The sequence below is a fragment of the Rana temporaria genome, chromosome 9 (genome assembly GCF_905171775.1).
Source record: "Rana temporaria chromosome 9, aRanTem1.1, whole genome shotgun sequence".
Lineage (NCBI taxonomy): Eukaryota > Metazoa > Chordata > Amphibia > Anura > Ranidae > Rana > Rana temporaria.
The window spans coordinates 51,056,695-51,128,783 of record NC_053497.1 but is presented as its reverse complement, the minus strand read 5'-3'; the positions used below and the strand labels follow the sequence as shown (position 1 = coordinate 51,128,783).

Genomic DNA, 72,089 nt, shown 5'->3' with positions numbered 1-72,089 from the left:
ACTTGGGGTAAGTATTAAATTGGATACCTTTAGTAAAATCAGGTTTGATTAAGATTTTAGTCAACCTCATAGAAATATATACTTTTGTATTTGAGGGTTTCTTTGCTGTCGAAACAGAAGGCTAGAGACAGAAGAGCAACACCACTGTATTCCTTTACACTAAAACAGAAAGTCAGGTTAAAATTATGTTATATAATGTAAGAGGACTGAATTCTCCAGAAAAAAGACATATGGTACTAAGAAAATTGGAAAGATATGCTGTAGAGATTGTTTTTTTACAGGAAACACATATATCCTTGGATTCAAATATAAGAATGTATTCACAAGCTATACCAACCTGGTACTATGGGGACTCCCCAAATAAAAGGGCAAAGGAGTCGCTATTGGAATAGGGAAAAACATAAGTTTTGAGCTGGAGGAAAGGAAAGTAGACCCAGAAGGCCGGTTTTTGTTCTTGAAAGGGACCCTACAGGGAATAAAGTATACATTGGTAAATGTTTACTGTCCCAATAAATACCCAAAAAGATACTTTAAAGGGATCCTAGAAGCCATAGAGGAGCTTAAACAAAGGGCATTTGATTGTCGCAGGAGATTTAAACTTCTTGATGGATCATGGCCTCGACAGTACATCTGGTGCACCGATGAGAGAAACTAAACAATTGAAACAGATTAGAAAAAAAAATGTATACTAACCAGCTACTAGACATATGGCGAATAGCAAACCCAAGTAAAAAAGATTATACATTTCACTCATCGGTACATGATATGTACACAAAATTGGATTACATTTTGGTCGACCATGCAATCTTGGATTCTGTAGTCGAAATCACAATAGAAACAACAACAATCTCAGACAATGCCCCGGTAAAAGTAAAAATCACATTCAAGGATAGAATGAAAGGGACATGGAGGTTAAAGATAAAAGACATTGAACAATTTTTTAGTATAAACAATACTCCGGATGTCACAAAGACTACAATCTGGGAAGCCCATAAGGCCTATGTTAGAGGTAAATTAATTTCAATAGGGGCATCAAAAAAAAAAAAAGACAGGAAAATGAACATGAAACGGACAATAAGGGAACTAAACGACCTTCACTTGCAATGCATATTTGTCTTTACGAAATCAACCCCTTTATAATTTGTTAGCAGCTTACTTTGTTCTCAGCCTAAGCTGCCTCTCTATCTGCAGTGGAAGAAACACAAAAATGTAGGGCCATATATAAGCTAAATGTAAACTCATACTTTTGAAATTACTACAAGCAAATTTCTTATGCGTGTGGAATATTTAGAGGGTAGTCCACTCAGAAATATTTTAGCAGCTGGTAGGTGCTGAAGAATTAAACCACTTGACAAGTTCTGATGTCTCTCAGGGACATTATGAGGGGATCCCACTATGCATGTCAGCATGGATTGTTTTCCTTGCTTACTTATTTACTTTACATTTTGGTGAATGCACCAGGGGTAATAAAACATACAAAGATGGGTGGGAACACACAAATATCCCAGGTTGACAGGAGCAAAGTCTATAATTAGGAAGGTAGGCCTCACTGTTGAATGATCTAGACATACTGTATAAAAATACAAAGATTGACTCAGCCCAGAAGACTTTACATGTTACTTAAAGTTTTAGTTAACTTAAAAAAAAAAATTGATCCTGCTGCCTTAACCACTTAAGTACCACCCCACACACATATACTGTGACAGGGTGGCCCTTAAGCACAAAATCATGTACCTGTACATGATTTCTTTCCAGGGCTCTGGCTGTGATTGGAGACAATGGGAGCCAATCAGTGGGTCTGGCGGCCGCAATAGCTGCCGGATCCACTGATCGTTCATAGGAGAGGCAGAACAGCAGTCTGCCTATGTAAACAAGACCGCCGTTCTGTGAGGGAGGAAAATGGAGATCTTGTGTTTCTGCTAAGCTTCCTCCAGTCACAGCATCCCCCTGAGTTAAAAAGTACTCCCTAGGAGCACACTTAACCCTTTGATCACCCCTGATGTTAACCCCTTTCCTGCCAGTGTCATTTAGGCTAGGTTCACACCTATGCGAATTGAGTGCGGTTTAAACCGCATCTAATTCGCAGGACATTTCAAAATACATTGTTTTCAATGAGGCTGGTTCACATATGTGCGATGCATTCGCACTGCGTATTGCCTCCAAACCGCATGCGGTTTTTATGTCTTGCGGTGCGGCTCAGGTGCGAATTCAGTCCCATTATCTTCTATGGGTACGCATCTTATTCGCACATGTGTTCAGTTCTCTGCAGGAGTTTCTCTCATTCAGCTCAATACAATTCTCCCCCACTCTCCTCTCCACCCGGAAGTTCTCCCAGGTCTCCAAATTCGCACCTGATCTGCAGCTAAACCGCAGTTGATCTGCAGAACACCCTCTAGAGAAATCTGCAACGACAACGCAGCTCAAAAAAAGCAACGCACTAGTGTGATTCCGGCCTTATACAGTGACCATGCATTTTTTTTAGCACTGATCACTGTATTGGTGTCATTGGTCAGATTTGTCTACCACAAATGTCGCAATCCCTCTAAAAATCGCTGATCGCTGTCATTACTAGTAAAAACAATAAAAAAAATTAAAGTTCATAAATCTATCCCATAGTTTGTAGATGCTATGGGCCATATCCACAAAAGAGATACTCCGGCGTAAGCCGTCGTATCTCTGGTTCTAACTTTGGAACTGATCCTCAGAAGCAGTTTTCCTAAGTTAGGCAGAAGATCCGACATCTGTAAGGGACTTACACTGCCGGATCTTAGGATGCAGTACCGCATCCGCCATTCGAGTCGAAATGCCTCTTCTGGTATGCAAATTAGCACTTAGGGCGATCCTCAAAGCTTTTGTGCTTAGTTTTTTCGCCGTAAGTGTTAGTTTGCCAAGTGTAAAACTAGGGCTGCTTTTACAAAGTGTAAAGTTAGTCACACCTTGTAAAGGCCCATTCAAGCAACGGCATTTGGTATGCATTCCCGAGGGAGAACTCCACGGCAATTTGTAAAATCCAAACCGGCATGGGTTCCCCCCAGGAGCATACCAGGGCCTTAGGTCTTGGTATGGGTTTGTAAGGAGACCCCCCCTCCAGGGTGCCTACCACGTGCACCCACCACGTGGGTACCTACCGGAGCATGATGGGACGGTGATGCCTATATTAAATGGGATGCAAGGCGCGCTTTCCATCATTACAGCGACAAGAGGCGACGAGGCAACATCGGAAGAGGGGAGAAGAACAGAAAGAGAGACCCTGACGTCACAGAAGACCCGCGCCGGCTGCCTGTTAGAAATTGAGCTAACACACAAAGATAGCAGGCAGCCAGCGCTGAAGAAGAAGGCACCGGACATCTGCAGAAGAACCGGGGTTCGCCGAGTCAACAGCGGAGAGCGGCGAAGAGAGATGAGACCCCCGAGAGAGCGTAGAGCCCCCCCCGGAGAGCGGAAGAAAGAAACCCCCCCCGGAGAGTGGATGAAGACCCCCGGAGAGTGGAAGAAGAAGCCCCCCCTGGTAATAGAGCTAATAAAGAAGACAGGGGGGGCATCCGGAGCAGAATAATAAATTATTTTAAAAACCCTTGTGTTGTGTGTTTACTAACTTTTACTTTTTGCCTCCAGGTGAATGGATAGGGGTACGATGTACCCCATATCCATTCACTTAGGGTGGGGGGCCGGTATCTGGGGACCCCCTTATTAAAGGGGACTCCCAGATTCCGATAAGCCCCCCGCCCGCAGACCCCGACAACCAACGGCAAGGGTTGTCGGGAAGAGGTCCTGTCCTCATCAACATGGGGACAGGGTGCTCTGGGGTGGGGGGGCCCGCAGTGCGCCCCCCTGCCCCAGAGCACCCAACCCCCCCATGTTGAGGGCATGCGGCCTGGCATGGCTCAGGAGGGGGGGGGGCGCTCGCTCGTCCCCACTCCCTTCCTGACCGGCCGGGTAGCGTGCTTTGGATACGGGTCTGGTATGAATTGTAGGGGGACCCCCTACGTCGATTTTTCGGCGTGGGGGGGTCTCCTTACAACCCATACCAGACCTAAGGGCCTGGTATGCTCCTGGGGGGGGGATCCCATGCCGGTTTTTTTCTTTGAAAATTGGCATGGAGTTCTCCCTCAGGAATGCATGCTGAGCGACGTTATCTTTTTTTTTAATAATTATTTGTTTTCTCCCGCGCGTATATTTTTTTTTCACACCGTCGCAACTTTAGTGTCCCGTCGCAATCCAAAAGCCGCCCGGCGTGCAATTACGTTCGCGTGCTGCACGTCGGGGAAATTACGTCACACGCATGCGCAGTACGGCCGGCGCGGGAGCGCGCCTCACTTAAATTATAAACGCCCCTGGAGAGGAGGACCCGCCTTACGACGGCGGCACTTAAGTTACACGGCCTGAAATTTCTAGGTAAGTGCTTTGTGGATCAGGCACTTAGGTAGAAACTTTAAGTCAGTGTAACTTAACTGCTGAAAGTTAAGTTACGCCGCCTGGCTGAGGATTTGGCCCTATAACTTTTGTGCAAACCAAACACTTAACACTTATTAGGATTTTTTTTTAGCAAAAACAAGTAGCAGAACACATATTGGCCTAAATTGATGAGAATATAGATTTTTTTATTTTTTTTTATTTGATATGTATTATAGCAGAAAGTAAAATATATTGGCCCAGATTCAAAAAGCAATTGCGCCCGTGTAACCATAGGTTACACGGCGCAATTGCTTACTTGCTCCGGTGTAACGAGTGCTCCTGATTCAGGAACCTCGTTACACCGACTGCAGCCTAAAATCTGCACGGCATAAGGTCTTATGCCACGCAGATTTTAGGCTGCATTCTTGCGTGGGCCGCTAGGGGCGCTCCCATTGTGATCAGCGTGTAGTATGCAAATTGCATACTACCACTGATTCACAAACTTGCGCGGGCCCTGCGCAAGCCAGGTACGGAGTTTCCATACGGCAACTTTAGCGCAAGGCTGCCCCTTCTAATAGTAGGGGCAGCCAATGCTAAAGTATAGCCGCCGCTCCCGCGACGTGAAATTTGAATTTGCGTAAGTGATTCGTGAATGGCGCTGGACGCCATTCACGTTCACTTTGAAGCAAATGACGTCCTTGCGACGTCATTTGCCGCAATGCACGTCGGGAAAGTTTCCAGACGGAGCATGCGCTGTACGCTCGGCGCGGGAGCGCGCCTAATTTAAATGATTCCCGCCCCGGCGGGATCATTTACATTGCGCACGCTTACGCCGGGCAATTTTGTCGGCGCGCCCTCGCAATTTACGGAGCTACTGCTCCGTGAATCGAGGGCAGCGCAAAATATTTGCGGGGCCCAGGGCAAATATCGTGCAAATGTACCTGAATCTGGCCCATTGTTTGTTTTTTCCAAATTTTGGGCATTTTTCTTTATAGTGCAAAAAATTACAACCGCAGAGGTGATCAAATACCACCAAAAGAAAGATCTATTTGTGGGAAAAAAAGGACATAAATTTTATTTGGGTACAGCTTTGCACGATTCGCGCAATTGTTAGTTAAAGCAACTCAGTGCAGTTTTGCACAAAGTGGCCTGGTCAGGAAGGGGCCTGAAGTGGTTAAAGCATGTTATACAGCACAGTGCTTGTGCTGTGTAATTTGCCTTCTCTATCACCTAAAAAACCTGGTTGATCCTGCGATTTTCTGCCCTCCCCCTGTAAACTGACCACAGTATATCATGGCTGACACCGGGCACAGTTTTCCGCGCCTCCGTCATCCGCTGCTATCTGCGGCTCTCGTGTTTCTCCTGTGTCCTCTCTCCCCCTTTCCCTCCCTGCCTGTCAGCTCTTACTAGTGCTGCACTGCTCTCCTCACCACTGCTACAAAACTATTTTATTCTTATACCGTCCCCTCTGTTAGATAACAACCTGTCTCCTAGTGCCTGTGCTTTTTTAAAAAAAATCTAAATTTCTACCTGTTATCACAGTGCCTCTTGGCTCTCTCCGCCTCTCCTTCCCGGCTGACATCAATGGAAATTCTCGGCCCCTCCTGCTGGAGCTGTCAGCCGGGGAGAGGAAGTCGGGAGTCTTATGAGCGCTGGGAGGCACTGTGAAATCAAGCACAGGTACTAGGACACAGGGGAATTTTAAGAGAAAGACCCTTTAAATCATAAATCTTAGAAATGCAGCATGATTTGATAGTCATTTATTTACTATTTACTTATTTTGGTACCAAAGTTAAAACTATATATTTTCTTTTTATACAGCTTGCAGGTTGTGCTCATTATATCATATACAGAGTGGGGAGCTACCCAAGCTACTCTACACACTATGGACAGTGGAGTCCTTCAAATCAACTAACAAACCCAGAAGGGGGAGTAATACAACGGGAAATAACTTGCTTTCCAAGACCAGAAATCAAGAGATGACATTGAATGTGTAGAAGACCAAACCAGTGTGCTAAACACAAAGCACCCACCAACAACGCAGTTATGTTTCTTACAAGATATTTATTCTTAAATGCATAAACCTCTCCATTGCAGACACAACCTTGTCTAGAGTACTGACACCCTATGGGTTGGTACAGCTGAATTTTTTTTTACCCTGATTCAATGTCTTCTGCAGGTTCAGAACGTTCTTGCAATATTGATGCTCTAAGATAGAACAGGGCCACTAAGTCTACTACTGTGCTTCCAGCTGACCTGTTACAAAGAAAGAGCAGCTACTGGGGTGATTTACTAAAACCAAGTGCAAAATCTGGTGCAGCTCTTAATGGTGGTCAATCAGCTTCTTTTTCAGCTTGTTCAGTTACGCTTTGACAAAAAAAAAAACCCCAAAAAATAACAGAAGCTGCACCAGATTTTGTACTCTCCAGTTTTAGTAAATCAACCCCACTGTGTTTATAGGAGGCTTGATAAACCAGGCTGGTCTGAAAGAACTGGGGTTGTAGCGTTTTAAATGCTCTAGCTTTTTGACAGTGTGAGGATGTTTTGAACTCCATTACGTAATAACTATAGACATTATTTACTGTAATTTCTGTTAACTAAATTTAGTATGGTAACAAGACCGTTTTGCTGTGATTTTTGACTTGACAGTACTTGATAGTACTTCAAAAGGAACCATTTTGATCAGTCTAACCTGTAACCTCCGAACTGTAAACTAGACTTCTGGTTTGCATACTAGTTTGAGGTCTGTGACTTTGGAAAAGGGATCAGTGGATCAGTGGCTTATAGCATAAGCATGCAGTCAAATGCATTGCAATTTAATTATAATTAAATATGTTTATGTTTAAATGTGTTATATTTATTACACTTATTAGAAGGAGCCAATTTATAAAGCCGTTTATATAGCTGACATACGGTACCACTGTGGTTGAATGTATTGCAAATAAATTATGCTGAATTATTTATATGCTAAATGTGTTCATATTTATTAAACTAAGGGGTCTATTTAGAAAGCAGTTGTATGTCCTAACTACTTATTTATACTCCCGCACATGTATAAATCATTGCTGTGTGTTTGTTAGATGCAAGGACTCTGAAGAAGGTGAAGTCTCACTATGATAAATGAAAAAAGCGTGCCAGGTGGCAGAGAAAACCTGACACGTTATACTACCTATGAGCATATGTTCTCCAAACAAATAAATGTATTTATTTAGACAATGTATTTATTTAATTTATAAATAAAACATAAAATCCTTATGTGCTGTGTTGTATTTATAGCGATGTTCTACAGTTTGTGGAGTGGACATACCGCAGCGCCTTTTAAATAAGCCCCTGAATGTAGTATTATGTAAATAGCTAGATTTCTAACAAAAGAAGAATTTTATTTTCTCAAGGTTATTAGTATATTTATATAAATCTGTCTATTGCTTTATATAAAAAAAAAGTATGTGTTAAATTATGTGTTTTGTGGTTTGTAATAAAGATGAAAAATGCACTTTTCTGTTGTTGAATGCATAGTCTATTAATGTACGCAAATGTTGGCACCAAAGTTCATCTGGTGCCATTCTAATTTGATAGTGTTTTAAAGCTGAACCCCGTACATAGGCGTACACAGGGGGTGTGCAAGGTATGCCTGGGCACACGCTAATCACTCTGTGTGGTGCAGATTCTTCCTTCTGCCCAGGCTTCCCCCCCTGTTGTGCGCAAGCCACTGCAGTGCTGCCTCCTCTCCCCCGGGGATGTTTCAGGATGGAGAGCGCAAAAAGGGGCTAATCAAGATCTCCTTTATCAGCCCCTTCCTTTGTTAAATGATTACAGTGAACACACTCACTCAATGTGTTCAATCATAACTGAATCATAGAAAACTGTGTTACTATGCTTCAGAAAGCCGCTCCCATTCATTCATTGTCCAGTGCAGCTGGGGCTGCAGAGAAAGGCATGTGGGTTTAATTTTTGGGGCGCACACCCTAATACAATCAGATACGCACACCTTTGACCCCATATTATTCTTAAAAAAAAAAAGGATCATTAAAAAGTATTTTTTTTATATGCAGCTAGCAATCCCAGCTGTAATATTCTGCACATCTTGACTGTAGAATGCATGGTTACAATGAGTGAGAGAGTGTCAGTAGTACTATAAGACAGTGGTCATCAACCCTGTCCTCAGTGCCCACTAACAGGCCAGGTTTGCAAGATAACTGAAATACATCACAGGTGATATCATTTGCTGCTCAGTGATTGCAGTATTCTAGTCTGTATCTCCCCAAGGTTATACTTAAAATCTGGCCTGTTAGTGGGCCCTGAGGACAGAATTGATGACTAGGGATGAGCTTCGAGTTCGAGTCGAACTCATGTTCGACTCGAACATTGCCTGTTCGCCTATTCGGCGAACAACGAACAATTTGGGATGTTCGCGGGAAATTCGAAAAGTCGCAAAACACCCTGTTAAAGGGTGCAGGGTCACGTGACGGGTGGCCCCGCCTTCCATATATAAGAAATGTCACAGCTTCACCCGCGTCATTCCGCTGGGCTGTGTTCGGAGGAGAGAGGCGGCCTCCGATGCTGTGCTCTGAGCTCAGGATGCCGATGATCTTCTCATCGCTGGACCGGAGAAGGATTACCCGTCGCTGGATACAGACAACGTTGGAGCAGGTAGCCGGGACCGAGTGGATTACCACCGCTGGATTTTTTTTCCTTTTTTTTAATTAATAAAGGACTTTTTTCTACGGTGTGCATGTTTTTTTTTTCCAACTATTTACACTTCCTTCGTGAAATGGTAGAGGTACAATGTACACCATTACCAATTCACATAGGGGGGCCAGGATCTGGGGGTCCCCTTTGTTAAAGGGGTCTTCCAGATTCTGATAAGCCCCCCGCCCGCAGACCCCCACAACCACCGGGCAAGGGTTGTGGGGATGAGGCCCTTGTCCCCATCAACATGGGGACATCCTCCCCATGTTGAGGGCATGTGGCCTGGCATGGTTCAGGAGAGGGGGGCGCACTCTGTCTCCCCCTCTTTTCTGCGGCCGGCCAGGTTAACATGCTCGGATAAGGGGTCTGGTGTGGATTTTTGGGGGAACTCCACACCATTTTTTTTTTAAATTTGGGGTGGAGTTCCCCTTAAAATCCACACCAGACCTGAAGGGTCTGGATCGGATATTTGGGGGGAACCCCACGTAATTTTTTTTAAATTGACGGCGGGGTTCCCCTTAATATCCATACCAGACCTAAAGGGCCTGGTAATTTAATTTGGGGGAACCCCCACAAATTTTTTTTTTTTATGAAGGAATTCTCTCTGAATTGCCAGAGCCGACAATTCATTTATAGCCGCAAGTCAGTTTTAAATGTCTTTTTTTCTTTCAGAAATTACACTTTGTGCAGGACAGTTCTAAGTACGGGAAACATGCAATATTTCACATGCTAACTTTACACCCCCCCTAGGTACAAAATTTTAAGGAATATTTCACTTTTATTGTTTCACTTTTAGCATTATTAAAATCACTGCTCCTGAAAAAAACAGACGTTTTTAAAACTTTTTTTTGCTTTGATACATGTCCCCTGGGGCCAGGACCCGGGTCTCCAAACACTTTTTAGGACAATAACTTGCATATTAGCCTTTAAAATTAGCACTTTAGATTTCAAACGTTCGAGTCCCATAGACTCAGGACTTTTTAACGAGGAAACCGCCGAGGATCTCGTCGGGCCAAAAAGAGAACATGTTCTCTATTTCCTTGACGGGAATGGGAAAATTTGGCTCGCCGAGATCCTCGGCGGCTTCACAAGGAACTCGACGAGCAAAACGATGTGTTTCGCCCGTCGAGTTCCTCGGACGTGTGTACGAGGCCTCAGGGTTCTAAAGTTCACACAAACGTTTGGTGTGTTCGCAAGTTCTGGTGCGAACCGAACAGGGGGGTGTTCGGCTCATCCCTATTGATGACCACTGGTATAAGCCATTCAGGCTTTATATTGCATAGTACCATAGTACTGTCTATCTGAAACGTAGTGCTTCTTGAGAGTAGGACAGAACAGATTGCTGACCTTTCCTTGTCTAATCACAGGCTATGACCAATCCTAGGCCAGGCTGTGATGCTCAATTAGAGTGTAGCAATCAGGGGAGGCTCAACAAGCAAAAAATATGGATATGAACTTGGGCAAGGAAGCCTGCATAATAAAACCACTAGAATAGAATTAAAACGTTTTTGTCAGGTAAATCTGTTGACATAATAAATATAAATTTTAGCTGTGCATTTAGCTGTTTGCCTGGAGCTCAGCATTGATGTTGTAGGGATTCAAAAAATCTAGAGCCTAGGGCAAGCATGGTATGTGGGACTTCAAACATGACATTACAATGCTCAGAGTAGCCCTGCAGTCAGTCTACGAGAAGTTTTCCTTTTAAAAGTATGTCAGTAGTGTTATCACTGTCGTAATATGTATATAAAAACTCAAGCACACATTATTAAAATATAGTCTAGGTGCTCTGGGCTTGATAAAATTAAAAATTAATATAGAACTCTTGTAGACTTGTAGATCGAAGATTAATTAAATAATAAATTGTTGCCTTTTCTGCTGATTTGCTCCTGCAGTCAAGCACTGTATGTGCCTTGAACTATATAAATATATATATATATATATATATATATATATATATATATATATATATATATATATATATATATATATATATAGCGGTACCCCCATAGGGGCTGCTGGTGATTGTGGTCCATCTCCCACCCTGCACAGCCAAGCACATGATTCTCCAGACACACTTCAGTCAAGAAACAGTCTTTGTACTTTGTTTATGTGTTTTTTTTATTGAGGGGATATAACTTGGATGGGGATAGGGTACTAATGGGATGCCCACTTGAATGAAGATAGCAAAATGCAGGGACTAACTATATACACCTCTGGTATATACAACCTCTCCCCTTCACCTCCAGCACATACACAGTGATGTCATAAGGGGCGGGTCACCTGATGACATCACCCAGTGACCCCACTCCATGCCTATATAAGTCGTTGCGCACCGTGGATACGGCATTACAGCGGGAGAGAGCGTCGAGTCAACATCGGACGAAGAGTGGAGGGAAGAGGACAACAGAGAAGACCGGGCAAGAGCTAGCAAAAATAATTGGCGTAGAGTTCCCCCTAATTATTGGAGGATCAAAGTCACGTCCCTGGTCATTGAAGTCGTACTTCAAGTCGTAGGGCAAAGTCCGATCCACAGTCGTATGACTGCTTTGTCAAAAAATCACCTAAGGCCCCTTTCACACTACCGCGACTTCAAAGTCACGCCATTTTCCCCCAATTTCACGGCCCCGATTTTGACGCAATTTTAGCCACAATTTTAGGGAATGCCTATGTAACTTGCATCAAAGTTGGACCAAAGTATTGCAGGGACTACTTTGAAGTCAGATGTCGTACTAATATGAATGGTTGTCATTGGAAATCATTGGGAATGACTTGTCGTGCGACTGTTCAAGTGTGAAAGGGGCCTAAGGCTGGGTTCACACTAGTACTACATGACTGTTGTACGACTGTCATCCTACTTTGCCCTGCTACATCTGTCCTACATCAGTCCTACATCTCTCCTACATCGGTCCTGCATCCATCAAGTTGAATGAACAAGATATGATTTTGCTCATACTTCTAGATAGTACGACTTGTCCTTTGACCAATTGAAACAATCCCTGAGTGACATTATATTCCTATACAGCTGCTGTAATCACCATGCTGGATGTCACAAGTCGATGGTAAGGACGAGGATCCTACTTTGATCCGACTTCAATGATATTCAATGGGCTGAAGTAGGATCAAAGTCGGACCAAAGTAGCACAGGGAGCATTTTCAAAGTCGGACCGACATGTGTCGGACCAGTTAAGACGGCTCTCATAGGGAAACATTGATTTTCACACGTCATGAGCTCCCAATGTCGGAGTGTTTGTCGTACAAGTGTAACCCAAGCCTAAAACCTGGAAGCTGATGATTTCTATGCAAGAGCTGCTCCAGATTTGCAGTCTCCAGTTTTAGTAAATCAACCCCACAGTCTTTATGCTATGCAACATTATAGCAGAGTAGAATTTATAAAAAATCATTTGAAAGATAAAACATTCCTTTAGCACCTCGTTCACACCGGTGCAGCTTTGAAATTTCGCTACTTTTAGCGTGATTTCAAAACTGCAATCTACAATTGCATTGTGGCTTGCAACTTCTTACAACAGAAGTCTATGCAAGTGGCAATGAAATTGGTAAAAAATAGGGATGAGCTTCGAGTTCGAGTCGAACTCATGTTTGACTCAAACATTGCCTGTTCGCCTGTTCGGCGAACAACCAACAATTTGGGATGTTCGCGGCAAATTCGAAAACCCACGGAACACCCTGTTAAAGTCTATGGGAGAAATCTAAAGTGATAATTTTAAAGGCTAATATGCAAGTTATTGTCCTAAAAAGTGTTTGGGGACCTGGGTCCTGCCCCAGGGGACATGTATCAATGCAAAAAGACGGCCGTTTTTTTTCGGGAGCAGTGAATTTATAATGCTAAAAGTGATACAATAAAAGTGAAATATTCCTTTAAATTTCATATCTAGGGGGGGTGTAAAGTTAGCATGTGAAATAGCGCATAGTTTCCCGTACTTAGAACTATCCTTCACAAAGTGTCATTTCTGAAAGAAAAAAAATACATTTAAAACTGACATGCCGCTATAATGAATTGTCGACTCTGGCAATTCAGAGAGAATTCATTCATAAAAAATAAAAAAAGCGTGGGGGCACCCCCAAATTCAATTACAGGCCCTTCAGGTCTGGTATGGATATTAAGGGGAACCCGCCGTCAATTTAAAAAAAAATGACGTGGGGTTCCCCCAAATATCCATTCCAGACCCTTCAGGTCTGATGTGATTTTAAGGGGAACTCCACCCCAAATTTTTAAAAAAATGGCCAAATATCCACACCAGACCCCTTATTCAAGCACATTAACCTGGCCGGCCGCAGAAAAGAGGGGGGGACAGAGTGCGACCCCCCCTCTCCTGAACCGTACGTGGCCACATGCCCTCAACATGGGGAGGATGTCCCCATGTTGATGGGGACAAGGGCCTCATCCCCAAAACCCTTGCCCGGTGGTTGTGGGGGTCTGCGGGTGGGGGGCTTATCAGAATCTGGAAGACCCCTTTAACAAAGGGGACCCCCAGATCCTGGCCCCCCTATGTGAATTGGTAATTGGGTACATTGTGCCCCTACCATTTCACAAAGGAAGTGTAAATAGTTGGAAAAAACACACACACACACCGTAGAAAAAAGTCCTTTATTAATAATAAAAAAAAATCCAGCGGTGGTAATCCACTTGGTCCCGGCTTCCTGACATTTCTTATATAGGGGAGGCGGGGCCACCCATCACGTGACCCCGATCCACTTGGTCCCGGCTTCCTCCTCCAACGTTGTCTGTATCCAGCGACGGGTGATCTCCTCTCCGGTTCAGTCATGAGAAGATCATCCAGCATCCAGAGCTCCAGAGCACAGCATCGGAGGCCGCCTCTCTCCGCCGGACACAGCCCAGCGGAATGACACAGCTGGAGCTTTGACATTTCTTATATAGGGGAGGCAGGGCCACCTGTCACGTGACCCGCCCCCTCTGATGCAAGGGGGAAGACTGGGCTTCCCCAGTGACGTAGCAGAGGGTGCGTCAGAGGGTGCGGGGTCACGTGACGGGTGGCCCCGCCTCTCCTATATAACAAATGTCAGGAAGCCGGGACCAAGTGGATTACCACCGCTGGATTTTTTTAAATTTTTTTTATTAATAAAGGACTTTTTTTTACGGTGTGTGTGTGTTTTTTCCAACTATTTACACTTCCTTCGTGAAATGGCAGGGGCACAATGTACCCAATTACCAATTCACATAGGGGGGCCAGGATCTGGGGGTCCCCTTTGTTAAAGGGGTCTTCCAGATTCTGATAAGCCCCCCGCCCCCAGACCCCCACAACCACCGGGCAAGGGTTGTGGGGATAAGGCCCTTGTCCCCATCAACATGGGGACATCCTCCCCATGTTGAGGGCATGTGGCCTGGTATGGTTCAGGAGAGGGAGGGGCCGCACTCTGTCCCCCCTCTTTTCTGTGGCTGGCCAGGTTAACGTGCTTGAATAAGGGGTCTGGTGTGGATTTTTGGGGGAACTCCACGCCATTTTTTTTAAATTTGGGGTGGAGTTCCCCTTAAAATCCACACCAGACCTGAAGGGTCTGGAATCGATATTTGGGGGGAACCCCACGTCATGTTTTTGTTTTAAATTGACGGCGGGGTTCCCCTTAATATCCATACCACCCCTGAAGGGCCTGGTAATTGAATTTGGGGGGGCCACCACATTTTTTTATTTTTTTTATGAATGAATTCTCTCTGAATTGCCAGAGCCGACAATTCATTATAGCTGCAAGTCAGTTTTAAATGTCTTTTTTTCTTTCAGAAATGACACTTTGTGCAGGGACAGTTCTAAGTACGGGAAATATGCAATATTTCACATGCTAACTTTACACCCCCCTAGGTACGAAATTTAAAGGAATATTTTCACTTTTATTGTTTCACTTTTAGCATTATTAAAATCACTGCTCCTGAAAAAAACGGCCATTTTTAAAACTTTTTTTTTGCATTGATACATGTCCCCTGGGGCAGGACCCAGGTCTCCAAACACTTTTTAGGACAATAACTTGCATATTATGCTTTAAAATTAGCACTTTAGATTTCAAATGTTCGAGTCCCATAGATTTTAATAGGGTTCTAAAGTTCACACAAACGTTTGGTGTGTTCGCAAGTTCTGGTGTGAACCGAACAGGGGGGTGCTCGGCTCATCCCTAGTAAAAAACAGGGCTGAAATCGGTAAAAGGTAGGGCAGGAACCTTTTTCATAATCGCTGCGACATGACTTGCGGCAATATGAACGGTTCCATTGCCAGCAATGGGGATGCGCATTGCCAATGAGATTTGGAACTGTCAAATCGCATAACAATTCGCACCGGTGTGAACAGGGGCTTAATATCTGTTTCTACTGTGTACATTTTTTTGTGAATGTTGTATGTTAAACAACATTAACATGTTGGTAGAATGGAATGGAAAAAAAATGTTGAGTACAAATTTGACAGGGGTTATGAACAATTGCTGGACTAAGACATAAGACGTGTTGTCTGTGGAAAGCATCCAATCAAAAAGAATCCTGTTACAGAAATATATAATTATTGCTGTCTATCACGGTATATTTCTGAGACGAGAATGACGGGTGTCAGCTGTCTGTAAAAGCATAAAAAAAGAAAAACATTTTTTTTTTACTATCCCTCCTGTTTGTTCTGAGAGGTGCGAACTAAAAGGAAAACATAAGTCAGCATAAAAAAAACGATTTAATCTGTTTAGATGGATGGTGCACAAATGAGTACATCAATCTCTGTGCTGACTCAGGGGAAGGATTTGTGATCGATAAACACAGCAGGTTGCTAGGAGAAAGCCTTAAAGTGGAAATAAACCTCTGCATAAAAAAATAAAAAAATTTAAAAAATGGCCCCCGTGAGCTTTACACTATAATGTGCTGGTATGCACCGCATATGAGCACATTATGGCAGATTTACCTGACAAACAATCCCCCGTAGGTGCTCTCGGCGGTACTTTAATCTTTTCCTGGTCTTCCTTCCAGGTTCAGATTCTTCGTCCACTTGATTGGCCAAGCTGCGATGATGTCACTCCCACCCACACATGCATGAGGGATTCATATCATCACAGCACATAACAGTGACATAAATGTACACTGAGCTGAGCATGCAGTGTTCATAAGCACTAAAAGGCAGGGAGGAGAGTTTATGACAGAACAGACAAAAACGGGTTTCTTCTGTCATAAAAATCTTACGTGTGCTTTATTTCTATTTTTTAGGTTCCTTCAGAATCAATCAGTTTACATGGATGAGACAAACCACTTAACACTAAAGGGGCGATAAAAATGATCAGCTTTAACCTTTTCGTGTAAAACCATTTTTCCAAAAGAAAAAGAAAACTTTTTGCTTTAACCACTTAAGCCCCGGACCATTATGCAGCTAAAGGACCAGGCCACTTTTTGCAATTCGGCACTATATCGCTTTAACTGACAATTGCGTGGTCGTGCGACGTGGCTCCCAAACAAAATTTGCGTCCTTTTTTTCCCACAAATAGAGCTTTCTTTTGGTGGTATTTCATCACCTCTGCGGTTTTTATTTTTTGCGCTATAAACAAAAATAGAGCGACAATTTTGAAAAAATTCTATATTTTGTACTTTTTGCTATAATAAATATCCCCCCCAAAAAATATATAAAAAAATGTTTTTCCTCCGTTTAGGCCGATACTTATTCTTCTACTTTTTTGGGGTAAAAAATTTGCAATAAGCATTTATTGATTGGTTTTCGCAAAAGTTATAGCGTTTACAAAATAGGGGATAGTTTTATGGCATTTTTATTAATATATTTTTTTTACTATTAATGGCAGCGATCAGCGATTTTTATTGTGACCTGCGACATTATGGCGGACATATCGCACACTTTTGACACATTTTTGAGACCATTGTCATTGATACAGCGATCAGTGCTATAAAAATGCACTGATTACTGTGAAAATGACAATGGCAGTGAAGGGATTAACCTCTAGGGGGCGCTGTACGGGTTAAGTGTGACCTAGTGTGTGATTCTTACTATAGGGGGCGTGACTGGGCGTGTGACGTCACTGATCGTCATTCCCTATGACAGGGAACAGACGATCACTGACAAGCCCCAGAGAAGAATGGGGAAAGGTTTGTTTACACTTACCTCTCCCCGTTCTTCAGCTCTGTGACCCGATTGTGGGACACCAGCGGCGATCGGGTCCGCGGGTCCCGCGGGCGCGGTCACAGAGTTTTGGAACGGGTCGCGAGCGCGCCGCCGGCAGCGCGCTCTCGACCCATGGCTGGGCTTCTTAAAGGGGACGTACCTGTACGCCCTTGTGCCCAGCCGTGCCATTCTGCCGACGTATATCGGCGTGCGGCAGTCCTCAAGTGGTTAACTGCTTATAAAGTATTGATCACATTTTGTTATGTTACAACCTTATTCCAAAAATGGATTAAATCCATTATTCTCCTCAAAATTCTACAAACAATACTGCATAATGACAAAGTGAGAGAAATTTGTTTGATATCTTTGCAGATTTATTAAAAATAGAAAACAAAAAAATCCCATTTACATGAGTATTCACAGCCTTTGCCATGACATTCAAAATTTAGCTCAGGTGCATCCTGTTTCCACTGATCATCCTTGAGATGTTTCTACAACTTGATTTGAGTCCACCTATGGTAAATTCAGTTGATTGGACATGATTTGGAAAGACACACACCTGTCTATATAAGGTCCCACAGTTAACGGTGCATGTCAGAGCACAAACCAAGCCATGAAGTCCAAGGAATTGTCTGTAGAACTCTGAGACAGGATGATATTGAGGCACAGATCTGGGGAAGGGTACAGAAAAATGTCTGCAACATTAAAGGTGCCAATGACCACAGTGGCCTCCATCATCCGTAAATGGAAGAAGTTTGGAACCACCAGGACTCTTTCTAGATTGGGCCGCCCGGCCAAACTGAGCAATCGGGGGTGAAGGGCATTTGTCAGGGAGGTGACCAAGAACCCAATGGTCACTCTGACAGAGCTCCAGCATATCTCTGTTAAGAGATGAGAACCTTTCAGAAGAACAACCATCTCTGCAGAACTCCACCAGACCTCTATGGTAGAGTGGCCAGACGCAAGCCACTCAGTAAACGGCACATGAAAGCCCACCTGAAGTTTGCCAAAAGGCACCTGAAGGACTCCCAGACCATGAGAGACAAAATTCTCTGGTCTGATGAAACAAAGATTTGGCCGGAATGACGAACCTCGTGTCTGGAGGAAAACAGACACCACTCATCAGCTGGTCAATACCATCCCTTCAGTGAAGCATGGAGGTGGCAGCATCATGCTGTCGGGATGTTTTTCAGTGGCAGGAACTGGGAGACCAGTCAGGATCGAGGAAAATATGAATGCAGCAATGTACAGAGACATCTTTGATGAAAACCTGCTCCAGAGCTCTGGACCTCAGACTGGGGCAAAGGTTCATCTTCCGACAGGACAATGACCCTAAGCACACAGCCAAGATAACAAAGGAGAGCAGCGCTATATATGTACACTCTAAAATGCCCAATAAAATACAACAGAATATAAAGTGATATATATATATATATATATATATATATATACACACACATAAATATATACGAAGTGCCAATGCAATGTAATAGTGCTAATACTGGATCAAAGTGCAAATGTGCAATAAATTGTGAAATGATAACCCAAACTGTACAGAAACTGCGCATAAAGTTTCACAAATATTTCACAGTCTCTTCAGCTGTGCAAATAAGTGAAAAAATTAAGTGGAGTTGAAGAAAAGTGTCCTCCAAGTTCAAAAACAGGATTGAGTGTGATGATAACTTGCAGATCCCTTTAAACAATCCATACCCAGGTGTGCAATAGCCTCTCAACGCCAAGGTAGACCCCAATGGGTCTAGTCACGCATCCAGATATTCTTTTTTTTTATAAATTCTTTACTTTCCTTCCCTTTTTTTTATAAACAAACAGGGTATTTAACCCTTTCATGCCTATGCCTAAGTTAAAATCCATATTTTTTGCTAGAAAATGCATGCTGTAAAACCGCTTCCGCCTTATATCGAAGGAGATCTGCTATTTGTCTTCTTAATTCCTAAACCTCTTCTTATGCTGTATCTATAATCTCGGTATCCTTTCTAACAATTCTTTTATTTGTTCTTCTCTAGCCCTTTTTACTCGGGAGCCATGTTTAATTAAGACCCCTCGAATTACTGATTCATGGGCTTCCCATATTATTCCCGCATCGCTTTCTTCATTATCATTTGTCTGGAAATACCACATTATTTCTTTGGTCACCTCTTCCATGATTTGGGGGATCTGTAATAAACTCTCATTTAACCACCATCTCTACTCTGACGACTGAGTCCTCCCCATTAAGGTTAACTCCATCGTAACTGGTGCGTGATCTGTCCATTAGGGATGAGCTTTGTGTTCGAGTCGAACCCATGTTCGACACGAAAATCGTATGTTCGACCGTTCGTCGAAATACGAACGTTACGGGCCGTTCGCGCCAAATTTGAGTGGCGCGTCATGGCCCGTAATTCACTGCGGTATCGCAGTGCATTGCTGGCTGATAATTGGCCAAGCATGCACTATGACCTGCATGCTTGGCCAATCACAGCGCGCAAAAAACAGAGGGCCATAATTGTTCAAAGCCAGGGTGGCTTTGGCCAATTATGGCTCAGGGTGTTTAGTATATGCCCCACACTATAAAAGGCCGCCTGCAGGTTGGCCTTGTGTAGTGTGTTGGGGCGGTGGTTAAAGACAGACAGAGAGAGAGAGACAGTGTCATTTTTTCTAGGTAGATAAAGCAGGCAGGCTAGTCAGTTAAAGTTACAGTGTATAGAGGATATATATGCATCCCGTGTGTTGTACATATATTTATACACTGTATAGTTTAGCTAGATCAGCTATTCCTAATTTACTGGCAGGCAGGTGATTGTGCTAGCTGCAGTATTCTCACGTGGTGTATTGCCTGTGTCCTCTGTAGTTTGCACCTAAAGCTACTTGGTGTGTACTGGCTGTGTCCCCTGTAGTTTGCACCTAAAGCTACTTGGTGTGTGTACTGCCCTTGTCCTCTGCAGTTTGCACCTAAAGCTACGTAGTGTGTGTACTGCCTTTGTCCTCTGCAGTTTGCACCTAAAGCTACTTAGTGTGTACTGCCCGTGTCCTCTGTAGTTTGCACCTAAAGCTACGTAGTGTTTGTACTGCCTTTGTCCTCTGCAGTTTGCACCTAAAGCTACTTGGTGTGTACTGCACGTGTCCTCTGTAGTTTGCAGCTACTTGGTGTGCACTGCATGTGTCCTCTGCAGTTTGCACCTAAAGCTACTTGGTGTGTACTGCCCGTGTCCTCTGTAGTTTGCACCTAAAGCTACTTGGTGTGTACTGCACGTGTCATCTGTAGTTTGCACCTAAAGCTACTTGGTGTGTACTGCACGTTTCCTCTGTAGTTTGCACCTAAAGCTACTTGGTGTGTACTGCACGTGTCCTCTGTAGTTTGCACTTAAAGCTACTTGGTGTGTACTGCCCGTGTCCTCTGTAGTTTGCACCTAAAACTACTTGGTGTGTACTGCACATGTCCTCTGCAGTTTGCACCTAAAGCTACTTGGTGTGTACTGCCCGTGTCCTCTGCAATTTGCACCTAAAGCTACGTAGTGTGTGTACTGCCTTTGTCCTCTGCAGTTTGCACCTAAAGCTACTTGGTGTGTACTGGCCATGTCCTCTGTAGTTTGCACCTAAAGCTACTTGGTGTGTACTGCACGTGTCCTCTGTAGTTTGCAGCTACTTGGTGTGTACTGCACGTGTCCTCTGTAGTTTGTACCTAAAGCTACTTGGTGTGTACTGCCTGTGTCCTCTGTAGTTTGCACCTAAAGCTACTTGTTGTGTACTGCACGTGTCCTCTGTAGTTTGCACCTAAAGCTACTTGGTGTGTACTGCACATTTCCTCGAGGTGTGTGTTCTGCCTTTGTCCTCTGCAGGCTATTAGTATGTTTGGAAGGACAACAAGGAGAGGCAGAGAGTCACGAGGGCAAGCAGGCTAGAGGCAACAGTGCTGGGCATGAACACGGTGCATCCTCATCAGCACGTGGCCGTTGGACACGCTCATCCTTGTTTTCGGCAGCTGGCCGTGTTGAGCCGCAACATGCCGAAGACTTGGTAGAGGGTATGACCAAGCCGTCCTCATCCTCTCTCACCCAGGCTCAGGGTACTTTGTCTGGCAAAGCAGCTGCCAAGGCGTCCTCTTCCCTCTGCTCAATGGCATCAGTCACTCCTTCCCTAGCCCCACCATGTCCTCCTGACGAGTCACCCAAACTGTTTGACCAGCATGAGGATGTATAAATGAGGATATAAAAGCTAATCAACTCAGCTCAACAACTTGGAAAAACACAAGAATGGAAGCACGTGGTGTTTTACATTTCCATTTCCTATAGCCCTGTACATTCTGCTTCCTGAGGAAGAAGTCCAAACGTTTTTTGAAGTTGACACTAACAACTAGTACTGCGTACTAGTACTGTGGGAGGAAGTTCAACATTTTTGCTGTTATAATAGAAAGGAGTCCTTTCCGCAATGTAAAGGCCCATACACACACAATCTGACTTTTTGACAACAACGGTCCAACGGACGTGTTTTATCGGACAATCTGACCGTGTGTATGCTCCATTGGACAATTGTTTTCATTTTTTCAACAGACAAATGTTCGCTGTGAATGCTCTCAAACTTTCCAACAACAAATGTCCAATGGAGGATAATCCATCAGACTAAAGTCCAAAGTACAAACACACATGCTCAGAACCAATGTTAAAGATCAGACAACAATAGCAGAAGTTTCCCAAAGGGTGGCGGTAGAGAGCTGAAAAACCACGTGATTTGGTGAAAGTTGTCTGAAAATGTTCTGCTGTGTGTATGCATACCAAGTTCCCGGCCAACGTCCATTCGGACCAAAATCCACTGAAAAGTCCGATAGAAGTCTGGTCGTGTTTATGAGGCTTTAGGTTAGACCTCCTTTCTTCTGCCCTCAAATCATGGCCACATGTCCTCTTCATGGACCTTAGACTAAACAGTTTATAAAGTTATTGAAGTCCCCTTTCATATATCCGTACATTGTAATTATGCCCTTTAAGACCAGGCCTTTTTCTGACATTTGTTGTTTACAAGTAAAAATCTGTATTTTTTAATAGAAAACTGTTATGCCGCCTACACACGATCGGAATTCCCAATGGAAAACGTCTGACAGACTTTTTCCATTGGATATTCCGATCGTGTGTAGCCCCATCTGAGTTTTTTTATCGGAAAATCCGATGAATTCCATCGGAGTTTAGATATAGAACATGTTCTATTATTCTTCGATGGAATTCCATCAGAATTCCGATGTGATTTGGCCGAGCAAAAGCCTGATCGTGTGTACGCGGCATTAGAACACCCAAACATTATATGGATATTTTTTTTTTAGCAGAGACCCTAGAAAATAAAATGGAGGTTGATACATTATTTTATGTCATACTGTATTTGTGCAGCGGTCTTTCAAACGCAATTTTCTGAGAGAAAAAATACACTTTAATGAATTAAAAACTTGAAAAATTTGAACCTAACATTGTTTGAACCTAACATTTGAACCTATTAGGATTTAAGGGAAAATGCTACTGAAACTGTGAAATCTATGGAATGTGTCTAACATCAAAGGTGATACCTTCTCAACTATTTGTAATATATAATGCACAAACCTGTCATGTACATCACATACAAAATAAATGAGTCACTACTTTCTGTTATGTTTACTACACGTGAAAAGAAAGTAATTACACCTGAAACATAATGGTTAAGCACATAAACCATGTGACTGAGTGTCAAAATGTATTCAAATTAACCACAGAGGAAGTGGAAAACTATACAGGGCACACACAATTTCCTTAAATTTACCCAATCCCTTCATATGAGGAAGCTGTTCAATGTTTTGTAGATTACTGGTATTTTACAAATTTGAAGATGTGAATTTTACTGTATTAGGCATGTTTTATGCAATATATAACGTAGACCAATTTTTTTTAAAGGGTCCATCAATTCAAAAGTGATATTTTAGTTCTAAGGGGAACCTGTAGTAGTCTGACTGCTTGTTTTAGGTAAATAGACAACAGAAATCTTCTTCCATAGAGCATCATTCAGTCCATCCAAACCTGAGTTTTGGGTGTTCCAACCAACACCTTGTCCATCTCCTTTTATTGTGTTCTAAAGGTTCAAAATAAAATCCAGCAATGTTTGTATTAAAGGGGTTGTAAAGGTACAATTTTTTCCCCTAAATAGCTTCCTTTACCTTAGTGCAGTCCTCCTTCACTTACCTCATCCTTTGATTTTTCTATTAAATGTCCTTATTTCTTCTGAGAAATCCTCACTTCCTGTTCTTCTGTCTGTAACTCCACACAGTAATGTGAGGTTTTCTCCCTAGTGTGGAGTGTCGTGCTTGCCCCCTCCCTTGGACTACAGGAGAGTCAGGACACCCACTAACACACAGCTCCTTTCTCTATCTGCAACATAAAGAGCATCCTGACTCTCCTGTAGTCCAAGGGAGCACGACACTCCACACCAGGGAGAAAGCCTTTGCCTTACTGTGTGGAGTTACAGACAGAAGAACAGGAAGTGAGGATTTCTCAGAAGAAATAAGGACATTTAAAAGCAAAATCGAAGGATGAGGTAAGTGAAGGAGGACTGTACTAAGGTAAAGGAAGCTATTTAGGAAAAACATTTTTTACCTTTACAACCCCTTTAAGAAAGGGGGTGTAAAAAAATATGCAAATAACAAAATAATTTAGATTGGGGAAGCCCATATGAACTACATAAAGTTCACAGGGTAAAATTGATTAATTGAATTGCTTTGACTAACCTTTCAGTTTTTGAAAACATTTGCTTTAAAGATCCACATTGTAGGGGAACTTGGAAAGGCTCTCAACACTCTATTCCCAATTGCTCAATAAACCAGATGCATCCCCACCCTCAAATGTGGCCACATGAGAGAAAGATTTGACTCATACTATTGATACAGTAGAATGGGTCCAAAATATGGTCAATCACGAAATCGTTGTCACTGAATGTAACAGCAGTAGAGACCTATATAAAGTACTTAGCACGGTGGTGCTTAGTCCCTCGCTAGAATTTCTAAAGTATGTTCCAAATATTCGGCTTCTTGTTTCCGTGGGCACACATGTGGGCACACATTTTCATATTTGGTGGAATTGCCCAGTAGTTCAACATTTTGGAAATCTATTTCTGTTCGAAAGCACTAATTCTCCAGACCCAGCTTTGGCCCTCCTAAACCTAAGGCTGGAATTCATACAAAGGAAACAGTTTAAATTATTAATACAGCTCCTAACAGCTGCTAAACAAACTATAGCTCAAGCTTGAAAAAATGGCTACCCTGAATATAGCCGAAACCAAACATAGAATGAAACAATCTCTGTTGCACACAAAGATGGAAGCTTTAGATAAAAACTGTTGATGTAATCACTTGACCCCTGGAGGATATGGCTGCCTAATGACTGGGCCATTTTTTGCGATTCGGCACTACGTTGCTTTAACCGACAATTGCGCAGTCGTGTGACGTGGTTCCCAAACAAAATTGACGTCTTTCTTTTCAAGCTTTTTTTTGGTGGTGTTTGATCACCTCTGCGGTTTTTTTTTGCGCTATAAACAAAAAAGGAGCGACAATTTAAAAAAAAATATATATTTTTTTTACTTTTTGCTATAATAAATATCCCCCAAAAATATATAAAAAAAACGAATTTCTTTCTCAGTTGAGGCCAATGCGTATTTTTCTACATATTTTTGTTTAAAAAAAATGCAATAAGTGTATTGATTGGGTTGCGCAGAGGGTATAGTGTCTACAAAATAGGGGATAGATTTATGGCATTTTTATTAATATATATATTTTTACTAGTATTGGCGGTGATCTGTGATTTTTATCGTGACTGCGACATTATGGCAGACACATCGGACACTTTTGACGCTATTTTGGGACCATTGTCATTTATACAGCAATCTGGCAGGGAAGGGGTTAACCACTAGGGGGCGAGGAAGGGGTTAAGTGTGTTCTATAGGGAGTGATTCTAACTGGTGTGGGGGGCTGGGCTACCAGTGACACGACATTGATCACTGCTCTCGATGACAGGAAGCAGTAGTTCAGTGTCCTGTCACAAGGCAGAACAGGGAAATGCCTTGTTTACACAGGCATCTCCTTGTTTTGCAGCTTTGAGGCACGGTCATGGGCATGGTGGCATATTCAAAGCAACGTACCTGTACATCGCTTTGCAAAGCAGTGCCATTCTGCAGACGTAAATGTGCAAGAGGCGGTTAACAAGCGGCTAACTAAGTTTAACAGTCTATGGAAACCATGGATTAAACACTGTTTACCAACAGTGGTAGTGAACGTTATAAGTGTAGATAGATACAATTACCCTCTGGGAGTAACCTACCCTTCCGGGAATGCTATCTCCTTTTCTCCTACCCGTTTTTCTCTCTCATTATTGTGAGCACCCCCCCCCCCTTTCTCCATACTGCGTTTTTCACTTTAGTAGGTTGAGATGACATAATAATATGCCGATAAATGGACCCCACATCAGCAGTAGATTATTCATAATCTTTTCCCATGTTATTCCAGTTATACTAGCAATAATACATAAAATGTAAATATAAGATAGACTTTTGCTTAGATAAGATTAGTATTTATCTACTGCATGCTTATGTTTTGTTTCCATCTTTAACTATAAAGCCCTGTACACACGATCAGTCCATCCGATGAGAACGGACCGTCCGCATCGGTTAACCGATGAAGCTGACTGATGCTCTGATGTACCTACACACCATCAGTTAAAAAAACGATCGAGTCCAACACGGTGACGTAAAACACAACGACGTGCTGAGAAAAATGAAGTTCAATGCTTCCAAGCATGCGTCGACTTGATTCTGAGCATGTGCGGGTTTTTAACAGATGCTTTTGCATACTAACCGTCGGTTTTGACCTATCGGTTAGGTGTCCATCGGTTCAATTTTAAAGCAAGTTCTAAAAAATTTTACCGAAGGATAACTGACAGATGGGGCCCACACACCATCGGTTTGGACCGATGAAACGGTCCTTCAGTCCGTTTTCATCGGTTTTGACCGACCGTGTGTACGTGGCCAAACAGTTTATGGTGTAATTTATGACAAGTAATATACTTTCCTGTAATATGATTATCATAATGTAACAATATAAAACTTTTCTCTTCACACATTTTATTCAATGGTTTCTGACAATCTTTAATAATATACTTGAACAAGAAAAAAAAAATCCAGCATATCTTATTTACTAAGCTCAATGAACAATTGTTTTGCAAAGTGAATAGGCTCTAAATTTACCCCACTGAGTTTTTACAGCAGGGACTAATCCTTTATCAGTGTGCTGCATCCGAGGGTTTTATCAGATACATGCTTAGCTGACTCATTGGGCTTATGGAGTCCATTCCATATGTTAAATGTTTATCTGTAAAACTTTCTCTCTTATTCTGTCTCGCTCGCGCTCTCTCTCTCTATAATTTATATATATATATATACACACACACAGTATCTCACAAAGGTGAGTACACCCCTCACACTTCTGTAAATGTTTTATTATATCTTTTCATGTGACAACACTGAAGAAAATTACACTTTGCTACAATGTAAAGTAGTGAGTGTACAGCTTGTATTCGCAAACGACTTACGCAAACGACGTAACATTTTCAAAATTCGACGCGGGAACGACGGCCATACTTAACATAGGATATGCCTCATATAGCAGGGGTAACTATTCGCCGGAAAAAGCCGAACGCAAACAACGTAAAAAAATGCGCCGGCCGGACGTACGTTCGTGGATCGCCGTATCTAGCTAATTTGCATACTCGATGCGGAATTCGACGGAAACGCCACCTAGCGGCCGGCGTAATTATATGCACCTACGATACGACTGCGTACTAAGACGTACGCCTGTCGGATCGATCCCTCATTCAGTCGTATCTTGTTTTGTGGATACAAAACAAAGATACGAAGTGGGAACTTTGAAATTACGCGGCGTATCAATAGATACGCCGGCGTAATTCGTTTGTGGATCTGGCCCTAAGTAAATAGCAATCTGTCACTGTATAGGGAGACATATTGTAATAGAGGAAATGGGGAGAAATATGGAAAGGTATGGGCAAACTGGATAGAGAATGTGACGACGGCTTCAGGGTAGGGGGGTATGGAACTGGGATGGAACTACACCAACGGAAGAAAGGGTTAAGAAAGAGGTTAAATGCATATAATGTATAAATATAATGTATGTAATTGTAATGAAATGATTTGTATGATTTTATAGAAATTTGGAGTAAGCTGATACATGTGAAATATGAGAGATATATTTGAATATGAGAAAAGAGAAACATTTAATAAAGAAATTTATAAAAAAAAAAGATCACAGGAACTGGAAAGCAGCATAGAAATCGACCACAAAGTCATTCAAACTCTCAATCTTCTGATCTGAAGTCAGACGCCTTATCCATTAGGCCACGCCGTCTGCCGCAAAGCCGCTATTATTTTTGGTGGTGTGCGGATCAGCCAAACACTTGAAGCTCACCTGGGCCATCTTCTTCTACTTGCTTTGTTCAAGCAAGTTATGTAAAACAATAAAAATAAGTGTCGGAAATGAGATGGGAAATTAGCATAACCAGCCCAAAGGGTGGCGCCATTCGAATGGAACTTCCTCTTTATAGTGCCGTTGTACATCACCAAGCTTTGCTCGAGCATTTTTTATCACGAACGTGTGTATGCAAGGCAGGCTTGAGAGGAATCACGTTGAGAAAATTGTGTTTTTTTCCATGACATGAAAAACGGTCGTGTGTACGCGTGAGTGAGTAATTCAGCTTCCCAGCTGCATTTACCATAAACAAGACAAATTATATATGTTTGAGGACATTTAACATGCCAGTTTGCCTTGAAGATGCAGCTTTTTTTTTATCTTGAATGGAAAAACAGTGAATGGATTAGATGGAATTTACCATACCAGTATGTGGAATGTGGCAGGAACAAGCACTTGAGGAAAATGAATCCGAACAGAATGTACAAACAGAAAGATGTGGAATAAAAAAATCTTAATAACTTAATTGTACACAGCAGAGTAACATGCATTACCACTCCCTACACCAGCACACGTTCTTTTAGTTGCTGCCAATTGTTCGGCAGCATCAAAGGAACAGCAAAGGCTTGTAAAAAGTCGTTTGCAGCAGAACGTATATTACATTGTGACTCCCACAGTGGCATTGATGTTTAACCCTGCTTACTAGCTCATAATAAAAATGTTGTACCCACTGTATCTATTTGAAAAAATAAATACATTAAAGAAAGGAAGTTCAGGAAAAGAATTTCCAAGAATTGATTTCCTCTCCCATTAATAATGGGTTTGAATACTATTATTAAATGAATGTCACCTGTACAAAAACTGTGCAATGTTCTGAAAAAAAGACATTAGATGGATTACCTTTTGGCAAATACATTCACAAAATAAGAGTAAAAAAAAAAAGCTTTTAGTTATTTGAAAAAAAAAAATCACAGTGTCGGAACTAAAATGTAATGAACATAATATTGTCAAATATAGCTATATAATAAAATAGATTTGCACTTGTGTGAATATCACAGATTTAAAGTGTGTGTCATCCCTAACAACCTAACAATTCCCAACTCTTATTTGCTCCCTTTTACTCTGTTAACTAGAGCATTAAAATTTTCTTTAACCACTTACCGACCGCCCACAGTACATTTACCTAATTAATTTGGCGTTAAATACCGATGTTATGGCAGCAGCTAGCTGCCATTACCCCAGTATTGTTTTGTACTGTGGGTGATTCTCTTTCAGGCCTCGTACACACGGCCGAGGAACTCGACGTGCCAAACACAACGAGTTCCTCGGCCAGTTCAGCCCTGAAGCCGCCGAGGACCTCGGCGGGCCGAGTTCTCCCATAGAACAACGAGGAAATAGAGAACATGTTCTCTATTTCCTTGCCGAGCTCCTCGTCGGCTTCCTCGGCCGAAAGTGTACACACGGCCGGGTTTCTCAGCAGAATTCAGCCAGAAACTCGGTCGGAAGCTGAATTCTGCCGAGGAAACTGGTCGTGTGTACGGGGCCTGAGATAAAAGTGGTCCCAGCAGTGGATTCAACTTTGGATCATTTTTAGAGGCGGCGGGAGAGGTGCCCCCCTTCCCTCGCTTTCTGGTCATCTCTGAGTTGTTGGTAAGCCCGGAGCCTTATATGATCCCATTGATGCCTGAGCAGGAAGTCAAGTGAGGGCAAGATAGCCCCCACTTGGCTCTATGCCCTTGGAGGACCGGAGCAGTGTCTGATGTCACTTCCGCCTCACGTGCTTAAAGGACTGATTTATTTATTTTTTGTTAAAGGTAAAATGTAATTTTTTTTGCTTTTAAGGGTAAATGAGAGATCTGGGGTCTTTTTAAGATATTGCCACGATCGTTATAGTGAGAGCAATAATGCTAGCACTAGAACTCCTCTGTAACTATAAATAGGTAACCTTTAAAACATTTTAAAGCATTGCCTATGGAGATTTTTCAGTACCATAGTTTGTCGTCATTCCTCGAGCGTGCGCAATTTAAAAGTATAACATGTTAGGTACTGTATCTAATTACTTGGCATAACATCATCCTTCTAATGCTACAGAAAAATGGGGCTAACTTTAGTGTTTTGTTTGTTTTTTTATTCATTAGAGTGTATTTTTCCCAATAAATTGCATTTGAATGAACGCTGCGCAAATACAGTGTGACATAAAATATTGCAACGATATCCATTTTATTCTCTAGGGTCTCTGCTAAAAATTGGGGCTTTTAAAAAATACTATTTTAAAACAAAAAGTTCCAGAAAAGGCCTTGTCAGCAAGTGGTTAATATCTGTTCAAAAATATCAAAATAATATCGGTTGATCCTGTTAGAAATTTAGAGCTATACTGTGCACATTTCCTGTGTTATCTCAAAGATCCTAATCAGACCTCCCAGTTGTTATCTTGGGCTACTACTTTCTAGACATGAGCACACTGAAATATTTTGTTTCAGAATTTCGTTTTTGTCCGAAAAATACATTTATTTAGTTACTCCCGAAATTCTTTTTTTATTTATTTTGTTTCGTTAAAAAATGCATTTGTCCGAAAATCCGAATTAATTAAGGTTGAATCTGTCATTGAAGGCTTATGGTGTCTGTCGAATGTTCTAAGAAGATTCGACGGAGCAGCTAAACTGTACGACACCACAATTGTACATTTCCGGTCGAATGTTCCGTCTACAAACTATAGAAGAATTCTAATGTTGTATGACACTAGTAATAATTATATTTATAAATTATTATTACTGGTCAGCCAACATTTGAATGCTTCTATAACCTGTGGGCCGAGCATGTGACTGGAAATGTACGATTGCAGTGCCGTACAGTTTAGCTGGTCCGTCGAATCTTAGAACTTTTGACAGACACCATAAGCCTTTAATGACAGATTCAAAGTTTGTATGTTTTTCGCTGTTTCGTCGAATCTTCATCATTCATGTCGAATGGTCTACCCCCAACACTGTCTCTATAATGTTGAATCTTTTCTCTCTATGTCGAATCTTTCCTCTCTATGTAGAATAATCTTGGACTAATAGAGTTAAGGTTAGGCACATTCGACAGCAGATTCGATAGACACACATTGCTATTGTCAGCGTTATGTCGAATTTCCTATCTATATCGAACTGTTGTAGCAAAGAAAACAAAAATAAAGCATTTTTTATGTCGGATCTTTCGGATTTCAGATTCTGCGCGTTCATTTTCATTTGTTAAAACGATAACGAAAATACCCGAAATACGGACGAAACTGCATTCGGACGAAAACGAACGCACATGTCTACTACTTTCTATGTTGTGAATATGAGGAGATTCAGCAGATGAGCAAAAGACAGCAGGGCAGGGCTGATACATTTTCTTGCAATTTCACTCCACAAAAACCTGTGGAATGTAGGAACAGGAAATTATAAGTTGAGATTATTTTTGGCAGCTCAGCCGGTATATTTTTCTACCTGTAGGGTGTTTAAAGGGCTAAAACAAGGAATAATATGCATGTATTGCATTGATGTACTGTTTATGCTTTTTAAATGTTTTTTATCAATGCTTTTGGTTGGGCATGAAAGTGTATCTATAAAAATGTTATATATTTCAGCTTTCCAGTCCTTAGATGTGGCTGCATTAGTTTATTTCAGGTTTAGAATATGCATTAGATCCTCTTTCTGATTCCATTATGGAATTTTCTATGGACAATGAAATGTAAGACCTTTGGGGGGGAAAAAAGGCCATATAGGTGATAATACAATTGTAGATGGTTTATGAAAAGAATTGAGGATCTTCACACAATGAATTGAAAGGATATTCACTTCAGTAACCAAGTTGTATGCAGATGCAGAAGTAAACAGAGCTCCGGTTTTCAAGTGATTGGATAATTAAAGTAAAAATTCACAAAAAATGTGTGTGAAGATTCCCAACTTCTTTAATAAATCGGCCTCCGTTACCTCAATTCTCTTTATGCATTTCTTAAAGAATTGAGAGAGAAGACATTAAAGAATTTTGTTATTTTTCAAAACTCATATACTGTGTGTTCTTAGAAACATTTTTTTTTTTTTACATTTAAAGTGAACCATTTGGGAATGAAAATATGGCATCTGCCATTGCTTATTTGTTTATTTAACCTTAGTCGAAGGTTCTAGGGCTGCTAGATTTTTTTCACCCTGCAAATAACTAATTTACTTAATGACAACATAAAGTAAAAGCATGTATCTATGTATTAAAACAAAGTTTTACAGAAAAAAATTTGCATTTTTTAAACATATTATGATAAAAAGTTTCTTTAACACGTGTAAAATTACTAACATACACACTAATCTCTTATTCTGTTGTCCTCAACACACCACCCAGAACACTCAATCTTATGTATCTGTAGTCACTCCTCATTCTGCCAATTAGCCTGAATTTCATATTTACATTATGTGTCATAACTCCAGCACTGTAGCTATTCTAGCTAATTGTTTAAGAAGAAAATTAAAAAAAAAGTACACTGATGGTATCTGTTTGTCACTACTGAACAATGTCATGTATGGGTTGTCCTAAGTTCAGTTGACTTAAAACCCCTGCACCATACATTATTATACAGTTGTTTTGTGGATGCTCGCTTGGATATTTTATTGGCACTGACGGAATTGAATCCTGCACATAATGGGGACTTCAAAGTCTCTGTTATTGACTTGGTGTCTGCTACTCTTGGTCATGGTTCCCAGTACAGGTACGTTATTAACATACTGTATTTTATACTGATGGTTCTGTTTTTACTTATTAATGATTCTATAGTGATTTTAAAAAAATACAAATAAAAAAAATTTGATTTCTTTGCCAAAAGAAACTTAAAAAATATATGCCCATATATTACCTAAAAAATGCTTTTATAGTTTATATTGCCTTAAACAAAGCTTTTATACAAAGTACATAATGAGAATGAAGACAGATTTGCTCAATTTTATAATGTAATGATTGTATTGTGTGCATGACTAGATGACATTAAAATGGTGATAATTAGCTTGTGGTTCATGCAAAAACAACCATTACACTACAGATTCTATTTTTCATAAAACAATATTAAATGTTAATTTAGAACAACGTATCCACTAAAACTGAATATATTTGAAAACCAATAAGACATTTTGATTTTCATTGTAATTTTTAAAATACATACACATAGAGATCTTTAGTGCTTAGATTGAAAATAATCCATTCAACAAAAAAAAATTCTCCACCAACCCTCAAATTCGCTTCTTCTTTTGAGAAGCGCCCCATAGACAATGAACTGCAGTAGCTTATATCTAAATGCATACCACAGGGTAGAAATAATCAATTTAAAACTACCTCATCAACATTTTCTAACTTTGGTTGCTTAGGGATTGCCTTCTGTCTTACAAGTCCATCAAAACATCTAAAGCTGTTTTTGAAAGATGTGTACAAATTGATAAACTTTACAATTTTACAGGCAAAGGTAAATTTAAATTATTTGATTGATGACCTACATTTATAGGTCTAATTGTTTAAATGAAATCCATCCATCTTTGTAAAGATAATAACAACAATGGCATACGCTTTAAGTAATGCGTCATCCATATTATCAGAATTATCATATTTTATTGTAAAACAGCAAGACAATCTGCTAGATTTTTTTATGTGTCTCAAAGCTGTTTATACATAAATTTAAAAAGGTCATGGATAACATTTAACCTTTAAAAACAAATTGTATGACCATATTATATGTATAGTTCATCTTCATTTTAGGTAGCGCTAAGGCTCCTCCCCATGTACACTCAATGTTCTATGTACATTCTGCTATATTACAAAGGCCAATGAAAAAAGTAACAATTGTTTAAAAAAAAAACTCTGCACAACGTAAAGTGAGATTTTTTTTTAATTATTGTGAACATAAGTCAAAACAAGCATTGGCATATGTAATATAGCTTTTGGTACAAACATCATGCACAACTTTTCTTTAGGTACCATTTTCCAAGGTGTCTGGAAGTATTTGAGGTGTGGCGTTATAGTTTTCATCACACCATTGGACATCACCAAAACCTTGCCCTGGTAGTAAGCTTTATTAAAGAAACCTGATTATTAGAAACATAGAAGAGTGGAAAGATAGAAGAAACATAGAAGAGTGATGACAGAAATGAACCAAGTGGTCCATCAAGTCTGCCCTTTTTTATTCAAATTTGTATTGAAATGTAAATGTTTTATGATGATAGGTCTATTCATATACACATATATAGAATTTTATAATTTAAATGTCAATGCTCCTTGTTAATAGCTGTCTGGCTTCAAATGGAAGAGTTTAGGCCATTTCTATGTGCTCACTAAATGAAAAGAAGCAAGAGATATTATTGTAGACAATCCAACTTCCAGTCATTTCTAATCTGTGTGATTTGTGCACTCCACTTAATATAATCATCAAATTGTTAAAATGTATCACACAAAATTACACCCCGTTCTACCAGTTCAGTATCATTTTTCAGTTAATTAAAATGTAGGAGATAAATTAAACTATGCAAAAGGTAGAGTTGTTTTTTTTTAATAAAAGCAGATTGATTAATTCGTTTGGCAGAACACATTTCATTTGTAGCTGGTTCATGTTATTTCTATGGACTAATGGGTGATTTTTTTCACAGACAGTAGAAGTAGGTTTAAAAAAGTTTGTTCTAGAATATTTTATTGATAAAATAATTTCAAACACACTTCAGTACTACAATCCCACATTTCCTGCACCCCCTCTCATCCATATATACCCAATTATTCCCAAAATATTCAAAATATAGACTTCAGGTATGTGGTTTGTAGCTATTGGCAAGCAATATAACAGTATGTGAGCACTTGAATAGGCAACTAATAGAAACAAGGCAGGTTTTACTTTGCAATAAAAATGAATGTGTATTATCTAAAATACAAAAGGCACAAATATTGTTCAGAGGCTGTTCAGTATGTATTTGTAAGCAGCTTGGTTGGCCCACAATATAAAAGGGTTTTAAATATAAATTAGAGTATATTATTTCAGAGACAACAGCCACAAATACTGCAAAATGGCAGGACAGTGCAGCTCCACATGGTTGCAGAAAAATGAAAACATTATAATTATCCCTAAGTCTGGTTATCTGGGCCAAGTTTGTCCATTCTTTCTATAATGTAAAAAATAGAAAGGGAAAATAATCCAGTTAATAGAAAAAAGTATTATAGCTAAAGTCTTGACAAATGAATGGCGTGTTATCAATCGGTTGTTTTGGACAGAGATTTGTAGTTAAAATGATTTTTGGAAGTACAGATCTGTGTACACCAGTGGTTCTCATCCCTGTCCTCAAGTACCCCCAACAGGCCATGTTTATAGGTTTTTCCTTTATTTTGCATAGGTGCTTTAAATCAGAGTCAATGGCTTGGTATTTTGGACAGCAATTTAATCTAAGAGAAATTCCCAAAACATGGCCTGTTGGGGGTACATGAGGGATTGAGAACCACTGGTGTACACTGAAGGGGCACATAATATGAATTTCCCCCAGCAGTCCAAAACTCAAACATAGATTATTAACGTAGATGTAAACCCAACCACAAAAATCTCATACAAGCTTTAATATGAAAATATTGCTTAGCCTATTAATACTTTAATCACCAGCTTTCATGAAAATAGTAGCTGGAGATACTCATATAAAGGTCCTTGTTTGGGCACTTTGTGTTATGAAGTGATAACATTCTGCCCCTGTCTCCCACAATTTCTTGCCTGTTAATCACCCAATCACATACTCTTGCAGGCAATTTAACTTTGAGAGATAGGGGCTTTCATTTGAGTGGACTTTTCATTTTTGTAAAAGGTCTGCTTTAAAAAGGGAATGTGAAAAACAATTAACAGCACTGATTAAGAAGCATGCCCTGTGAAAAAACACATACAGTCTGTACTCAGGGTCGTGCCTGTGGACAGGCTGTGGGTTGCTACAAAACATTAACAGCATTAAAGCGGAGTTCCACCCATTTAAAAGTCAGCAGCTACACACAGGTGTAGCTGCTGACGTTTAATAAACAGACACTCATCTGTCCCACGGCTCATCTCTCTCCCCCTCCTCTCTGCCACGCCGGCATTGCAAGCCGCCCTGATCGTTGTGAATGTCCGGGCAATCTTCTGGGACATGTGATGTGTCCCAGAAGATTGCAGGGAGGGAGGAGGGAGGGGTGAACTTCCGCTCTGCGCCACTGCACCAGGAGAGGAAGTGGGATCTGGGTACCTGTGAAAACTAGGTAAAAATGTGGCATGTCAGGGGGTCACCAGTACTTAAAGGGAAACTTTGCTTTAAGATATAGCAAAGGATAAAATAACTAAAAACCCTTCCCTCCCCCTAACCCCAAGCTCTCCGTGATGCAAATACCTACCTGGAGCAGGCACCTCCTAACACAAGTCAGCAGTGGTAGCGCATGACTTTTCTATCGCAAAAGCAGAACTAAACTCCCAGCTCCACCTTCCAGCATTGTGACAGTTACATCCGCCGCCGACCACTGTCATCTTTTCCATGGGCTACCTCCAGGTGCTGGCTTTTCAGCCTCACGATTGGCCAGTGGAGGATGACATCATCCCGAACATATGCACGGGAGTCAGTCATTGCGGCACAGCCAGAGTGTGCCAAGAACGTACATGCATACGCAACTCAAGTATGCAATCAATAGACTGCAAGCGTAAGTGTATGTTCACACAGAAAAGAAATAACATAACATGTCTTCTGCAGTAATGAAACGAAGTTGGATTTAGTTCTGCTTTAAAGTAAAGGAAACTAAATGGAGAGCATTCCCTTCACTTCCTGTCTCATAGCCAAAACAGGAAGTTACAGGAAACTGCTCCAAAGTTAGGAAATCCAGAACTAGTGTCTCTACTGAAATATTTCCCCTCTGTTCTGGCGACAGCCCAAAATTTGGGATTGTCGGTAATTACAGACAATTAGGGAGGGTGAATCTCCCTAAATAGGACACAGATCGCAACAAAAAACTGACAAGTGTTCTAATCCCTCTTCACTCTCCGTGATGCAAATACCTACCAAACATTCAGTAATGGTTTTCATCTCCTTTAAGAGACCCCCCCAATGCATACACGCCCAATCCTAATATCTGCTTTCTCTACCACAGCTAAAGCACATTGTCAGTATGGTTGCTGTTACCTCATCCTTTTATAGTGAAGGGACTGGCTTATCCAAAGCCCTATTATTGGGGCATCTGACCTGCATTCAAAGGCCGAACAGTGCATTATGGTTACTATGGTGGATTTCTGCATTAGTTCACTGGGTCCAGACACCACAAACCCATGATAGCAGCAAACTTGGACCTCATCCCTAGTGATAAATAATTAATGTATCAATTATTATTGCTTGAGTGTTGTTTATTAATAGCCTTGTTGTTAGGTCTTGGTGAATCTGTCTAGGAAGAGAATGGTATTTTCTGGTTTAAAAAAAAAAAAAATATTGCCAAATATACTTTTACTGACCAAAGAATAATTTACTTTTGTTTTTGTGATTTATTTGCATAAGATACTAAATATTTTTTTTTTTTTTTTTTTTTACACTTTCCAGTTGCCCAAGGCTCAGGTATGTAATGTTTTATTTATTTATATTGTGATTTTGACATTCTGTTACATGTTTTTCTTTTAAACAATTGAATTTTTTAAAATAAAACCATTAGATCTCATAGTCTACGTAACATAGCAGGCAACTGTAAATTTTATTATAAAAAGTGTCTCCTTCCCTATACTGTAGCAACCCTTTAAATGTTTCATTATTTCTAGTGTAGAAGGTGGAGTAAAATGTAGTTGCTGTGGGAAAAAAGAAATGTAATTTATTCTAAATCTGCTGTGCCCTGGAGGAAGCTTAGCGCGGTAATTTCTGCAGATCTTATACTATTTAAAGATTAATCCTAAATGACAAAGTTGCTAAGGCACAGCAAGTAATAGTAACCTTTAAAGCAGCATGTTTTTCTTATGTTCACAATCATGTCAAGTCCTACCGTATGTTCAGTAATGCTTGTGCAAAATAAATTAACAATTGTGCCGTAGTTCTGTATTGACTGGAAGATCCAAGAATAGTTTTGGGTTTTGCTACTGTAAAATACCCACACTTATTATTATCAAAATTCTTGGCAGTTTACCAAATTTTTCAGAAAATTGGTCTTAAAGCCCAATTTCGTTCAAAACAATTTTTTTGTTGGATCATGGCTAAAACTAATGTTAAAGGAAAAGTAGGACCATGGCTCTTTTGGACCTACTTTTTTTTTAGTGTGGGTCACAGGATTGCAGTTGGTTCTACACCCCTGTGACCCAGATTCAGCCGACAGCGGGCTAAAGTCCGCTGTTAGCTGACGTCACTCAACTGATCCTGACTCTGGATCAATCCTAACTTTAATGTTGGAATCCACCGAAATATCTGAGGGGCAGCTGGCTCAGCCTCTCAGCACACTGCTGAGGGCCCAAGTCAGCTGCTTCCACCCTCTCCACAGCCTGACACGCCAGTGAGGGCTGGAGGGAAAAATCAGAAAGCCAGAGACCGACAGGTATCAGCTCTCTGCTCACTGAAGACTGAACCCCAGTCCACATGATCGGTGTTCACGACGGTAAAAAGTCTGCCGTGAAAACCGAGGGGAAAGCCGAGAACCCGGCAGGAAAACTGCCATGGAGCTTTGGCAGGAAATCCCTTGTGTATTCCCTATGGGCACTGCCTCGTAGTGTTTCCCATAGAGTATTAGTAAATCAGACTGATTATAATTGCTATTTAGGGGATTAATCAATTAAGAATTTCAGGCATGTTCACTAGCAGGAAAAACAACTCTAAATATTATAATTTTGTCACAAATATTTTCTTGTGCTTTACTTCACTGCTGCATTCAGAAACCACCTATTAAAACATTTAAAAGTAGAGATTTGTGCAAAGCAAAATATTATATGCATAAGATAATCATTTCAAAATAAGTAAATACATTTATTATACCGTATCCAACATCAGCTTTGCATAAGATCGATTGTTGTGTACTCCACAGGATTAACAAAAGATATTTAGTGCATAACTCTGTAGTGTTAAAGATGTTATACTAATTACTTCACATATTTATAAGCCTTTGTTCTTTTCACCTTAATGCGTTCTCAGCATTAAGGTAAAAACCTTCCATGGTCAGCTCCCCTCCAACCTCCCCCAAATACCTACCTGAGACTAATCTGGATCCAGCGCTGTGCCCGAGAGCAGCATTGCAAATAGGGCTGGACGTAATTTACGTTCACTTCGAAAGCAATGACGATTTGCGGCGGAATTTTGAGCATGCGCACTGGGATTTTTTCACGAACGGCGCATGCGCCGTTCGTAAAGAAACATCAAGTACGCGGGGTCACAGTTAATATACATAAAACACGCCCACATCATCCACATTTGAATTAGGCGGGCTTACGCTGACACAGATACGTTACGCCGCCGTAACTAAGGGCGAAAGTTGTTTCTAAATACGGAACTTGCGCCCTAAATTACGGCGGCGTAACGTATCTGAGATACGTTACGCCGGCGGATAGATACACCATCTGAATCCAGCCCAATATTTTTTACTTTTTGTTATAATAATATTAAACAAAAAAAAATGTTAAATATTTTTTTCCTCAGTTTAGGCCGATACGTATTCTTCTATATATTTTTGGTAAAAAAAAAAAAAAATCGCAATAAGCGTTTATTGATTGGTTTGCGCAAAAGTTATAGCACCTACAAAATAGGGGATAGATTTATGATTTATTTTTTACTAGTAATGGCGGCAATCTGCGATTTTTGTCAGGCCTGCGATATTGCGGCAGACACATCGGACACTTTTGACACTTTTTTGGAACCATTCACATTTACACAGCGAACAGTGCTATAGTAATGCACTGATTACTGTATAAATGTGACTGTCAGGGACAGGGTTAACACTAGGGGGCGAGGAAGGGGTTAAATGTATTCCCTGGGAGTGATTTTTACTGTGGGGGGAGGGGAATGACTGGGGGAGGTGACCGATCTGTGTCCCTATGTACAAGGGACACAGCATCAGTCTCCTCTCTCCCTACACACAGAGCTCCACGTCCCTGCTCTGTCACTGCCAATCGCGGGTACTTGGCGGACATCGCGGCTGCCAGGCACGCGCATCTCAGCGATGCGCCGGGCACAGTTTTTCCCCACTGCGCACCCCCACTGGCACACGCGGGGAATGCAAATAAAAGGACGTCCAGGGATGTCCACCCGGCAGTTGAGAGCCGCGCTGTGGACATCTTTCATTTACAGTGCGGGTCTCAAGTGGTTAAAGGGGTTGTAAACCCTTGTGTTTTTTCACCTTAATGCATCCTATGCATTAGGGTGAAAAAACACCTTGCTGTGTCCGGCCCCCTATCCCCCACATTTTACTTATGGCACGGCTGGGCAGAGAAACGTATATTTACGTCACTTTAAAATTCCCACCGTGAGTTCTGTGACCGTGCCCGCGAGACACGCGGACTCCATGTCTGCCGGTGTCCCTCGATCAGGTCACAGAGCTGCAGAACGGGGAGAGGCAAGTGTAAACAAGCATCTCCCCGTTCTGCCTAGTGACACTGTCACTGATCATCTGCTCCCTCTCATCGGGAACAGCGATCAGTGACGTGTCACTCGTAGCCACGCCCCCTAACAGTTATAATTACTCCCTAGGACACACTTAACCCCTTCAGCACCACCTAGTGGTTAACCCCTTCACTGCCAATGTCATTTTTACAGAAAAGTTTGTTTTTTTATAGATTTTTTGGGGGATATTTCTTATAGCAAAAAGTAAAAAATATTGTTTTTTTTTTCAAAATTGTTGCTCTATTTTTGTTTATAACACAAAAAATAAAAACCGCAGAGGTGATCAAATACCACCAAAAGAATGCTCTATTTGTGGGAAAAAAAGGACGCCAATTTTGTTTGGGAGCCACGTCGCACGACTGCGCAATTGTCAGTTAAAACGACGCAGTGCCGAATCGCAAAAAAGTCCTCTGGTCTTTGGCCAGCAAAATGGTTCGGGGCTTAAAGGGGTTGTAAAGGTTCGTTTTTTTATTTTCTAAATAGGTTCCTTTAATGCAAGTGCATTGTTGGTTCACTTACCTTTTCCTTCGATTTCATTTCTAAATGTTTTTTTTCTTTGTCTGAATTTCTTACTTCCTGTTCCTCCTCAGTTAGCTGTTCTGGTTGAGTAACCCCCATGGATGTTGGGGGCAAGCTTACTGAGGAGAAACAGGAAGTGAGAAATTCAGACAAAGAAAAAAAACATTTAGAAGGGAAATGGAAGGAAAAGGTAAGTGAACCAACAATGCACTAGCTTAGGCCCCTTTCCCACTGAGAAGTTAAAAAAAAAAAAAAAATAGCGCCTAAATACCGCCTGAAAAACTCCTGCCCAGCCTTCTCAATGTAAAAACCCGAGGGCTTTCACACTGAGGCGATGCGCTGGCAGGAGAGAAAAAAATCTCCTGCCAGCAGCATCTTTGGAGCGGTGAGAGGTGCCGCGTGTATACCGCTCCTTCCCATTTAAAACAATGGGAAACCGCGGTAATACCGCCCGCAATGCGCCTCTGCAGAGGTGCATTGCGGGCGGTATTAACCCTTTATCGTCCGCTAGCGGGGGTTAATACCGCACCGATAGCGGCCGAATCCCGCGGCAATTCCCCCCCAGTGTGAAAGGGGCCTTAAAGGAACCTATTTAGAAAATAAAAAACAAAGCTTTGCAACCCCTTTAAGTGGTTAATGTACGCAAGTATTTATTTTATAGGACCCCTTTTTGTTGTGCATGGGGTCCACTTTTCTTTTAACAGAGACTCAGAGAAGTGAAGTATACAGTCAACTTTCAAGCATCTAGTGATATCAGAGAGCTCTAATTAACCGCTTAAGCCCCGGACCATTATGCAGGTAAAGGGCCTGGCCCCTTTTTGCGATTCGGCACTGCGTTGATTTGGCAACTGACAATTGCGCAGTCGTGCGACATGGCTCCCAAACAAAATTGGCGTCCTTTTTTTCCCCAAAAATAGAGCTTTCTTTTGGTGGTATTTGATGACCTCTGCAGGTTTTATTTTTTGCGCTATAAACAAAAATAGAGCAACAATTTTTAAAAAAATGCAATATGTTGTACCTTTTGCTATAATAAATATCCCCCAAAAAAATAATAAAAAAAACATTTTTTCCTCAATTTAGGCCGATACGTATTCTTCTACATAATTTTGGTAAAAGAACGCAATAAGTGGTTATTGATTGGTTTGCACAAAAGTTATAGGCCCAAAGTTATATGTTTAAGTGTATTCTCAAACTGAGATACACTTAAACACGCCTAAGATACGATGGCCTGCGCCGTCGTATCGTAGGGTGCAATATTTACGCTGGCTGCTAGGTGGCGCTTTCATTGCGGTCGGCGTAGAATATGCAAATGAGTCGTTACGCCGATTCATGAACGTACGCTTGCCCCTCGCAGTAAATTTACGCCGTTTTCGTAAGAGATACGCAGCGTAAAGATAAACATGCCCCCTAGGTGGCGTATCCAATGTTAAGTATGGCCGTCGTTCCCACGTTGCAATTTGAAAATTTTACGTTGTTTGCGTAACTCGTCCGTGAATGGGGCTGGACGCCATTTACGTTCACGTCGAAACCAATGACGTCCTTGCAACGTCATTTAGCACAATGCACGTCGGGAAATTTTAGGGACGGCGCATGTGCAGTACGTTCGGCGCGGGAACACGCCTAATTTAAATGATCCACGCCCTCTACCCGGATTATTTGAATTAGGCGGGCTTGCGCCAGGGGATTTACGCTACGCCGCTGCAACTTTACAGGCAAGTGCTTTGAGAATCAAGCACTTGCCCGTAAAACTTGCGGCGGCGTAACGTAAATGTCATACGTTACGCCGCCGCAGTTTTGCGCGAGTGTACGTGAATCTGGCCCATAGCGTCTACAAAATAGAGGATAGTTTTATGGCATTTTTATTAATATTTATTTGTTACTAGTTATGGTGGCGATCAGCGATTTTTATTGTGACTGCGACATTATGGCGGACACAACGGACACTTTTGACACTATTTTGGGACCATTGTCATTTTCACAGCGAAAAGTGCTATAAAAATGCACTCTTGCTGTGAAAACGACACTGGCAGTGAAGGCGATAACCTGTAGGGGGCGCTGAAGGGGTTATGTGTTTCCTAGGGAGTGCTTACTACTGTGTGGGGGCGTGGCTTTGCATGTGACGTCACTGATCGTCGTTTCCTATAAGAGGGAACAGAGGATCAGTGGCAGTCACACTAGGAAGCATGGGGAAAGGTTTGTTTACACTTACCTCTCCCCGTTCTTTAGCTCTGTGACCCGAACGTGGGACCCCGGCGGCGATCGGGTTTGCGGGTCCCACGGGCGCGATCACGGAGCACATGACCATACCTAAACGTGTTTTTATTTATCTGAGGATACAAATACTTTGCAGGTTTTAGTTTTTCCAGAACACCAAATGCCGGTTACATGGAAATCATCGGAATTGTGAAGCAGATCTTCTGGTGAAGCTTCACCTTGTTGTGGGATTTTCTCCCCCCTGATAGTGAGAACTGGTAAAATAAATACTATTGGGTGGGACGTGATAAACACGCTCCTTATCTACTCCACCTGTACAGAATAAATATTGTGTTATGGAAGTCATTTTATTTTCATTTAGACCCCTTTCACACTGAGGCTAGCAGCCGAAATCACGGCTAAAAATAGCGGCGCTTTACCACCGACGCCTCCACTGCCCCAGTGTGAAAGGGGCCGGAAAAACAATTTCTATTATTTAAAGATATTCTTCAGCCCAAACTAATCCTACTATAATTATTACAGGTGCGACAACTACTGAAGCTACTACTACAGCGACAACTACTGAAGCTACTACTACAGCAGCTACAACTGCAGCGCCAGTTACTACCACTGCAGCTCTGACTACCACTGAAATACCAACTACTACTATTGCTCCTACTACTGCAGTGTCAGCCAGTACTGAACCCCCTACTACTACAATTCTGCCAACTACCACACCGGAAACTACTACTTTGGCACCAACAAGTACTGAACCCCCCACTACTACAATTCTGCCAACTACCACACTGGAAACTACTACTTTGGCACCAACAAGTACTGAACCCCCTACTACTACAATTCTGCCAACTACCACACCGGAAACTACTACTTTGGCACCAACAAGTACTGAACCCCCCACTACTACAATTCTGCCAACTACAACACCGGAAACTACTACTTTGGCACCAACAAGTACTGAACCCCCTACTACTACAATTCTGCCAACTACCACACTGGGAACTACTACTTTGGCACCAACAAGTACTGAACCCCCCACTACTACAAATCTGCCAACTACCACACCGGTAATTACTACTTTGGCACCAACAAGTACTGAACCCCCCACTACTACAATTCTGCCAACTACCACACCGGAAACTACTACTTTGGCACCAACAAGTACTGAACCCCCCACTACTACAATTCTGCCAACTACCACACCGGAAACTACTACTTTGGCACCAACAAGTACTGAACCCCCCACTACTACAATTCTGCCAACTACCACACAGCAAACTACTACTTTGGCACCAACAAGTACTGAACCCCCCACTACTACAAATCTGCCAACTACCACACCGGTAACTACTACTTTGGCACCAACAAGTACTGAACCCCCTACTACTACAATTCTGCCAACTACAACACCGGAAACTACTACTTTGGCACCAACAAGTACTGAACCCCCTACTACTACAATTCTGCCAACTACCACACTGGAAACTACTACTTTGGCACCAACAAGTACTGAACCACCCACTACTACAAATCTGCCAACTACCACACCGGTAACTACTACTTTGGCACCAACAAGTACTGAACCCCCCACTACTACAATTCTGCCAACTACCACACCGGAAACTACTACTTTGGCACCAACAAGTACTGAACCCCCCACTACTACAATTCTGCCAACTACCACACTGGAAACTACTACTTTGGCACCAACAAGTACTGAACCCCCTACTACTACAATTCTGCCAACTACCACACTGGAAACTACTACTTTGGCACCAACAAGTACTGAACCCCCCACTACTACAAATCTGCCAACTACCACACCGGTAACTACTACTTTGGCACCAACAAGTACTGAACCCCCTACTACTACAATTCTGCCAACTACCACACAGGTAACTACTACTTTGGCACCAACAAGTATTGAACCCCCCACTACTACAATTCTGCCAACTACAACACAGGAAACTACTACTTTGGCACCAACAAGTACTGAACCCCTCACTACTACAATTCTGCCAACTACCACACTGGAAACTACTACTTTGGCACCAACAAGTACTGAACCCCCCACTACTACAAATCTGCCAACTACCACACCGGTAACTACTACTTTGGCACCAACAAGTACTACTGAACCCCCCACTACTACAATTTTGCCAACTACCACACAGCAATCTACTACTTTGGCACCAACAAGTACTACTGAACCCCCCACTACTACAATTCTGCCAATTACCACACAGCAAACTACTACTTTGGCACCAACAAGTACTGAACCCCCCACTACTACAATTTTGCCAACTACCACACAGCAATCTACTACTTTGGCACCAACAAGTACTACTGAACTCCCTACTACTACAAGTACTACTGAACCCCCCACTACTACAATTCTGTCAACTACCACACAGGAAACTACTACTTTGGCACCAACAAGTACTACTGAACCCTCCACTACTACAATTCTGCCAACTACCACACAGCAAACTACTACATTAGCACCAAGTACTACTGAAACCCCCACTACTACAACGCTTCCAACTACCACACAGCAAACTACTACTTTGGCACCAACAAGTACTACTGAACCCCCCACTACTACAGTTCTGCCAACTACCACACAGCAAACTACTACTTTGGCACCAACAAGTACTACCGAACCCCCCACTACTACAATGCTGCCAACTACCACACAGCAAACTACTACTTTGGCACCAAGTACTACTGAATCCGCTACTACTACAATGCTGCCAACTACCACACAGCAAACTACTACTTTAGCACAAACAAGTACTACTGAATCCCCTACTACTACAATGCTGCCAACTACCACACAGCAAACTACTACTTTGGCATCAACAAGTACTACCGAATCCCCCACTACTACAATGCTGCCAACTACCACACAGCAAACTACTACTTTGGCACCAAGTACTACTGAACCCCCCACTACTACAACGCTTCCAACTACCACACAGCAAACTACTACTTTGGCACCAACAAGTACTACTGAACTCCCTACTACTACAATTCTGCCAACTACCACACAGCAAACTACTACTTTGGCACCAACAAGTACTACCGAACCCCCCACTACTACAATGCTGCCAACTACCACACAGCAAACTACTACTTTGGCACCAAGTACTACTGAATCCCCTACTACTACAATGCTGCCAACTACCACACAGCAAACTACTACTTTAGCACCAACAAGTACTACTGAATCTCCTACTACTACAATTCTGCCAACTATCACACAGCAAACTACTACTTTGGCATCAACAAGTACTACTGAATCCCCTACTACTACTACAATGCTGCCAACTACCACACAGCAAACTACTACTTTGGCACCAAGTACTACTGAACCCCCTACTACTACAATGCTGCAAACTACCACACAGCAAACTACTACTTTGGCACCAACAAGTACTACTGAAGCCCCAACAACCACGCCAACTCCTACTACTACTACAGCACCAACTACTACTGTTGCTTTTACTACTACTGCAGTGCCAACCAGTACTGAATCCCCTAGTACTACAATACTACCAATTTCTGTAGCTCTTCTAACAACTACAACACCAACTACTTCTGTTGTTGCCACAACTACTGCACTGCAAACTAGTACTGAAACACTTACCACTACAATTCTGCCAACCACCGCACAGCAAACTACTACTTTGGCCTCAACAAGTACTACTAAAGCCCCAACTACTATTCCTACTACAACAACACCAACTACTACTGTTTCTTCTACTTCTTCAGTGTTAGCCAGTACTGAACCCCCTACTACTACAATGCTGCCAACTACCACACAGCAAACTACTACCTTGGCACCAACAAGTACTACTGAAGCCCCAACAACCACACCAACTCCTACTACAACAAGTACTACTGAAGCATCAACTACCATGGCAACTCCTACTACTACCACAACAACTACAACTATCCTTCCAACTACTGCTGCAGTGCCAACCAGTACTGAAACACTCACTACTACAATTCCAACAAGTACCACACAGCAAACTACTTCTGTGATTTCAACCTCTACTACTACTAAAGCCTTGACTACTACAACAGCTCCTACTACTACTACAATACCAACTCCTACTACTATTCCAACTACAACTTCAACAACCACTACAGCAGAGTCTACTACATCACAAACTAATACTGTAGCCCCAAGTACTACAGCAAATCCTACTTCTACTGCAGTTTCAACAACTGCTGAAGCCCTAACTACTACAACATTGCCAACTACCAGTATAACTGGTCTTTCTACTCCTTTGGCTTCATCTACTACTTCTACTGTCACTACAACTTTAGCACCAACTACTACTGCAGGTACAACTTCTACTGCATCAACTGCTAATGCAGCAGCTACAACAACAGCAACTCCAATTAGTACTACTACTTCAACAACCACTACATCAACTACTACTGAATCTCCAACTACTACTGCAGTTCCCTCTTCCACAACAGTTTTAACTACAATTGTTGTCCCTACCACTACTGCAACATCACCAACTACCACTTTAACTGTTACCACTACTCCTTTGGCTTCATCTACTCCTTCTACCTCTACTACACCTTCATCACCAACTAATACTGCAGAAACAACTTCTGTTGCTTTAACTACTTCTGCAATTTCTGCAACTACCAGTACATTAGTAACTACTACTACTGCAGTTTCAACCAGCACTGAATCCCTAACTACTACAACACCACCAACTACTATTATAACTGCTACTACCACTCCTTTTATTTCAACTACTTCCACTGCTTTTACAACCACTTCAGCACCAACTACTACTGCAGGTATAACATCTGCTGCTTCAACTACATCTGCAGCTACAACAACAGCAACTCCAATTAGTACCACAACTTCAACAACCACTACATCAGCTACTACTGAGTTTCCAACTACTACTTCAGTTCCCTCTTCCACAACAGTATTAACTACAACTGTTATGCCTACCACTACTGCAATACCAACCACCACTGCAGGCCTAACTACTACAACACCACCAACTACCACATTAACTGTTACCACTACTAATTTGGCTTCATCTACTACTTCTAACCCCACTACAACCTCTGCACCAACTACTACTACAGAAACAACTTCTGTTGCTTTAACTACTTCTGCAAATCCTGCAACTACATTAACTCCAATTAGTACTACAACCACTACAGCAGCATCTACTACAGTCCCCACTACTCCAGCAAATCCCACCTCCAGTACATTAGTAACTACTACCACTGTCCCTACTACTACCACAGTTGGTGTATCTACATCATCTACAACATCCACAAGCTCTGGAGATAATGGAGGCTCTTCCTCTACTACAGCAACCACAACCACTGCATCTACAACAACTACAACTTCTGGAACCACCAGTACTACAACTACGTCTCCTACCAGCGGACAAGCAAATGGCGCTGCTGTATTATCTGACAGTACACAATGTAAGCAATTCCTCTATCAAAATATTAATTTGTGAATGGCTTATCCTAAATACACATCAACGTAGCAATTTCTAGAAGCCAGTTGTAGTTAATATTTCCCAATGCACAGGTACCATATACGGTATTTTATTTTACTTATTTTAAGGTGGAACTCGAGTCAAATCTCGAAAGGAGTGGGTATTGGTTGGAACTTATTGTTACCAATATTGAGAGTCACTTTCACTGCTGAGGGAGATTCTAAAGCAAATGGAGAATTCAAATTTAGCACCTCTTATGCCCTGTACACACGATCAGTTTTTCCGTCAGAATTCCGCTCAAGCTGTCTTGCATAAACACGTTCACACCAAATTCCGACCGCCAAAAACGCAGCGACGTACAACACGTACGACGAGCCGAGAAAAATTAAGTTCAATGCTTCCGAGCATGCGTCGACTTGATTCTGAGCATGCATGTTTTTTTCTCCGTCAGAGTTCCATACAGTTGAACGGAATTTTCAATAGAAATGTTTTCTTTTTTTCTGTTCTCTTTCTAAGTCCGTCGGAATTTCCGATGGAAAAAGTAGGATGGGGCATACACACGATGAAAAAATTCCATCTGACTTTTTTTATTGGAAATTCCGATCGTGTGTACGAGACATTACTAGTAAAGGAATCTTGTTGCTATGTTCATTGAACTATAATACTTACCATATAGTCACTGTAAAGGGAATGTATATTGGTTTTATACATATTTGCCTCTATATTTATTATGGTCTTTCTGGGTGGAGCTTTAAGCACATTGTCACATGATCATCTCTAGGCTTTTTGCCCTATTTTTGATAGAAATACTAATGTTTGTAAAATTCACATTTACACACAGGCAATAAAATCACTGCAATGACTCATCCCTTTTTAAATGGCTCATTGGGAGATTTTGGTGAGAGTCTACCTGCCTGAAGGGATATGATTATTATTTTACTATCTCTTTAGCTAACCCATAGTGCTTTGGGCATGTAAAAATGTTCCGGCCTTAAAAAACAAAACAAACAAAAAAAAAAACAGACCCTTATAGTGGCCATTTAAAGTTCAATTACAATTATGACCCCTTTCTCCCCTGAGTTAGTGCCCCGTTGATACCCTGATCTCATTTCACTCCTATTTGTGGCTCTAAAATACAATTAAAGTTTGTTAAACCTATACACTTTTCTGGTGATTCCAGGTGCCTCAAAATAGAGTTGAGGATTTGTCAAACAGGAAATAGTGTTGGCATGGGATATTGAGGGAAGTCCTTTCCATTAATTTCTACCATCCCCAGGAGATTCTGGGTCTTTCAATACCCCTACCTCCATTCACACATCAACATATATAAGTATGGTGTAATTGAGGGATTTCTACACTTCATCCTATAAACAATGCTCTCATTCGCTGTCAGATCTGTATAAAAATTGTACTCATATGTAGACTGATGACCTCCTGGGGGAAACCCAAACTTTAAACTATTTATTATTTGTATTCTTTCTTACAGTACCAATTTGGGCAATTATCTTGTTTGGTTTACTGGCTGCCGGAATGCTGGTGGGATTATTACTTGGGGTAAGTATTAAATTGGATACCTTTAGTAAAATCAGGTTTGATTAAGATTTTAGAAAAAATGTCAACCTCATAGAAATATATACTTTTTTATTTGAGGGTTTCTTTGCTGTGCAAACAGAAGGCTAGAGACAGAAGAGCAACACCGCTGTATTCCTTTACACTAAAACAGAAAGTCAGGTTAAAATTATGTTATATAATGTAAGAGGACTGAATTCTCCGGAAAAAAGACATATGGTACTAAGAGAACTGGAAAGATATGCTGTAGAGATTGTTTTTTTTACAGGAAACACATATATCCTTGGATTCAAATATAAGAATGTATTCACGAGCTATCCCAACCTGGTACTATGGGAACTCCCCAAATAAAAGGGCAAAAGGAGTCGCTATTGGAATAGGGAAAAACATACGTTTTGAGATGGAGGAAAGGAAAGTAGACCCAGAAGGCCGTTTTTTATTCCTGAAAGGGACCCTACAGGGAATAAAGTATACGTTGGTAAATGTTTACTGTCCCAATAAATACCCAAAAAGATACTTTAAAGGGATCCTAGAAGCCATAGAGGAGCTTAAACAAGGGCATTTGATTGTCGCAGGAGATTTAAACTTCTCGATGGATCATGGCCTTGACAGTACATCTGGTGCACCAATGAGAGAAACTAAACAATTGAAACAGATTAGAAAAAAAATGTATACTAACCAGCTACTAGACATATGGCGAATAGCAAACCCAAGTAAAAAAGATTATACATTTCACTCATCGGTACATGATATGTACACAAGATTGGATTACATTTTGGTCGACCATGCAATCTTGGAGTCTGTAGTCGAAACCACAATAGAAAAAATAACAATCTCAGACCATGCCCCGGTAAAAGTAAAAATCACATTCAAGGATAGAATGAAAGGGACATGGAGGTTAAAGATAGAAGATGTAGAAGTGACCAATAATTTAATAAAAGAAATCGAACAATTTTTTTGTATAAACAATACTCCGGATGTCACAAAGACTACAATCTGGGAAGCCCATAAGGCCTATGTTAGAGGTAAATTAATTTCAATAGGGGCAGCAAAAAAAAAAAAAGAAAGGGAAATTAACATGAAACGAACAATAAGGGAACTAAACGACCTTCACTTGCAATGCATATTTGTCTTTACGAAATCAACCCCTTTATAATTTGTTAGCAGCTTACTTTGTTCTCAGCCTAAGCTGCCTCTCTATCTGCAGTGGAAGAAACACAAAAATGTAGGGCCATATATAAACTAAATGTAAACTCATACTACTGAAATTACTACAAGCAAATTTCTTATGTGTGTGGAATATTTAGAGGGTAGTCCACTCAGAAATATTTTAGCAGCTGGTAGGTGCTGAAGAATTAAACCACTTGACAAGTTCTGATGTCTCTCAGGGACATTATGAGGGGTTCCCACTATGCATGTCGGCATGGATTGTTTTCCTTGCTTACTTATTTACTTTACATGTTGGTGAATGCACCAGGGGTAATAAAACATGCAAAGATGGGTGGGAACACACAAATATCCCAGGTTGACAGGAGCGAAGTCTATAATTAGGAAGGTAGGCCTCACTGTTGAATGATCTAGACATACTGTATAAAAATACAAAGATTGACTCAGCCCAGAAGACTTTACATGTTACTTAAAGTTTTAGTTAACTTAAAAAAAAATGGATCCTGCTGCCTTAACCACTTAAGTACCACCCCACACACATATACTGTGACAGGGGGGCCCTTAAGCGCAAAATCATGTGCCTGTACATGATTTCTTTCCAGGGCTCTGGTTGTGATTGGAGACAATGGGAGCCAATCAGTGGGTCTGGCGGCCGCAACAGCTGCCGGATTCGCTGATCGTTCACAGGAGAGGCAGAACAGCAGCCTGCCTATGTAAACAAGGCAGACCGCCATTCTGTGAGGGAGGAAAATGGAGATCTTGTGTTTCTGTTAAGCTTCCTCAAGTCACAGCATCCCCCTCAGTTAAAAAGTACTCCCTAGGAGCACACTTAACCCTTTGATCACCCCTGATGTTAACCCCTTTCCTGCCAGTGTCATTTATACAGTGACCGTGCTTTTTTTTTTTAGCATTGATCACTCTAATGGTGTCACTGGTCCCCAAAAAGTGTCACTTGGTGTCAGATTTGTCCGCCGCAAATGTCGCAATCCCTCTAAAAATCGCTGATCGCTGCCATTACTAGTAAAAACAATAAAAAAATTAAAAGTTCATAAATCTATCCCATAGTTTGTAGATGCTATAACTTTTGTGCAAACCAAACACTTAACACTTATTAGGATATTTTTTTTTAGCAAAAACATGTAGCAGAACACATATTGGCCTAAATTGATGAAGAATATAGATTTTTTTTTTTTTTTCCATTTAAGTTTTTTATTGGAATTTTTGTACATACAAAAGAATGTCATACATCATCGAAACAAGTAATCATACTAGAGTGTAGGACACAGTCACATGGTAACATTAGTTTTACAGCTTGAAGATATCTCGGATGCATGGCAAAACACAACAGATTAGTCGGCATCCTCAAACAGGTCTTTTTATTTTTTTTTATTTGATATGTATTATAGCAGAAAGTAAAATATATTGTTTTTTTTTTTTCCAAATTTTTGGCATTTTTCTTTATAGCGCAAAAAATTTAAACCGCAGAGGTGATCAAATACCACCAAAAGAAAGATCTATTTGTGGGAAAAAAAAGGACATACATTTTATTTGGGTACAGCTTTGCACGATTCGCGCAATTGTTAGTTAAAGCAACTCAGTACAGTTTTGCACAAAGTGGCCTGGTCAGGAAGGGGGCTGAAGTGGTTAAAGCATGTTATACAGCACATTGCTTGTGCTGTGTAATTTGGTCTTCTCTATAACCTAAAAAACCTGGTTGATCCTGCGATTTTCTGTCCTCCCCCTGTAAACTGACCACAGTATATCATGGCTGACACCGGGCACAGTTTTTCGCGCCTCCGTCATCCGCTGCTATCTGCAGCTCTCCTGTTTCTCCTGTGTCCTCTCTCCCCCTTTCCCTCCCTGCCTGTCAGCTCTTACTAGCGCTGCACTGCTCTCCTCCCCACTGCTACAAAACTATTTTATTCTTATACCATCCCCTCTGTTAGATAACAACCTGTCTCCTAGTGCCTGTGCTTTTTAAAAACAAATCTAAATTTCTACCTGTTATCACAGTGCCTCTTGGCTCTCTCCTCCTCTCCTTCCCGGAGAGGAAAGAGTCGGGAGTCTTATGAGCACTGGGAGGCACTGTGAAATCAAGCACAGGCACTAGGACACAGGTTGTTATCGAACAGAGGGGATGGTATAAAGATCAGATAGTGGCTTAACAACCACTTTAAGAACCAATTTTAAGAGAAAGACCCTTTAAATCATAAATCTTAGAAATGCAGCATGATTTGATGGTCATTCATTTACTATTTACTTATTTTGGTACCAAAGTTAAAAATCTATACTTTCTTTTTATACAGCTTGCGGGTTGTGCTCATTATATCATATACAGAGTGGGGAGCTACCCAAGCTACTCTACACACTATGGACAGTGGAGTCCTTCAAATCAACTAACAGACCCAGAAGGGGGAGTAATACAACGGGAAAGAACTTGCTTTCCAAGACCAGAAGTCCAAAGAGATGACATTGAAATGTATGGAAGACCAAACCAGTGTGCCTAGACTACAAAGCACCCACCAACAACGCAGTTATGTTTCTTACAAGATATTTATTCTCAAATGCATGAACCTCTCAATTGCAGACACAACCTTGTCTAGAGTACTGACACCCTATGGGTTGGTACAGCTGAAAATAAAAACAGAAGCTCATTGGTTACCAGATTTTGTACATTCCTGTTTTAGTAAATCAACCCCACTGTGTTTATAAGAGGCTTGATAAACCAGACTGGTCTGAAAGAACTGGGGTTGTAGCTTTTTAAATGCTCTAGTTTGTTGACAGTGTGAGGATGTTTTGAACTGCATTACGTAATAACTATAGAAATTATTTACTGTAATTTCTGTTAACCAAATGTAGGATGGTAACAAGACAGTTTTGCTGTGATTTTTGACTTGACAGTACTTGATAGTACTTCAAAAGGAACCATTTTGATCAGTCTAACCTGTAACCTCCGAACTGTAAACTAGACTTCTGGTTTGCATACTAGGTTGAGGTCTGTGACTTTGGAAAAGGGATCAGTGGATCAGTGGCTTATAGCATAAGCATGCAGTCAAATGCATTGCAATTTAATTATAATTAAATATTTTTATGTTTAAATGTGTTTATATTTATTAGCCTTTTTAGAAGGAGCCAATTTATAACGCAGTTTATATAGCTGACATACCACTGTGGTTGAATGTATTGCAAATAAATTATGCTGAATTATTTATATGCTAAATGTGTTCATATTTATTAAACTAAGGGGTCTATTTATAAAGCAGTTGTATGTCCTAACTATTTATTCATACTCCTGCACATGTATAAAGCATTGATGTGTGTTTGTTAGATGCAAGGACTCTGAAGAAGGTGAAGTCTCACTATGATAAATGAAAAAAGTGTGCCAGGTGGCAGAGAAAACCTGACACGTTATACCACCTATCAGCATATGTTCTCCAAACAAATAAATGTATTTATTTAGACACTGGCCCATATTCTCTCTAAAAATCCGCGGGCTGCGCTTAAGGCACTTACACTCCGCTGTCCCAACTTACAGGAGCAGGTGTTGTATTCCCCAAACACTTGCTCCATAAGTTGGGACGGCGGAGTGTAAATGCCCCGGCGTAGCCTGGCGGATCTCCAAGGGGGCGGCTTGTATTCAAATTAAGCGCGCCCCCGATTCTAATGAACTGCGCATGCGCCGGGCTTCAAAAAGCCCAGTGCGCATGCTCCAGTTCTCGGCGGAAAACGTCAATGACGCCGACGTGTGCGTCATTGACGTAAAGTCGTATTCAAGAACGACTTACGGAAACGACGTACCCGACGAAAAAAACACGACGCGGACCCGACGCCATCCGTAACATGGCCTACGTGGGACTTGCGGAAATTTACTCCTCATATAGCAGGACTAAATTTCCGCTTACGCAAACGACGTTAGCGACGGTTACGCGACGCGAACTCGTTCGGGAATCGGCGTAGAAGGATCATTTGCATACGCAAATGAGTCCTTCACGTAAATGCCATCTAGCGGCGGCCGGCGTCATTACATTTAAGATCCGCCAGTGTAAGTGACTTACAGATGGCGGATCTTAAGTGTATCTATGCGAAAATGATTCTAAGAATCAGTCGCATAGATACACGGGCCAAAAAAGGGAGTTACGATGGAGTATCCTGAGATACTCCATCGTAACTTCTATGAGAATATGGCCCAATGTATTTATTTAATTTATGAATAAAACATAAAATTCCTGTGCATTGTGAAGTATTTGCAGCGATGTTCTGCAGTTTGTGGAGTGGACATACCACAGCACCTTTTAAATAAGCCCCTGAATGTAGTATTATGTAAATAGCTAGATTTCTAACAAAAGAAGAATTTTATTTTCTCAACATTATTAGTATATTTATATAAATCTCTCTATTGCTTTATATTAAAACAAGTACGTGTTAAATTATGTGTTTTGTGGTTTGTAATAAAGATGCCAAATGCACTTTTCTGTTGTTGAATGCACAGTCTATTAATGTACGTAAATGTTGGCACCAAAGTTCATCTGGTCAATTTCATTCTAATTTGATAGTGTTTGAAAGCTGAACCCCATACATAGGCGTACACAGGGGGTGTGCCAGGTATGCCTGGGCACACCCTAATCACTCTGTGTGGTGCAGATTCTTTATTCTGCCCAGGCTTCCCCCATTGTTGTGCGCAAGCCACCGCAATGCTACCGGCTTCCCCCCTCTCCGATGTTTCAGGATGGAGAGTGCAGGAAGGGGATAATCAAGATGTCCTTTACCAGCCCCTTCCTTTATTAAATGATTACACTGAACACACTCACTCAATGTGTTGACTGTATCTTGACTGTAGAACGCATGGTTACCATGAGTGAGAGAGTGTCAGTAGTACTATAAGACAGTGGTCACCAACCCTGTCCTCAGTGCCCACTTAACAGGACAGGTTTGCAAGATAACTGAAATACATGACAGGTGATATCATTTGCTGCTCAGTGATTGCAGTATTCTAGTCTGCATCTCCCCAAGGTGATACTTAAAATCTGGCCTGTTAGTGGGCCCTGAGGACAGGGTTGACGACTACTGGTATAAGCCATTCAGGCTTTATATTGCATAGTACTGTCCATCTGAAACGTAGTGCTTCTTGAGAGTAGGACAGAACAGATTGCTGTCCTTTCCTTGTCTAATCACAGGTTATGACCAATCCTAGACCAGGCTGTATTGCTCAATTGCAGTGTAGCAATCAGGGGAGGCTCAACAAGCAAAAATATGGATATGAACTTGGGCAAGGAAGCCTGCATAATAAAACCACTAGAATAGAATTACAAAGTTTTTGTCAGGTAAATCTGTTGACATAATAAATATAAATTTCAGCTGTGCATTTAGCTGTTTGCCTGGAGCTCAGCATTGATGTTGTAGGGATTCAAAAAATCTAGAGCCTAGGGCAAGCATGGTATGTGGGACTTCAAACATGACATTACAATGCTCAGAGTAGCCCTGCAGTCAGTCTACGAGAAGTTTTCCATTTAAAAGTATTTCAATAGTGTTATCACTGTCGTAATATGTTTATAAAAACTCAAGCACACGTTATTAAAATGTAGTCTAGGTGCTCTGGGCTTGATAAAATTACAAATTAATATAGAACTCTAGTAGACTTGTAGATCGAAGATTAATTAAATAATAAATTGTTGCCTTTTATGCCGATTTGATCCTGCAGTCAAGCACTGTATGTGCCTAGACCTATATAACACACATATATATATATATATATATATATATATATATCGGTACCCCCATAGGGGCTGCTGGTGATTGTGGTTCATCTCCCACCCTGCACAGCCAAGCACATGATTCTCCAGACACACTTCAGTCAAGAAAAAGTCTTTGTACTTTGTTTATGTGTTTATGAGGTACTAATGGAAAGCCCACTTGAATGAAGATATCAAAATGCAGGTACTAACTATATACACCTCTGGCATATACAACCTCTCCCCTTCACCTCCAGCACATACACGGTGACGTCATGAGGGGCGGGTCACCTGATGACATCACCAGGTGACCCCACACCATGCCTATATAAGTCGTTGCGCACCGTGCACACGGCATTGTAGCGGGAGAGAGCGTCAAGTCAACATCGGAAGAAGAGCGGAGGGAAGAGGATGACAGAGAAGACCGGGCAAGAGCTAGCAAAAATTATTGCCGTGGAGTTCCCCCTAATTATTGGGGGATCAAAGTCGTGTCCCTGGTCATCGAAGTCGTACTTCAAGTCGTAGGGCAAAGTCGGATGACTGTCTTGTCAAAATCGCGGTCACAAAGTCGCCTAAGGCCCCTTTCACACTACCGCGACTTCAAAGTCGCGCTATTTTTCCCCGATTTCACGGCCACGATTTTGACGTGATTTTAGCTGCAATTTCAGGGAATGCCTGTGTAACTCGCATCAAAGTTTGACCAAAGTAGTGAAGGGACTACTTTGAAGCCGGCACGACTTGATGTCGTACTAATATTAATGGTTGTCATTGGAAATCATTGGGAATGACTTGTAATGCGACTGTGCAGTCACAAGTCGCAAGACAAGTCGTACAAGTGTGAAAGGGGCCTAAGGCTGGGTTCACACCAGTACTACAGGACTGTTGTATGACTGTCATCCTATTTTACCGTGCTACATTTGTTCTACATCTCTCCTACATCGGTCCTGCATCCATCCAAGTTGAATGAACAAGATATGATTTTGCTCATACTTTTTGATAGTACGACTTGTCCTTTGACCAATTGAAACAATCCCAGAGTGACAATAATTCCTTATACAGCTGCTGTAATCACCATGTAGGATGTCACAAGTCGGATGCTTAGGACGAGGATCCTACTTTGATCCGACTTCAATGATATTCAATGGGCTGAAGTAGGATCAAAGTCGGACGAAAGTAGCACAGGGAGCATCTTCAAAGTCGGACTGACTTGTGTCTGACCAGTTAAGACGGCTCTCATAGGGAAACATTGATTTTCACACGTCATGCGACATGAGCTCCCAATGTCGGAATGTTTGTCGTACAAGTGTGACCCCAGCCTAAAACCAGTAAGCTGATGATTTCTATGCAGAGCTGCTCCAGATTTTGCAGTCTCCAGTTTAAGTAAATCAACCCCACAGTCTTTATGCTATGCAACATTATAGCAGAGTAGAATTTATAAAAATCATTTGAACGGTAAAACATTCCTTTAGCCCCTCGTTCACACCAGTGCAGCTTTGAAATTGCGCTACTTCAGCGCGATTTCAAAAACGCAATTTAGTGCGATTTTCACTGACAATTCCATTGTGGCTTGCAACTTCTTACAACAGAAGTCTATGCAAGTGGCAATGAAATTGGTAAAAAGCAGGGCTGAAATCGGTAAAAGGTAGGGCAGGAACATTTTTCATAATCGCTGCGACATGACTTGCGGAGATATGAACGGTTCCATTGCCAGTAATGGGGATGCAACTTGCCAATGCAATTTGGAACTCTCTAATCGCATAACAAGTCGCACCGGTATGAACAGGGGCTTAACATCTGTTTCTACTGTGTACATATCTTTTTTTGTGAATGTTGTATGTTAAACAACATTAAAGGGTCACTAAAGGAATTTTTTTTTTTTAGCTAAATAGCTTCCTTTACCTTACTGCAGTCCTGGTTTCATGTCCTCATTGTTCGTTATTGCTCTGATGTTGCTGTAAATCCTCTCTGTTCTGGACACTTCCTGGTTGTCTGTTTCCTGATCACCACAGTACTGGGAGATTTCTCACTGTGGTCACTAATCAAGGAGGTGTGATTACTGTTTGTAAAACGAAACTGGATTGGTGCTGAGGGGTTTTAGACAAAGCATCGCTGCCCTCTATTGGCTCTTTGTCTCTGTACATCAGAGAACCAGGAAACAACAGCAAAAACTAAACTAAACAGCAGGTACATTATATAATTGTTTTTTATCTATTTTTAATCATTTTTAACCACTTCCTTACTGGGCAATTAAACCCCCTTCCTAACCAGAGGACTTTTTGCGATTCGGCACTGCGTCGCTTTAACTGACAATTGCGCGGTCGAGCAAAGTGGCTCCCAAACAAAATTGACGTCCTTTTTCCCCCACAAATAGAGCTTTCTTTTGGTGGTATTTGATCACCTCTGCGGTTTTTATTTTTTGCGCTATAAACAAAAATAGAGCGACAATTTTGAAAAAAAAAATAATATTTTTTACTTGTTGCTAAAAAATAAATAGCTCAATTTTTTTTTTCTCAGTCTAGGCCGATACGTATTTTACATATTTTTGGTAAAAAAAAAAAAAAAAATCGCAATAAACGAATGGTTTGCGCAAAAGTTAGAGCGCCTACAAAATAGGGGACAGAATTATTATTATTTTTTTTACTAGTAATGGCGGCGATCTGTGATTTTTATCGGTACTGCGACATTATGGCGGACACATCGGACACTTTTGACACATTTTTGGCACCATTCACATTTATACTGCAATCAGTGCTATAAATATGCACTAATTACTGTATAAATGTGACTGGCATTGAAGGGGTTAACACTAGGGGGTGAGGGAGGGGTTAAATGTGTACCTTAGTGAGTGTTACTAACTGTGGGGGAAGGGGGCTGACTGGTGGAGGTGACCGATCTGTGTCCCTATGTACAAGAGACAAAGATCGGTCTCCTCTCTCCCTGACAGGACATGGATCTGTGTGTCTGTAACCACCGATCGCGGGAGCCCGGCGGACATCGCGGCCGACAGGCACGCACATCGGCATCCCAGTGATGCGGCGGGCGCACGCGTCCCCCAGTGGCCAGGAGGAGCCGAGGCCGTATAAAGACAGCCACTCGGAGAAGTAGAACCACCCTGCGGCCGTACAAAGTCGTACGGCCGTCAGGAAGTGGTTAAAAGGAATCAGTTAACTATTATGTCTCTATACCCTGTAAACAGTAATTTCAGCAAAAAATATTTTTTCCTTTAGTGACCCTTTAACATGTTGGTAGAATGGAATGGAAAAAAAAATGTTGAGTACAAATTTGACAGGGGTTCTGAATAATTGCTGGACTAAGACATAAGACTTGTTGTCTGTGGAAAGCATCCAATCAAAAAGAATCCTGTTACAGAAATATATAATTATTGCTGTCTATCACGGTATATTTCTGAGACGAGAATGACGGGTGTCAGCTGTATGTAAAAGCATAAAAAAAGAAAATAATTTTTTTTTTACAATCCCTCCTGTTTGTTCTGAGAGGTGCGAACTAAAAGGAAAACATAAGTCAGCATAAAAAAAAACGATTTAATCTGTTTAGATGGATGGTGCACAAATGAGTACATCAATCTCTGCGCTGACTCAGGGGAAGGATTTGTGGTCGATAAACACAGCAGGTTGCTAGAAGAAAGCCTTAAAGTGGAAATAAACCTCTGCATAAAAAAATTAAAAAAATGGCCCCCGGGAGCTTTACACTATAATGTGCTGGTATGCACCGCATATGAGCACATTATGGCAGATTTACCTGACAAACGATCCCCCGTCAGTGCTCTCGGCGGTACTTTCATCTTTTCCTGGTCTTCCTTCCAGGTTCGGATTCTTCGTCCACTTGATTGGCCAAGCTGCGATGATGTCACTCCCACCCACACATGCATGAGGGATTCATATCATCACAGCACATAACAGTGACATAAATGTACACTGAGCTGAGCATGCAGTGTTCATAAGCACTAAAAGGCAGGGAGGAGAGTTTATGACAGAACAGACAAAAACGGGTTTCTTCTGTCATAAAAATCTTACGTGTGCTTTATTTTTTATTTTTAGGTTCCTTCAGAATGTATCAGTTTACATGGATGAGACAAACCACTTAACACTAAAGGGGCGATAAAAATGATCAGCTTTTGCTTATTCATGTAAAACCATTATTCCAAAAGAAAAAGAAAACTGTTTGCTTTAACCACTTAAGCCCTGGACCATTATGCAGCCAAAGGACCAGGCCACTTTTTGCGATTCGGCACTGCGTGGCTTTAACTCACAATTGCGCGGTCGTGCGACGTGGCTCCCAAACAAAATTGACGTGCTTTTTTTCCCATAAATAGAGTTTTCTTTTGGTGGTATTTGATCACCTCTGCCGTTTTTATTTTTTTGCGCTATAAACAAAAATAGAGCGACAATTTTGAAAAAAATTCAATATTTTGTACTTTTTGCTATAATAAATATCCCCCAAAAATATATATATGAAAAAAAAAATCCTCCATTTAGGCCGATACGTATTGTTCTACATATTTTTGGTAAAAAAGAAATCACAATAAGCATTTATTATTTGGTTTGCGCAAAAGTTATAGCATCTACAAAATAGGGGATAGTTTTATGGCATTTTTATTAATATATATTTTTTTTACTACTAATGGTGGCGATCAGCGATTTTTATCGTGACTGCGACATTATGGCGGACACATTGGACACTTTTGACACATTTTTGGGACCATTGTCATTATTACAGCGATCAGTGCTATAAAAATGCACTAATTACTGTGAAAAAAACAGGGGGCGCTGTAGGGGTTAAGTGTTCCCTAGTGTGTGATTCTTACTGTAGGGGGCGTGGCTGGGCGTGTGACATCACTGATCGTCGTTCCCTATGACAGGGAACAGATGATCACTGACAAGCCACTAGGAAGAACGGGGAAAGGTTTGTTTACACTTACCTCTCCCCGTTCTTCAGCTCTGTGACTCGATCGCGTGACACCAGCGGCGATCGGGTCCACAGGTCCCGCAGGCGCGGTCACGGAGCTTTGGCCGGCAGCACGCTTGCGTCCCACGGCTGGGCTTCTTAAAGGGGACGTACCTGTACGCCCTTGTGCCCAGCCGTGCCATTCTGCCGACGTATATCGGCGTGTGGCGGTCCTCAAGTGGTTAACTGCTTATAAAGTATTGATCTGGAGTTTGTCTTCAATTTGTTAGTGTATCTACAGTGCATCCAGAAAGTATTCACAACAGCCTTATTCCAAAAATGGATTAAATCCATTATTCTCCTCAAAATTCTACAAACAATATCGCATAATGAAAAAGTGAGAGAAGTTTGTTTGATATCTTTGCTGATTTATTAAAAATAGAAAATGGAAAAATCCCATTTACATGAGTATTCACAGCCTTTGCCATGACATTCAAAATTTAGCTCAGGGGCATCCTGTTTCCACTGATTATCCTTGAGATGTTTCTACAACTTGATTTGAGTCCACCTATGGTAAATTCAGTTGATTGGACATGATTTGGAAAGACACACACCTATCTATATAAGGTCCCACAGTTAACGGTGCATGTCAGAGCACAAACCAAGCCATAAAGTCCAAGGCATTGTCTGTATAACTCTGAGACAGGATGGTATTGACGCACAGATCTGGGGAAGGGTACAGAAATATGTCTGCAACATTGAAGGTGCCAATGAGCACAGTGGCCTCCATCATCCATAAATGGAAGAAGTTTAAAACCACCAGGACTCTTTCTAGATTGGGCCGCTCGGCCAAACTGAGCAATCGGGGGTGAAGGGCATTTGTCAGGGAGGTGACCAAGAACCCGATGATCACTCTGACAGAGCTCCAGCATTTCTCTGTGAAGAGAGGAAAACATTCCAGGAGAACAACCATCTCTGCAGAACTCCACCAGGCCTCTATGGTAGAGTGGCCAAACCGAAGCCACTCCTCAGTAGAAGGCACATGAAAGCCCACCTGGAGTTTGCCAAAAGGCACCTGAAGAACTCCCGGACCATGAGAGACAAAATTATCTGGTCTGATGAAACAAAGATTTAACTCTTTGGCCTGAATGACAAGCCTCATGTCTGTAGGAAAACAGACACCACTCATCACCTGGTCAATACCATTCCTACAGTGAAGCATGGTGGTGGCAGTATCATGCTGTGGGGATGTTTTTCAGTGGCAGGAACTGGGATACCAGTCAGGATCGATGAAAAGATGAATGCAGCAATGTACAGAGATAAAGTGCCAATGCTAATACTGGATCAAAGTGCAAATGTGCAATAAATTGTGAAATGATAACCCAAACTGTACAGAAACTGTGCATAAAGTTTCACAATTTTTTCATAGTCTCTTCAGCTGTGCAAATAAGTGCAAAAAGGAAGTGGAGTTGAAGAAAAGTGTCCTCCAAGTTCAAAAACAGGATTGAGTGTGATGATGACTTGCAGATCCCTTTAAACAATCCACACCCCTATGTGCTCTAGCCTCTCACCTCCAAGATAGACCCCAATGGGTCTAGTGATGCATCCAGATATTCACTCATGGCGTGTACTTCCTTCCTCTCTGTTGTAGATATTCCAGCAAGACAGGAAAACCCTTGAAAAAGTGTGTTGTGTTGTGACGCAACGCGTCGTGGGGAGCCGGGTGGCCTCACTTCCGGTCATGGCTGAGTCCCTATTCTTACACGCTGCTTTTATGCACGCTGTTGTTTTTTTTTTGCTGTTTTTATGCACGCTGTTGGCTTTTTGCCATTTTAGAAGCTAGCTGCTACTGTTTTTTAATAAAATACATTTAATTCAAACTACTACACTATGTTGATTTGTCTATCCTATATTTGATTTCTTGGATCTGGAGGAGCACTGAATAGAGGTTTTTAAAAAGCACAGACCACACAGGAAAAGAGCTGTTTAAAGCTGTAGCTGTTCCCTATCCCTATGTCTAATATGGTATTGGATAATGCAGATCCCTGGCCATATACTATATGGCCATAGAGTATATATACACTATAACTTATTCTATCCAAAACCAAACTTATAATTTTTCCGCCCCCATGTGCCCTTTCCCTTGATCTCTCAGTCAAAATTGATGGCACAACTATGAGACCATCCTTGCATGCCAAGGTCCTAGGTGTAGTCCTGGCCTCTGAACTCTCCTTTAAGCCCCACGTCCAATCACTGTCCAAATCTTGCCACCTCAATCTCCGCTACATCTCCAAAATACGCCCCTTTCTAACCAATGACACAACAAAGCTCTTAACCACTTCCCGACGGCCGTACGGCTATATACGGCCGCAGGGTGGTTCTACTTCTCTGGGGCGCCGTGTTTTTACAGCCGCCCCTTTTCGCGTTCCCCGCGCACGCTCCCGAGCGCGCAGCGGGGAACTGCTGTGCTGGCCGTGTCCCTTGGACACAGCCAGTCACAGATCGCCGTGAACGGCCAATCGGAGCGGCCGTTTCCTAGGCGATCTGTGCGGCCAATGAGAGATGATCTCATATGTTTACATATGAGATCATCTCTCATTCCCGGCTCTCGCAGACAGCGGTGCTGTCAGGGGAGAGAGGAGACGGATCTGTGTCTCTTGTACATAGAGACACAGATCGGTCACCCCCCCCCCCAGTCACCCCCCTTCCCCCACAGTTAGAACACTAATTAGGATACACATTTAACCCCTTCCTCACCCCCTAGTGTTAACCCCTTCCCTGTCAGTCACATTTATACAGTAATTAGTGCATATTTATAGCACTGATTGCAGTATAAATGTGAATGGCGCCAAAAATGTGTCAAAAGTGTCCGATGTGTCCGCCATAACGTCGCAGTCCCAATATAAATCGCAGATCGCCGCCATTTCTAGTAAAAAAAAAATTTATACAGTAATTAGTGCATATTTATAGCACTGATTGCAGTATAAATGTGAATGGCGCCAAAAATGTGTCAAAAGTGTCCAATGTGTCCGCCATAACGTTGCAGTCCCAATAAAAATCGCAGATCGCCGCCATTTCTAGTAAAAAAAAATGTATACAGTAATTAGTGCATATTTATAGCACTGATTGCAGTATAAATGTGAATGGCGCCAAAAATGTGTCAAAAGTGTCCGATGTGTCCGCCATAACGTCGCAGTCCCAATAAAAATCGCAGATCGCCGCCATTTCTAGTAAAAAAAAATAAAAAATAATAATAATTCTGTCCCTTATTTTGTAGGCGCTATAACTTTTGCGCAAACCAGTCGCTTATTGCGATTTTTTTTTTTACTAAAAATATGTAGAATACGTATCGGCCTAGACTGAGGATAAAAAAAAAACGTAAAAAAAAAAAATTGAGCTATTTATTATAGCAACAATTTTTCAAAATTGTTGCTCTATTTTTGTTTATAGCGCAAAAAATAAAAACCGCAGAGGTGATCAAATACCACCAAAAGAAAGCTCTATTTGTGGGGAAAAAAGGACGTTAATTTTGTTTGGGAGCCACGTCGCACGACCGTGCAATTGTCAGTTAAAGCGACGCAGTGCCGAATCGCAAAAAGTCCTCTGGTCAGGAAGGGGTTTAAGTGCCCAGTAAGGAAGTGGTTAATTAACTCCCTGGTCATCTCTCGCCTCAACTACTACAACTCTCTCCTCATTGGCTTACCTCTACATAGGCAATCCCCCCTCCTGTCCATCATAAATGCTGCTGCCAGACTCATCTACCTTACCAATCGCTCTGTGTCTGCTACTCCTGTCAATCCCTCCACTGGCTTCCACTCACCCAACTAAATTAAAAGCTACATCATTAACCTAGTCTCAAAATACCAACCTAATCATTCTGTTCATTCTTCTCAGGACCTCCTGCTCTCTAGCTCCCTCCTCATCGCCTCCCATGCTCTCCTCCAGGAATTTTCCAGAGTCTCTCCAATCCTATGGAACTCCTTACCCCAATCTGTCTGATTATTGCCTACTCTATTAGCTTTTAGACGATCCCTGAAAACCCACCTCTTCAGAGAAGCCTATCCTACCCACACCTAACAACTTTATAAAAATGTTTTCCATCTGATCGTTCCCCACAGTTATTAACTTTTTGTTCCACTTGACCTTCTGGATTGTAAGCTCTAAAGAGCAGGGCTCTCTGATTCCACCTGTAGTGATTTGTATTGTAACTGTACTGTCTGCCGCAATGTTATAAAGTGATGTGCAAACTGTTGGCGCTATATAAATCATGTATAATAATAATAAAATGTCAGATAACGCACATTCTTTCCTGTATTTGACTATGTATCTGAGGCTTCATACACATGGCCTGCTGGATTTGTGTTGTATGTGTTTTTTTTAAAACAATACACACTTTTTTTTTATCTATTCCCTTGATCTCTTCATAGAATCTTTAAATAATAACAACAGAGGAATACAGTTCAAATATGAGGCAGATCAGCAATGCATACATTTTTTGGACTTGCAGATTCGGATAGAGGAGGGTCAATTTCTGACCTCTACCTATTTCAAAGCAACGGACAGAAATGCTTTTATCCCTCGAGACAGCTGTCACCACCATCAATGGCTGGACTCTGTACCCAAGAGCATGGGCATCTGCTCCATAGGGCAAGGGGGGTCGTTTGCCCCCCCTTGGAATCGCCAGGGAGAGCCAGGAGCAGGGCCAAACTGGCCCTGGGGCCGATTGAAGCGGTGACTGCAGCGCTCCCCTCACCTCTAGTTGTCCCTTATTTACAGTGCCTGTCCCTCTTCTGGAATCAAATCAATTTGTCCCTCATTCCAAAAGGTTCCTTTTTTAGACCTGAAATAAATATACTGTCAATATAGTGTAGTGTAAAGAGGTCCAGTGATGCAGGGTGCTGTGTAATGTAAAGGGGTCCAGTGGTGCAGAGGGCTGTGTAATGTAAAGGGGTCCAGTGGTGCAGGGTGCTGTGTACTGTAAAGGGGTCCAGAGATGCAGGGTGCTGTGTACTGTAAAGGGGTCCAGTGATGCAGGGTGCGTGTAATGTAAAGGGGTCCAGTGGTGCAGGGTGCTGTGTAATGTAAAGGGGGTCAGTGATGCAGGGTGCTGTGTAATGTAAAGGGGGCCAGTGATGTAGGGTGCTGTGTAATGTAAAGGGGGCAAGTGATGCAGGGTGCTGTGTAATGTAAAGGGGTCCAGAGCTGTGGGGTGCTGTGTAATGTAAAGGGGTCCAGAGCTGTGAGGTGCTGTGTAATGTAAAGGGGTCCAGAGGTGCAGTTGTGGAGAGGGGGTACACAGTAGTGACAAAGAGATATTGAAAGATGCAGGGGGCACAGTGGGGTGTTTTTACATTTTAACGTGGGGGGGGGGGCGCTTTTAACCCCCGCTAGCGGTCAAAGAAAGGGTAAAATGCAACTGTGTATCGCCGCTGCCGAAGCGCCCCCCTCTGAAAAAAATTCAGCGGACGCCCATGCCCAAGAGTCAGTATATTCGGTTGCGACGGAATTGCACAAAAATCGAAGACTTTAAAGTACAGGCCGAGGTGATGACCCACAGGTTTTTAGAAAAAGGATACTCTGCTGATGTTTTGAGAGAAAGGGTTACTGAAGTAGAAAACCTTGATAGAAAAATCCTACTTGCAGATAAACCAGTTGCCACTGGAGAACAGGATACTTATGCCTGGCCCTTCGTCACAGGGTTCTCTGATCAGCATTTTCTGATCAAGAAGCTTGTGAAAAAGCACTGGCATCTTATTAAGTATGATACAGTCCTGGGACCCATCCTTCCAGAGAGACCCATGGTTGTCTTCAGGGGAGTTTCCTCTTTCTATGGCTATCGACAAGCTTCAGTGCCACTGGAGAGGGGGCTCAAAAAAGAGAGCCATATCTAAACTCTAAATGAGTTGGATCTATAGGGTTAAATGCCTCAAGCCTTTTGGCCTGAATATTGACATTGAAATCAATGCCTTTATTGACAATTCATGATCTTATGTTGTACATACCGTTCTGTACAACTGGAGTCAGGTCCACAGGATCCTAGGGGCGAGTATGAGTATATGTCTATTTCGCATTACTTGGTGTGCATTTTGAGCATATTTTTCATTTTTATGTCCCATGTATGCTTTTAATTAAGCATTATATTTTTTTCCCATATGTACATTCTGGTTTTATTACCACTACTACAGAGGCTATTACTTGTTGTTTCATCAAGCGCCTACAGCCCCTTTTCCTGATATTAAATTAAATATGCAGTTTTTTTGCATGTATGGGTAGATTATAACACGTTCAATTGTGTCTTTCACTTAGGAGTTACTCTGGGGATCTGACGCCAGTTTCTCTGATTAACACTGTGTCTCCATAATGTATTGTGTCACAATGGAACGAATGTGGTCATATCATTTTAGGCCTTTAGATGGCGCGGGAGATTTTCTCTCCCCTTATTGGTTGGGCGCACTGTTTCTTCTGCCTAATATCAAAAGTAAATAATGTGTTCATTCGGGAGGCGGGATCCGAAGGTGAGGTGCCGCGATTGGCCCTTCGATTCAGATACCGCCCATACGAATGTTTGTAATGAGGCTTGGCTCTTAGCCTGGTTCGTGGTCCTTTAATAGGATGGCGAGACTGTGACTCTGAGCCTTGTCCTATTACTGAGGTTGATGGGCGGGGTCCAGTGGCGGGGCGCCGTGATTGGCTCTTCGTTCTGGACGCCATCCATATTGATACTCAGAACGAGGCGTGGTTTCAGGCCTTGTTTGGAGTGAGGCTTGGCTCTTAGCCTGGTTCGTGGTCCTTTAATAGGGCGGCGAGACTGTGACTCTGAGCCTTGTCCTATCACTGAGGTTGATGGGCGGGGCCCAGCGGCGGGGCGCCGTGATTGGCTCTTCGTTCTGGACGCCGTCCATATTGATTCTCAGAACGAGGCGTGGTTTCAGGCCTTGTTCATTCTCTATGAACATGAGAATGAGGCTTGGCTTAGCCTCGTCCCCTATATATAGTGGTGATGTTGATGCGTCGCCCGTGCCCTTTGAGAACGACAGATGTGTCGAAACTGGTCAGGGCGGAGTGACGCAGTGACATCATCACGCTCCCACGTTTCCCCCCGGAAGCACGGGCGTTCGCTTTTTGAAATTTTTATATGTATGCCGGCTTTTTATCTGTTCACTAGCTCGTTGTACTAACCTGCTGGTTTTTATTGCTGTAATGTACACAGCTTTACAATAAATATCCACTTTGGAAAGGAGGTAATGCACATGTAGCCTATTACTTTTTCATATCCCCGGTGATCCATGGACTGGCGTTGTGGTGACTAAACATTACCATCTCATGGGCTGTCCCAGAAGAGGATTCTGTGCGGAGATACCGAGGAGTATGGAGGTTGGAGGATCTTCCTGAAACCTTTGCAGAGGTTTATATCTGCAAACGTGAGTTTAGACCTTGTTCGAGGTCCAACATTCTGGTAAGGGTCCCCCCTTTTACTACTAGGAGAAGATTGTATTGCTGTGGTGGTGGATGACAGTATCACTCTACATCTGCAGACACTTCTATCAGTGTTCACCTGGAACTTTCATCTTTTTTTTCTTTGATTGGACTAATCTTTGATTTGTATACTTGGTTATTCCCTACATGGATGCCATTTAATATTGCTGTATTTACTGGCCATTTCACCTTGGGACACTGTATGTTACACAGTAATTTTTGTATTTTTTTGTGTGTTTTAGTACTCAAACATTTTTTGCGTGGTTGCACTTAAATGTTTTAATGACTTGAGTAGCGGTTACACCCATACTAGCAATTGCTTTGCAGCGTAGATTATACTGCTGTCAAGCTGCTATCTACACTTTTTTTTCACTCATATGATATTAATGTTTCTATTTTTTATGGTATCACTTAGCGCAACTATTATTTTTGTTTTTTGTATGCTTTCATGATTATCACATGTTTATGTTGCTGCTTTGACCTTTTACTTTCATTATTTGTTTAATCAATTTCACTAGTTAGTGATTAGCGCAGGAGTAACCTTCCCTTATTTTCTATTCCAGATATAGCTGAGGGGATATTATTTTACAATGCTTTTTTTTTTTTTTACTTTCAAAGTTTTATTAGCAAAATGGTAAAACAACAATGAGATACATTGCATTTTGAATATAACAATATATATACTTGTACAAAAATCGTGTAGGGACATACACATCAAGTAATCTCGAATTGACCATGCAAGGTCTAATACATGCAGAACAAACAGAAAATAGATCCAACACAGTCCATAGCAACGGACATGGACTGCAAGATAGCTGAGGAGATATTATGACATCCTTAGTCTCTACTAGACGGAGGACTTTGTACCCTGTACTGGCAAGCACAACATTTCTGTGACTATATGGTTAATTTCCTCTAGATTGTGCATGTGTGCTTACTCGTTCAGACTTTACTTGCTATGATTTCAATTATTTGCAATCGATTCCAATGTTGTACTTCCCTTATTAAACGCATGGCTTTTCTTGCCAGCCAACTCCTGCGTGAAATGTCATTGTTTCATGCAGGGGTCAAGTCCTGGGGAAAAAAGTGTGGGAACTCCCACCCAAGATCCACTCCCCCACAAAAAAATAAAATTAAACGCTCATATGCATAATTACTAAACCGCATGTTTTTTTTTCCATTGCGGAGGTCTGCCATGAGTTATCGCGGGATTTAGAAAGAGCTTGCTTACAGTTCTTTCTAAATCCCATGATAACTCGCGGCAGACCTCCGCAATGTCTCCGACAAAAGCTCCCAGGAGACATTGCGGCATCAAGGAAGTGACGGAATACCCGTACACTACCTGATGAATCCATATACAGGAAGCAGCCAGTAACATAAAGGATTAGTAAGGTTCGCCTGCCCCTGACAGTGACTTGAGCTGGGCATCGCCGCTTAGTGAAGGATTGGTTCGGGCGGCTCGGCTGCTCTAGTCCTGCAAAGGGAACTGAGTTCCTGCTGTGAAAAAAGTGCAGGAACTCCGTTCCCACGCGTTCCCGCAGGACTTGAGCCCTGGTTTCATGGCCTTCACATCCGCATTGAAGTGTACTACTTTGCTAGCCGATTTCTGCGTGCAGCTTCACAGTTTCATAGCCTTTACAGACACAGAAAAGTGTTCTACTTTGGCCTTCACAGATGCAGAGAAGTGTTCTACTATGCCGCCCTTAGTCACAATAAGAAGGCTGAAGTTCTTGTATCACAGATGTTTAATGTACATGTCAAGTTCATACATCAACACCGTAGAACACTTTTGCCTGCTTGTGAGCTAAGAGAGGGGGTTTGTATCTTGAATATTCTTGGTCAGATGGCTTACTTTACACATAAAAAACACTTTAACGCCCTTCTATATGTGACAGGAAGATGATGTAGAGACCCCCTAAACTCCTGTTGCTAGGAGTGACGCCTGGGGCTAATACTGAGTTGTCGCATACAGAAGCGCATTGAGGTCCTTGTATCCGCAGTTGTGATTCACTCCCGTTTCTCCAGTGCTGTTACAGAATAATAGAACCTTAAAATGAATCCAGCTGGAAAAATCAAACCAAGTTGTCACCCTTACCGAGAGGGTAGACGCTCTCGCTCACACATTACAAAACTTACAAGCAGAAAACCAGGCTTTACAATAATTGGTTGCTCTTACCCCAAATTTACCTCGTCTCCCCCCTGAGCCAAAGGTGAATCCACCTCCCACTTTTTCTGGTGATCGGAAGACCTATAGAGAGTTCATTAATGCCTGTAAATTGATGTTTGAACTTCGTCCTCGCACTTTCCCCAATGATAGGATAAAGGTGCTCACCCTCATATCCTATTTACAAGGTGAACCTCGTGCTTGGGCAAATACTTACCTAGAAAAAGAGGATCCTATCCTCAATTCCTGTAACCAATTCTTAGTAACAATGTCTCTGCTATATGACGACTTCAATAAGCAACCTACTGCTAAAAATGCGATTAGGAATCTCAAACAAGGTAGACAACCAGTCGAAGATTTCATTGCAGAATTTCAGAGATGGGCTATTGAAACTGAGTGGAATGATGTCACTCTACGTAACCATTTTCGTCTTGGTCTTTCTGAACCACTCAAGGACAAATTGGCTCATTCAGATCTCCCTCCTACTCTTATCGATATCATAGAACGTTCGATCGCAATAGATCGTAGGTTAAGAGAGAGAAGATCTGAATCTGCATCATTTTCCACACCACTAGTTCTTACACCTCGAGAATTGAACCTA

The 72,089-nt window shown here is 41.7% G+C and overlaps 2 protein-coding genes across 2 annotated transcripts in view; both read left to right on the top strand.

Moving 5' to 3' along the window:
• LOC120914550 (mucin-2-like) overlaps positions 1-6,378 on the top strand; it is an 11,938-nt gene extending 5,560 nt beyond the window's left edge. Inside the window, exons 2-3 of the mRNA XM_040325227.1 lie at positions 1-7; positions 6,217-6,378. The exon at positions 1-7 is cut by the window's left edge and continues 61 nt beyond it. Coding sequence (XP_040181161.1) covers positions 1-7; positions 6,217-6,378 — 169 coding nt within the window. The remainder of the gene's footprint in view (positions 8-6,216) is intronic.
• An 11,702-nt stretch (positions 6,379-18,080) lies between these two features.
• LOC120914549 (mucin-2-like) lies at positions 18,081-54,720 on the top strand. The gene is made up of 8 exons (XM_040325226.1): positions 18,081-18,244; positions 32,258-32,386; positions 33,036-33,130; positions 43,509-43,661; positions 44,736-44,809; positions 45,398-48,461; positions 49,965-50,032; positions 53,521-54,720. The coding sequence occupies exons 1-8, from the start codon at positions 18,081-18,083 to the stop codon at positions 53,719-53,721; spliced, it is 3,948 nt and encodes a 1,315-aa protein (XP_040181160.1). The 3' UTR covers positions 53,722-54,720.
• Positions 54,721-72,089: the final 17,369 nt, after the last annotated feature.

Excerpts from the sequence above, each read along its gene's own strand:
- LOC120914549 (XM_040325226.1), top strand. The coding sequence starts at position 18,081 with ATGAGAACCTTTCAGAAGAACAACCATCTCTGCAGAACTCCACCAGAC. Across the intron at positions 43,662-44,735 it reads TACTACTGCAGTGTCAGCCA|CACTGGAAACTACTACTTTG; the intron begins GTACTGAACCCC and ends TGCCAACTACCA. Across the intron at positions 50,033-53,520 it reads TGGTGGGATTATTACTTGGG|CTTGCGGGTTGTGCTCATTA; the intron begins GTAAGTATTAAA and ends CTTTTTATACAG.